Source organism: Hemiscyllium ocellatum, chromosome 11 (assembly GCF_020745735.1).
Source record: "Hemiscyllium ocellatum isolate sHemOce1 chromosome 11, sHemOce1.pat.X.cur, whole genome shotgun sequence".
In the NCBI taxonomy this organism is placed as follows: Eukaryota; Metazoa; Chordata; class Chondrichthyes; order Orectolobiformes; family Hemiscylliidae; genus Hemiscyllium; species Hemiscyllium ocellatum.
This window is the reverse complement of record NC_083411.1, coordinates 93,606,697-93,678,785: the sequence shown is the minus strand read 5'-3', so window position 1 is coordinate 93,678,785 and position 72,089 is coordinate 93,606,697.

The window sequence follows — 72,089 nt, the reverse complement described above, 5'->3', positions numbered from 1 at the left end:
TAGGGAGGACTTGATTGACACCTGGTTCTTATTGATGTGTACAATCGTCATTCATTGACTGTAAACTAGTTTTTAACTCAAAAGGCAAGTCCTTGTTTGTTCCCTGAAGCAAATGTAGATATTTTTGTTTCCTTTCCTTCGACATTTTTTGTTGTTCAATAAAAGTCAATGCTTTTAACCATTTGAAGGCTTTCCAAGATGTTATTGAACATTGAACTAAAAGATGTTATGCTATGCTGCACATTATCAGTCCCTTATTGTTGGAACATGGGGTGGCATTAGGGATGGGTAGTCAGCAAAGCTTGATTCTTGTGGCTGCCGACATAATGACAGTCAACAGAATAATACAAAGGAAATGATGGCAATAAAAAGGATTCAGAGGAGATGCACCAGGATATTTCCTGGGCTGGAGCAATTCAGTTATGAAAAAGGAACAGATAGGCTAGCATTGTTTTTCTTAGAGCAAAGAACACTGAATGAACTGTAGAAAATTAGGAGGGACAGAAATATTGTAAATACGGAGAAACACTTCCCCTTAGTGTAGGGGTCAATACCGAGGGGATACAGTTTTCAGGTAAGGAGAAGAAGGATGACTGAAGATCTGAGGATTTTCTTTTCCCTGAGAGGATTATAGATATCTGGAATTCTTTACCTGAAAGGGGTGATAGAGGTTGGAACCCTCAAGATTTTTAAGAAATATTTAATTGAGCACTTGAAAAGCCATACAATATGCTTGATGACTCGTGTGGACCCAACAAGTAGGGACATTTATGCCACTCGCTCAGGGTGTGGTCAGAAGCATTTTCTTCCCCACGATATACTTTCAAATTCAAGTGAGATGGAAGGTGACAATGAATGTTGATCAGCCAGTGTCTTCTGTTCTCCTCCTCTACATGTCAAAGAGGCCGTGACCATCCAGATCCCCTTTGTAAAAGCCTTCCTTTTGAGCCACATTGGCTTCACACCTCCCTAAGTCCCCAGCCAATCTGTCTACATGAGCTTTCACCTGTCCACTTCCCCATATCCCCCAACCCCGGTACATGTGGTGACCATGCCCCAGTCCCAACACTGCCTTGAAGCCAGAGGGCTTCTGACCACGAGCAAACATCATTCTCCCTATTCCTTCAACCTGTAGTCTCCAGCCCCAAAGAATAGGTTCCCCAGTCTCCTTACTGCTGCAGCATACCCCCTTATTTCCCTCTATTCCTCCTCCTGTCTTATTTTCTGAGGATAGACCCCATGCACTGACTGTGGCCCATCCCCTTGAGTGACTTCACTGGACAGTTCTGGACAAGAAGTGCGCAGATTCTTGACCGAGTACATCTTTCTGACCGCACTCGGCCTGTCCTGACTGCACACCTGACTGTGGCCAATCCCCTGGATTGGTATGGGAGATTGCTTCTGACTTGCTAACACTTTGACAGGCAGCTTCTTCCATGGATTTTGGTGAGGTTTATTCCCCAAAGAGCTTGTGACATGACTGCACGCTTGCTGCAGGTACAGTGTATTTGCTGTATAAACTGCTGGCACATGGTGCAGGTGAGAGATTGATGGAGCACACTGCTGTACAGCGAGAAATGCTTTACTGAGGATTCCTGACCAGCAAGCCATGCTGTCTGGTTGTGTGACCACACTACATGTCATGGCAAAGCATGGATGTTGTAAGCATACAGTTTGGTACTAAGTGAGCCAGTGCCAAGAAAGCAAACAAGCAGTCTCAAAATGTAGACTGGTCCAGTCTATGAGGTGGATGTCTGGGTGCAAACTGTCCTTGCAGCTGCTTCTTAATGCTAGTTGCTACTGCACCTTGTGATGCAGATCTGTGCTTCCTAAACAACCTGTAGGTAGATTAAAGAGGTGCCATGAGGACAGTGAGGGGTTGTCAAATGTCAGATGCCAATGTCCACTGGTGAGGAGTATGCCCTGAGGCAGCAGGTGTCTGTGGATCATGTCCTGAGATGTTATTTGGTGCTAAGCAACACAGAGCTGTTTGCAGCCAGCAACGTACTGGAGTTATTTGATACACCCATGCTGAGAATTCTCAATAACTAGTTTGTTCAGTGTCTTTTTATTAAGATGGGGAGCTGAATATAAATGAGGTGATGATCTGGTATTAATAAGGCATGTAACAAGCTATAATCCCCCTTGACTGGTAATATCCTGCTGCCGAGCGTGAAACATACCTCATTGCTTGTCAGATACATAAAAAGATGTGTTTCTCTGATGTAACATGGGCTTCGATGAACTTTCTGCAAGATTATGCCACAAAATTACACCAGAGCCCATATTGTTCAGGCCCCTATAAGATTCCGCCCATGATTTTGCCTGCGATCATTTCCAATGCTGTCAGATCAACAGATGGGAGCTATGATCGAACAGTGCATGACTGAATTCCCTCCCTTACTCATTTACTCTTAATGTAGAGATGTCACGCTGATACCAGTCAAGGTTACTCTTTTTAGTAAGTCTGACTGTAAATTCTACTCAACACTGCAATTTGAACTTAAGCTTTCCAACTGAAGAAGCCTAACTTCCTGCAATTTCAAATGCTGAGCCAAGTCTCATTTTCGAAGACTAATTTTTAGATAACACACCATAAAGGCCATTTTCTTAAAACTGGTTTTAAATTTTCTAATCAATTGAAAGCTTTTCCCATCCCCCTATAGTGTCCTCGTAGCACACGCAACCCTCTGCTAATTTGCTATGTAACTACAATATGTAACAAAGTACCATGGGTTGACTCCCCCATTAGTTTTTGCTTCCTCCCTCTGTAGGTCCAGCCAAAATTAAAATTCCCTGTTCACGGAATACCATCTGTCAAGTAGATATAGTTAATTGTGTTGAAGTATTGAATAGCGCTATCCTTTCTGTCAAACTATTTTTCTGGCACAGCTTTTTAGTAAGCCAATATGTTACATATCAATGTCTATGAAAAAGATACTTAAATAAAGCCCAATAAATTTATTTCTTTAAAGGTATAATTTTTCCTGGAATCATTTACTCATTAAGAACCTGAACATTGAACTGTCCATTGTGAGGATGTAGGACCTTGTAACAGCTTCTTAACCTTCTGTATTTAGTTAGACCAGAAATGAAGAGAGTAATTCCAAAGAAGAGGAGTGTCCAATTATTTTGTACTTTTGTTGTAGAACAAATCCTCCCCTTTTCTTTAGTATTTAACTTGGCAGTCATTAATGAGAAACAATTTGAGTGCCACAGCAACAATTCTTCATTTCATAAAAAATAAATCGCAAATCAAGAGTGAGCTTGTTGTAGGAAACGTTGGAATCTTAATGGACTTCAGCACAATCTCAATAGACCCAGTTCTCATGCCCTACCTTTTCAAATGCTATGTTCCTGGGCTTCACCAAACTGTCAGAAAGGGTGAGCGTTAAAAACAAAGGACATGCCTATTCAACTGAAATAGAAGAAACTCAAAAGGTTGGTCACACAACACATCCCCCAACAAAAAGAGCTCACATTTATCTTGTGCTTCAAGACCAAAGGATGTTTCAAACTGCTTCACAGCTAATGAAATATAGTGAACATGCAGTCACTATTGTAATATATTAAACACAGCAGTCAATTCACCAACACTGAGCTCCCACAAATAGGATTAAAATGAGCCGCCACATCATTTGGTTTTGTGATTGCTTGCGAGAAAATGTTGGTCAGATGATTGGAAGAACAGCTCTGTTGTTCTAGAAAGAATTGCACCTATGAAGGTGTTATAGCTTACTATGTTACTAATCTCTCACCTGAAAAACAGCACCTCTGACAGTGTAGCACTCCATCATTTCTGTATTAAATTGTCAGCCAGGTTATATGGTCTCATGTCTGGAATGGAAGTTAACCTTCTGACCGAAAGGCTGCAATTGAGTCAAAGTCAATGATAGTTAAAGAAACTGTATTAGTGAAACAAAATAAGCAAATACAAATTATGGATTTGCTGTGACTAGATTATTTTGAACTGCAGGTGTGACTGTATGGAAATATCTTAAAATTAACAGAGTACAGTTGAGCAGTTATAATCTGCATGACTAATGTTTGAGGATAATAATCGGAGGACCAGGGCTGCCCTTGAAAGAGCTTAAAGACAGTAGTGGGGTTTAGAAACAGGTGCAAGTTGAGAATATTTTAAATTATTAGTTCCTGCAGTTAATGTTGAGAAATGATGATTGGATTGGAATAGTGTCAGGTTATGTGTGAGTGTGTGTTGTGTTATCTTGGAGACAAGGTCTAGTTTATGATTTACAGCTGTCAAAGCCCCTTACCTCTTGTCAATCAATATTATTTTACACAGAATCACAATCTGTTACCTAACATTCCCTTTTCTGTCTTGCAGAATTACAATGTCTACCTGTGGCTGTAGAAAGTAACCTTTGGGTAATGAACCTGATAATTAGTGCTTGCCTAAAGTTTGTTGTTCTTATAGCAATTAAAAGGCAGTCATTTTCTAAATGTTCATCAGTATTAACAATAGCCCTTCTGAGCATTTGTATTGCCACTTCTTTTAGAAAAATTGACAGATTATTGCAACTGCTTTTTGATGAAATAAACTATTTGTTCATGATTGAAAATTGTTTCTCAGTAAGTTCTTGGTGTCTGCTTTTTTTTATGCAGTTTATTCATTGATAGATTTGCAACATATTTATTCTTACTGGATGTAATTCGCCTTAGTTTGTAAATGGTGATCTATTGTTGCTTGTAGGTTTATTTATATCAACATTCAAAGAATATTTATCTTATGGATTGTATACTTACATTAAATCAAAATGATTACATTAAACATGGCCAAGAAGGAAAGAGAACGTAAGTTGGAACTAATGAAAAGAGGTTTTATGGCAAAGTTTTGGAAAACAAAAATCTTCATAGGGAAAAAAATAACCAAGAATCTAAAACACAACAAGAAAACAAAGTCAAAACCTCTGGGCTTCTTCAAATCACAATGAAATTCTCTGATGGCAAAGTTAATGTATGACAACCGTGACCTTCAAAGGGCAGAATGATGTCTTCTTATCCACAACATTTTTTGTGTTTAACAGTAGGCTTTGCAAAAAATAGACTAGAAAATTTTATTGAGAAAGACAGTTGAAAGCAAAACAAGAGCCAGACTATATAAGGCTTGACATTCATTTACATGCTCATCACTACCCCTCACTTGGCTAAATCTCAAACCCAAATTATATACAACTACTGCAACACTATATTATGGTAATCAAATCTGCTCTCAATAAAAGCTATTTAAACAGAAAAGTTTGGCCTTCCTGCTGACAAAGCTGGAAATCTGTATCACACTCACATTTGGCATTATTCTTTGTTTGTCAGAAAAGGCTTTCCTGTTGTCTGTCAATATTAGATACAGTCACATACGCCAAAAGTATTCAAGACATGGCCTGTGGACCAGCTTGGCCCATGAACTCCTTTGATCTAGCCTGAAAAGCTCCTATTAATTCCATGTACAAAGCAGTTTTCAGCTTTTACTTCCCGATTCTGGAGAACTAGAAAAGGCTGCTCGCTGTTTGGTGGGATACTGACAAGTCAGAGAATAGCCTTTAGAACCCGTCATGTTTAGGAATTTGAAAGAGTTACACTTATCAAGTTTCAGAGGTTCAGGAAGGGGTAAAGGGTAACATGGAAGCCTCATTTCAGCAGATAGACAAATTTATCATTTTGTACATAGGGTGTTGTTTACCATTTGTACAACTCTTTCATTATTGCAGATACATCTGAAACATGAAACTGAAATTGGTTGCATGTATTTTGAATACTCTAAGTGACCTTAGATTCCAAAACATGTCTGTGACACACAGCCACACTTCTGGAGTGACTCATATTGAATGTCATACTAATGAGGGTGTTAGTAGATTGGTGGTAGCTGTTATATCATATAGATGATATATGTTATGTTTCAACAGTGTCCCTTTAAGAAGTGAGTCACATGACTCCGGTGAGTGTTCAGTCAGTGCTCATGGGCTTGCTTGGACTTGTTTGAGTTTTTACAGAGTGAGCTGAAAATGTGTTGCTGGTTAAAGCACAGCAGGTTAGGCAGCATCCAAGGAATAGGAAATTCGACATTTTGGGCATAAGCCCTTCATCAGGAATGAATTACAGAGTGCACAGTATAGGAATAAAAATCTCCTGGCACCTTCCCCTGCCACTGCAGGAATTGCAAAACCTGCACCCACACCACCCCCCTCACCTCCATCCAAGGCCCTAAAGGAGCCTTCCACATCCATTAAAGTTTTACCTGCACATCCACCAATATCATTTATTCTATCCGTTGCTCCCGATGCGGTCTCCTCTGCATTGGGGACACTGGACGCCTCCTAGAAGAGCGCTTTCGGGAACAACTCCGGGACACCTGCACCAATCAACCATGCCGCCTTGTGGCCCAACATTTCAACTCCACCTCCCACACTGCCAAGGACATGGAGGTTCTGGGCCTCCTTCACCGCCGCTCCCTCACCACCAGACGCCTGGAGGAAGAACTCCTCATCTTCCGCCTCAGAACACTTCAATCCCAGGGCATCAATGTGGACTTCAACAGTTTCCTCATTTCCCCTTCCCCACCTCACCCCAGTTCCAAACTTCCAGCTCAGCACTGTCCCCATGACTTGTCCTACTGCTTATCTTCTTTTCCACCCATCCACTCCACCCTCCCCCCTGACCTATCACCTTCATCCCCTCCCCCACTCACCTATTGTACTCTATGCTACTTTCTCCCCACCCCCACCCTCCTCTCATTTATCTCTCCACCCTTTAGGCTCTCTGCCTGTAATCCTGATGAAGGGCTTTTGCCCGAAACGTTGATTTAACTGCTCCTTGGATACTGCCTGAGCTGCTGTTCTTTTCCAGCATCACTCTAATCTAGACTCTGGTTTCCAGCAGCTGCAGTCATTGTTTTTACCTAGGAGTCTAGTAGCTGCCCATACAAAATAGAATGCAAAGCAGAAATCAGTATCTAATGCCATGAACAATAAAACATTTAATAATACTGATTTAACACCAGCTTACTGTTTTAAATTGAATGCTTAGGCTTTATATTAACCTCACAGTTGAACATGTATGGCATAGAAGGAAGGCCTAGACCTGCTGATGGATTTCTTCCAGCTGTTGACTTAACTTGACAAGAGTTTGTTTTTATTTTGTACAGCATTCTCAAGTTGCAAAAATCTAGAAGAGGTAATTTGGCTGATGCTTAAAGAGTTTTTGCTAACTTAAAGGATTTTGTTTCCATTCATGGGCACCATCATGATTATTTGCCCAGGAATGCAGCTTAACTTTGAGACTGAACAGAGGGCATATAGAAGAGTCTAAACTGCGAGAAATGGGAAGAGGTGAAAATGAAGAAGTCTTTTTCAACAAGTGTGTTCAGGAAACAATTTTTCTACTCAAACCTCAGCAATCTGTGCTTCATTAAGAATGTTATACCATCATTGCAGTGAGATTGGTTAGCACTGTTGTGGTGAGTTTAATCTAGCACGACAAGGAGCATGAACCTAAAAGCAGATTCAGAAGGGAGAGAAGCAAAGCTGGAAATGGAAAAAAAAGTAAGCAAGTACAAAAGGCAGAGGAAACAATCACTATAAAATAAACAAAGAAATTCTTCTGTGATTAATTATACATTCTTTAATGCAAAAAAAGTCTAGTGAGTGAGGCAGATGAGTAGCAATGGAAAACCCCACACCTTTCCCAAAAACAGATCACTTAATCAAGCACTAAATGCCTTTGTTCAAGAGGACCACAATTCCTCTCAAACTCCGGAAACCACAAGGATCCCCACACACAGCTTTGCTGGTTATGCACTGTGCCCAGTTTTGGGTTAGTAACAACGATAGCCAGACAATGCTCTTAAGTAACTTACCACTAAGGGCTTCACATTGCAGCAGGATGAGAAAGCCATTCACTTTCTTTCATGGACCTAATCAGGCTGGATGTAGGGTCATGATGGGGTCCTTGTTCAGTACCTTCCCACCTGAATAATAGCATTGCCAACAAACATGTTGTAGGGGGAGGAAATAAACCTGTTTGATTTCCATCTGCCAGCTTTTTTAATGTGTATTCTATCATTTTGTCAACATCGGTTTAAAGATTTCTTTTGTCCTGCAAATTATTTGCTGTACCTTCTAATTTAATGTGGTGTATAACTTTGGATACCAATCTCTCAAGCCCACCATCCAACTCATTGATCTGCAAGTACACTGATATGACATGCTATTTTCTCCTAATAATAGCAACATTAGAACATACTTCTTGGGATTTATGGAAACAAGAAGTATTTTAAGTTATATCAAGCTACTGTAAAGCCTCAAAGGAATGAAAACAATGTCGATCTAGACACCAGAAATGAGAGCAACTGACAGCCCTGTCAACCCTACAAATGTCTCCTTACTAACTTCAAGGAGCACAAAGCACAAGTCAGGATTGTGATGGAAAACTCCCCAATTATCCGAGTGAGTGCAACTTCAAAAACACTCAGAAAGCTTGACACTATCTAGGACAATGCAGCTCACTTGATTCGCACCACATCCACAAACATCTGAGATGGGAGGGGGCAATTAGGTGTTAGGAAATACAATATGAGGTGCCATGGTTTTTTCCAATTAGAAACAGTTGTTTCTGTAATATAAGTGAAAAACATATTGTTACCTTTAATGTGTTTTTACGTTGTAGCACTGAGTTTAGCAAAACAACATAATCATTAACTGACATTATAGAGTTAGAATGCATAATTACAAGCTTGGAGTCAATTAGTCCATGAGCCTTTCATCTTCTCTTGTTAGTATCTGTTAAATAAGCAACATGGACTAGCAGGTGATTGTAAGGAATTAGATTCAACTACTGTGGAATGGATTTGCAACTGATAAAAGCAAATGTTTAGTTAAAAAAATACCAATACAAGTAGATCCTAATAAAATGCTACAGGTCCAAAAACAATCTCCATATTTCTCATTATTTCACTGTAATCTTGTTTTGTCATGAGAAATCTTGGCTCTGCAAGGCAAACCTTTTAAAAATGGCTCTGAGGGCAGGTTAAATTGGAAGTTGATTGATGCAACTTTGGAAAAGCCTTCAAGGCTGCCTTGTTCCCAAAATTGACTGGGTGGAAATCCTGCCTTGGGATTCCAGTATTTTGTTCAATTTTTTTAAAAAAACTAAAACATAAAATATCCAGATCTCCCTTCCTTACTCCACTCATCAATACCAACCTATGCACTATATCAATCTCCAATGACCCCCTCTATTCCACCCTATGCCCCAATGCTCCATGTCAATCTACTCATTTTCATTGGCCATTAATATACCCAATACCCCTGATGAGGCTCATGCCAATGCCAATTCAGTGCCAACTCATTCCCCACCCTTTATCCTTCCCTCTCCATGTCAAATCAGCAAGTGTCCAGCACAGGCATAACCTTTACACACATTCTTCTCTACAGTTAATAGTCCCAAAAGGCATCAGATCCCACCAAAGGATCCCTGATTCGCCACCCCTAAAGGATACAATGCAGTTGCAGCCACAGTGTGTCATGGACCAATATATGCAGCAGTGCCCCAACTCTCCAGAGGAGCACCCTACTTATTCAAAAGAAAGGAATAGAGAGCAGGCATGTTCTTCTCTTTTAATCTTTTGAACAGTTTATTCAAGAATACATTTGGCTGACATTTCTGATATAATCTCATATTTCAATTTCCAGACTCCTGGGATTTCTAAATAGAACTTCAGTAGAGGTAGCTTGTCAATTAAATGGACATGTGCCTTCCTGAACAGTACAGATACAAATTATAGTTAATCCCCAAGTCTATCCCTGGTGAAAATGGAGAGGATCATGGTCAGGGATGAGATTAGACACTTTGATACTTTTGCAGAAAATCAAGTTGTAAGTCAGGGCCATTGTATTTATTGTCTCTAAATTTACTGCAACAGTGAACTTTATTCTAAAACTGAGTTTTAGCATTAAAGTGATAGATTATGCAAAACAAAATCAAGTTGTACTTGACCTCATTCTCACCTCACCTGCTGCAGATGCATCTGTTATAATGATATCGATAAGAGTGATCACTGCACAGTTCTTAAAGAAGCGATGTCTCTCCACACTGAGAATGTCTTACATCATGTAACACTATCACCGTACTAAATGGGGTAGACCTCGAAGTGATCTAGCAACTCAAGGTAGGTATCCATTCAGCACTGTGGGCCATCAGCAGCAGCAGAACTGTATTTCTATACGATCTGCAACCTCTTGGCCCAGGATATATCCCACCTTAGCATGACAATCAGGCCAGTGGATCAAGCCTGGTTCAATGAAGAGTAGAAGGGCATGTCAGAAGGCATATCCAAAATTGAGGTATCAACTTGGTGAAATTACCAAAAAGGATTATTTTTGCTCCAAACAGAAGCTGCAGCAAGTGATAAACATGGCTAAGGGATTCCACAACTAATTGATCAAATCTAATCTCATGTCCAATCATGAATGGTGATGATCAATTAAAAAAACTCACTGGAGAGAAAGGTGGCTTTACATATATCAACATCCTCACAATTAGATGAGCTTAAACCATCAGTGCAAAAGATAAAGCTGAAAAATTAGCAACAATTTATTCCATGTCATATCAAAAAAACAATTGAAGGCATTTGATACTTCAAAGGCTGTGAGCCCTAATAATATTCCAGCAATAATACTGAAGATGTGTTCTTCAGAACTTGTCACACCCCCAGCTAGGTTACAACACTATACATTTAGCCAACAATGTGGAAAATCGTCCTGATAACTCCTTCACACAAATAATAGGTCAAATTCAGTCTAGCCAATTACTGCCCCATCGGCGACTTTCAGTCATCAGTGAAGTGTCAGCAACAGTGCTATCAAACAGCAACTCCTCACCAATGCTTAGGTCAGATTCCACTGGGGCCATTCAGTCGTTGATGGGCAATAAATTCTGGCCCAGCTAGCATGCCCCATACCCCATGAATGAATAAAAAGAAAAGGCTGTCTCAAGTAACTTTCTCCAGCTCAGATACTAACACCTCAATGAATATGTACATTAGAATAGAGTCACAGCATATCCTGGTGAACACATCTCTGTAACTGGGCAAGGAAGAAATAAGCCAGGTTGTTGGCATTCAGGGGTCTCGCAAAGAGCTTGCACATGCTCAGCTGCAGGAGATGTTGGAGGAGCCCACCAACGTCTTCTGTCCCATTCTGACTCTGACATTTGTACGTCTTGCCATCTCCATGGCTGCCATGGAAAACCAAATCCAGCTGAATGCTCAGCAGCTGTTAGAAGTGCATGAACATTCATTCCCCCACTCTAGCCATTGGTGGTTAACAGCAAGGTGACAGGGGAAGGTGGACCTTGACTTCATTCCAAGTGCCCCTTCCAGTAGGCACTCAGACAGTGGAGGAAACACATGCAGCGATATCCCACCTCACCTATGTGACTTAGCTCCTCTTAGGATACTCTAGAATGCTGGCTCATCCTCCTTCACCCTGCCTGCAGCTTTCAACCATAAAAGAGTTCAAGCCAATGAGGTGAACCTGCCTATGTCTCTAGTCACAAAAAGACCCTTCTCAGTCACCAAACTTCCAAGGCCAACAGACACCACTATAATGTAACCTGTCTGGGTCTATACCTTGATATAGTGAGAGGAAAATGATAAAGAGAATATGATGATGATACGTAAGTGGCATAGGTATCACTTCAGAGAACATAGAACATAGAAAAATACAGCGCAGCGCAGGTCCTTTGGCCCTCGATGTTGCGCTGACCCAAGCCCACCTAACCTACATTCGCCCACTTTCCTCCATATACCTATCCAATGCCCGTTTAAATGCCCATAAAGAGGGAGAGTCCACCACTGCTACTGGCAGGGCATTCCATGAACTCCCTCGCTGAATAAAGAATCTACCCCTAACATCTGTCCTGTATCTACCTCCCCTTAATTTAAAGCTATGCCCCCTCATAATAGCTGACTCCATACGTGGAAAAAGGTTATGATTGTCAACTCTATCTAAACCCCTAATCATCTTGTACACCTCAATCAAGTCACCCCAAAACCTTCTTTTCTCCAATGAAAACAGCCCCAAGGGCCTCATCCTTTCCTCATACGATCTTCCTACCATACCAGGCAACATCCTGGTAAACCTCCTCTGCACCCGTTCCAGTGCCTCCACATCCTTCCTATAGTATGGCGATCAAAACTGCACACAATACTCGAGATGCGACCACACCAGAGTCTTATACAACTGCAACATGACCTCAGGACTCCGGAACTCAATTCCTCTACCAGTAAAAGCCAGTACGCCATATGCCTTCTTCACAGCACTATTTACCTGGGTGGCAACTTTCAGGGATCTGTGTACATGGACACCAAGATCCCTCTGCTCATCCATACTACCAAGTATCCGACCATTAGCCCAGTACCCCATGTTCTTGTTACTCTTACCAAAGTGAATCACTTCACACTTACCTACATTGAACTCCATTTGCCACCTTTCTGCCCAGCTCTGCAGCTTATATATATCCTGCTGTAACCTGCCACATCCTTCCTCACTGTCAACAACTCCACCTACTTTCGTATCATCCGCAAACTTGCTCACCCAACCTTCTAGCCCCTCCTCCAGGTCATTTATAAAAATAACAAACAGCAATGATCCAAAAACAGATCCTTGCGGAACACCACTAGTAACTGCACTCCAAGATGAACCTTTACCATCAACTACTACCCTCTGCCTTCTTTCAGCCAGCCAATTCCTAATCCAAACCTCTAATGCACCCTCAATGCCATACCTCCGTATTTTTTGCAGTAGCCTACCATGTGGAACCTTATCAAATGCCTTACTAAAATCCATATACACCACATCTACTGCTTTACCCTCGTCCACTTCCTTGGTCACCTTCTCAAAGAATTCAATAAGGTTTGTGAGGCATGATCTGCCTTTAACAAAACCATGCTGACTATCCTTGATCACATTATTCCTATCCAGATGTTCATAAATCCTATTCCTTACAATTCTCTCTAAGACTTTGCCCACAACAGAAGTGAGACTCACCGGCCTATAGTTACTAGGGTTATCCCTACTCCCCTTCTTGAACAAGGGAACCACATTTGCTATCCTTCAGTCTTCTGGTACTATTCCTGTAGACAACGAGGACATAAAAATCAAGGCCAATGGCTCTGCAATCTCCTCCCTTGCTTCCCAGAGAATCCTAGGATAAATGCCATCAGGCCCAGGGGACTTATCTATTTTCACCCTTTCTAGCATTTCCAACACCTCTTCCCTACATACCTCAAAGCCATCCATTCTAATTAATTGTGACTCAATATTCACATCGGCAACAATGTCCTGTTCCTGAGTGAATACTGACGAAAAGTATTCATTCAGTATCTCCCCAATCTCTTCAGCCTCCACGCACAACTTCCCACTACTGTCCTTGACTGGACCTATTCCTACCCTAGTCATTCTTTTATTCCTGACATACCTATAGAAAGTCTTTGGGTTTTTCCTAATCCTACCAACCAAGGACTTTTCATGTCCCCTCCTTGCTGCTCTTAGCACTCTCTTTAGATCCTTCCTGGCTAACTTATAATTCTCAATCGCCCCAATTGAACCTTCATGCCTCATCTTTACATAGGCCGCCTTCTTCCCTTTAACAAGGGATTCAAATTCCTTAATAAACCACGGCTCCCTCACACGACCCTTTCCTCCTTGCCTGACAGGTACATACTTTTCAAGGACACTCAATAGCTGCTCCTTGAACAAGCTCCACATATCGATTGTGCCCTTCCATGAAGCCTACTTTTCCAAGCCACGCATCCTAAGTCATGCCTCACCGCATCATAATTTCCCTGCCCCCAGCTATAACTCTTGCCCTGCAGTGCACACTTATCCCTCTCCATCACTAGAGTAAAAGTCACCGAATTGTGGTCACTGTCCCCAAAGTGCTCACCTACCTCCAATTCTAACACCTGGCCTGGTTTGTTACCCAGAACGAAATCCAGTATGGCCTCACCTCTTTTTGGCCTGTCTACATATTGTGAATGTATATCACATTTGTTAATATATTCACTTTACAATATGTTCACATTACAGCAATATCTATGTGATCAATTATCAAATTAGCGAAATATATTTTGGTGAGAAATCTGACACTGCCAACTCTCTCAGCAAGAGTTTGCTTTTGTCACTGAATTGACTTTTCATCAATTCAGAATTGGACTGAACCACAAGTTTAAATACTTACACTGCAGGGGAACTCCTGCTGTTTTGACTAGGTTCAATAGCTGGTTTTCCAAAATGTATTAGATTTCAGTTCTCGAATAGGCCTGTCTCTTTCTTTCTTTTTTCAGGATGCTGTTTCGTAGAAGAGAATTCAACTACATCCACATCATGTGAAGCTTATGTTGTACACCCTGATTTGTCCCTCGAGACTCCTTTAACTTCAATGAGTAACTTTGTTATATCTTTTTTGTTCTCCATCTCTAAATATGGAAGTCTTGTGTCTAACCTCCCTAACAGCATAGCCAGATAGTAGGGGAGTTCAACTTGGGAGTCATCTAATCCTCCTTTTGCCTCATCCTCACTATTCTTTTCATCCTCTCTTATCCTTATTACCTCACACACCTGTAATTGTTTACCACCTTCCAATGTTGTTTCAACATATTGACACGACACGTTGACTCTTTTTGCAGCACTCTGGATAATTTATGTGACAATTTTTTGGACTGCCTGATGTGGACCATTGCACCATGCTATCAATTGTTCACCTTGTTGAGAGAGTAAACTAACCCCTCATCCCCGGCTGAAATGTTCACAAATTGGTGTGCTTGTCGAGCTGCTCATGGAAGAAAAAATATAGTCCAACATGGGTGACCTGTTCTTCTGTTCTAATAACTTTGATTTGTTTCAGAGATCTCCTTTACTCCTGGACTATACTCCATAGTGCAAAGGATGAAAATCAGCAGACTCATTAGATGACCATGTAGTAAACAAAATAAATTCCAGTTCCTTCTCACAATCATGACATTGACACTCAATAGCTGCTCCTTGAACAAGCTCCACATATCGATTGTGCCCTTCCCTTGAAGCCTACTTTGCGCCCTGATAATCGTTTTTGCATGTTTGATGATACCTTTCTAAAGTTCTTCATATCTGTGAGTGACCTGTTGAAGATTTTAGTCCTGCATTGCCCAAGCTACTGTTAACCCTTTAAAAAGGTTTAGAAATGAAATTGGAACCTCGATCCGAACGAATCCCTCCCAGCAATCCATATCATATGAAGAACTGAGGTAATTTCTCTACCACAATCTTGGCAGAGATGGTTCTTAAGCATATTCCTCTCAGAATCAAGTAGTTATAACCAGGATCATAAAGCCATACTGGTGTCCAATTTTTGCTCTTGGTAAAATTGCCATACAATTCACCAATGCTCGACTAAATGGGCTCTCAAAAACTGGTATGGTTTGATTGCATGTTTGTTTTTTTGCACAACCTGACATGATTTATAAAACTGTACGTCATCTTTGTGAAAACACAGCCATTAAAATTTGGATTTATACATACTTGGGTATTCCAGACGTTGACATGTCCTAACATAGGATTTTAATTGGTAATCCTTAATTTTTAATGTTATTTGGGTGGTAACATCATCTGGTGAACTACTGTTCACTCTTCTCTGCAGGTCTGTGAAGAAGTCTTCACCTCCTCATCAGAATCCCATTTTTCATTTAGTAGTTTTCCAGAACTCAGTTGGCTTCAACTTCAGTTAGAGACAATGGGCGAATGAATTCTGGATTGACTTGAGCCTCGATTAAAGAAGACTTATTTAACATTTCCTTTGGATTATCCAATGATCAAAAGAAAATTTAATACCACCAAATATCTTTCTATGGTTCCAATTCAGCTCAAACTTTGGGTTTTGTGTCACCTTTGTTCAGGTCACTACACAAGAAAGAAATTCTGGAAATGTTCCTGTATCTGCTCTGTTTAGTTGACTTCACTTGGCCCTTTCATGATTACTGGAGAAACTACAGCCTTCAATCCTGTCAAATCATTCCCTTGAAGACAGTCAACTCTTTTAGATAAACTATCGTCGATAGGTAAATTGTGGACAACCTCTACAGTTACAGGAAAACAAAAAATGCTGAAGATCACAGCGAATCAGGCAGCATCCATAGAGAGAAAGCAAGCTAATGTATCAAGTCTAGGTAACTCACCAACAGAGCATTCCAGCATTTGCAGTAATTTGCTTCTACAATTACATTCTTGGTATATCCAATATAAAGATATGGGTATATATTCCTAAATTGGAGCCTTTACTAATATGGTGCATTAGTTTACTCTCTGATAGATAAAGTACATGTGTCCCTAGCAAACAGATAAGAGTAACCTTTGTATTTCTAATAATGACTATGAACTGATTGGCTTTGTTCAAGAAATAAGTGGTTACATTTTCCTTTTTCGCAAGAATTCCTGGTAACTCTAAAGTGTCTCATTTACTTTCCCTGCACTCATTGCAGTTTTTATGCTTGGTCTCACAGCTGCAGTCAAAGTTGCATCTTGATCTGCTGTACTCCCAGTCAGGGCTCCTTTCTCTGCACTGGCTTTATAAACCCTTATTACCCAGCAACTTCCAGCAATCTACTTTAAGCTATTCCAACTTAGAGTCATAGAGATGTACAGCACGGAAACAGACCCTTTGGTCCAACCTATCCATGCCAACCAGATATCCCAACCCAATCTAGTACCACCTGCCAGCACCTGGCCCATATCCCTCCAAACCCTTCCTATTCATATACCCATCCAAATGCCTCTTTAATGTTGCAATTGTATCAGCCACCACCACTTTCTCTGTCAGCTCGTTCCATACACATACCACCCTCTGCATGAAAAGGTTGCTCTTTAGGTCTCTTTTATATCTTTCCCCTCTCACCCTAAACCTATGCCCTCTAGTTCTGGACTCCCCCACCCCAGGGAAATGACTTTGTCTATTTATCCTATCTATGCCCCTCATAATTTTGTAAACTTCTAAAAGGTCACCCCTCAGTCTCCAATGCCCCAGGGATAACAGCCCCAGCCTATTCAGCCTCTCCCTGTAGCTCAAATCCTCCAACCCTGGCAACATCCTGTAAATCTTTTCTGAAACCTTTCAAGTTTCACAACATCTTTCCGATAGGAAGGAGACCAGAATTACACACAATATTACAACAGTGGCCTAACCAATGTCTTGTACAGCAAGCATTCAGAAATAACTTCCATTCTCAGCATTTCCTTTCTGGTAGGAGGAGATTTTGGAGATCCATTCCCAACTGTATCTTCGTGTCCCTAGCTCTTTGCTTTCCTTTCACCTTCTCAGTTTCTATTTTTCACAAATGTGACTGAAACAAGGTTTGGATTTGTGGAACCAGTCATGTCCAATGTCAGTCTTGCTGTTGAAGCCTTCTGATTTTCCATACAAGTTCTCACCACTGGAGGGAGAGAAGTTTTAAATTCGTCTTGGGGTATTACTTCCATAAGGATTTCATATGTAATTCCTACCTTTAATAGCAGAGTTTTTATAGTCAAAGTGATTTTGCTTCACACTGTCTATCCTCACAAGTGTGCCCAGGCTACTTCTGGATTTCCTGACAGGTCTACATGTCAATCTCTGGAGCCAGCTCAAATGTCTTGAGAATAGCCTTCTTTGTCATTTCTTAGTCAATAGAAACTTCGTCAGAAGGCAAGGCATAACTTTCATGAGCTTTTCCTGTCAGCTTCCTTTGAATGAGCAATATCCAATTTTATTTTGGACACCTCATCTGCTTAGAAAATTGCAGAATAACTGACAACATCTTCCAATTTTTCCTAGACTCAAGGCTGTGCCAGATGATTGGAGAACTGTATATGTAACATACTTGTTCAAATAGGTTTCTTAGAAATAAGTCCTGCAATTACAGATCAGTCAGTTTAACTTCAATGGTGGGGAAACGTCTTGAAACAATTATTTATGATAGAATTAATAGTCACATAAAAATAAATATGGGCTAATTAGGAACAACAAGCACAGATTTCTTCAGGGAAAATCGTGTTTGTCTAACTTGCTGAAGTTTTTAAGAAATGCTAGATCATTGTTGAGAGTAATGCTGTTATAGAACATAGAACATAGAACATTACGGCACAGTACAGGCCATTCAGCCCTCAATGTTGCGCCGACCTGTCATACCAATCTGAAGCCCATCTAACCTACACTATTCCATGTACGTCCATATGCTTGTCCAATGACGACTTAAATGGACTTAAAGTTTGTGAATCTATACTGTTGCAGGCAAAGCATTCCATACCCTTACCACTCTCTGAGTAAAGAAATTACCTCTGACATCTGTCCTATATCTATCACCCCTCAATTTAAAGCTATGCCCCCTCGTGCTCGCCGTCACCATACTTGGTAAAAGGCTCACCCCTATCTAACTCTCTGACTATCTTATATGTCTCCATTAAGTCACCTCTCCAACCTGCTTCTTGCTAACAAAAATAGCCTCAAGTCCCTCAGCCATTCCTCGTAAGACCTTCCCTCCATACCAGGTAACATCCTAGTAAATCTCCTCTGCACCCTTTTCCAAAGCTTCCATATCCTTCTTATAATGCGATGACCAGAACAGTACACAATACTCCAAGTGCGGCCACACCAGAGTTTCGTACAGCTGCAGCATAACCCATGGTTCCGGAACTCGATTCCTCTATTAAGAAAAGTTAAAACACTGTAAGCTTTCTTAACAACCCTGTCAACCTGGGTGGCAACTTTAAAGGATCAGTGTACCTGGACACCGAGATCTCTCTGCTCATCTACACTACCAAGAATCTTACCATTAGTCCAGTACTTTGCATTCCGGTTACTCCGACCAAAATGAATCACCTCACACTTATCTGTATTAAACTCCATTTGCCACCTCTCAGCCCAGCTCTGCAGCTTACCTATGTCTCTCTGTAACCTACAACATCCTTCGTCACTATCCACAACTCCACCAACCTCAGTGTCATCTGTAAATTTACTAACCCACCCTTCTACGCCCTCATTCAGGTCGTTTATAAAAATGATGAACAGCAGTGGACACAACACCAACCCTTGCGGTACACCACTTGTAACTGGACTCCAGGATGAACATTTCCCATCAACCACCACCCTCTGTCTTCTTTCAGCAAGCCAATTACTGATCCAAACTGCTATATCTCCCACAATCCCATTCCTCCGCATTTTGTACAATAGCCTACTGTGGGGAACCTTATTGAATGCCTTGCTGAAATCCATATACACCACATCAACCTGTTTACTCTCAACTACCTGTTTGTTCACCTTCTCAAAGAACTCAATAAGGTTTGTGAGGCACGACCTACCCTTCACAAAACCGTGCTGACTACCCCAATCAAATTATTCTTTTCTAGATGATTATAAATCCTATCTCTTATAACCTTTTCCAACACTTTACCAACAACTGAAGTAAGGCTCACTGGTCTATAATTACCAGGGTTGTCTCTACTCCCCTTCTTGAACAGGGGAACCACATTTGCTATCCTCTTGTCTTCTGGCACTATTCCTGCAGACAATGTCGATTTAAAGATCAATGCCAAAGGCTCGGCAAAAACTCCTCCCTGGCTTCCCAGAGGATCCTAGGATAAATCCCGTTCGGCCTAGGGAACTTATCTATTTTCACACTCTGCAAGATTTCTAATACCTCTTCCTTGTGAACCTCAATCCCACCTAGTCTAGTAGCCTATATCTCAGTATTCTCGACAACATTGTCATTTTCTAGAGTGAACACTGTCGAAAAATATTCATTTCATGCTTCCCCTATTTCCTCTGACTCCACACACAATTTCCCACAACTATCCTTGATTGGCCCTAACCTCTCATCATTCTTTTATTCCTTAAATACCTATAGAAAGCCTTAGGGTTTACCCTGATCCTATCCACTATCAACTTCCCATGTCTCCTCCTGGTTCTTCTGAGCTCTCTCTTTAGGTCTTTCCTGGCTACCTTGTAACCCTCTAGCGCCCCAAGTGAACCTTCACATCTCATCCTAACATAAGCTTTCTTCTTCCTCTTGACCAGAGATTCCACTTCTTTCGTAAAGCACAGCTCCCGTGCTCTACAGCTTCCTCCCTGCCTGACAGGTACATACTTATCTAGGACACACAGGAGCTTTTCCTTGAATAAGCTCCACATTTCTAATGTGCCCATCCCCTGCAGTTTTCTTCCCCATCCTATGCTTCCCTAATCTTGCCTAATCGCATCCTAATTGCCTTTCCCCCCAGTTGTAACTCTTGCCCAGTGGTATACACCTATCCCTTTCTATCACTAAAGTAAACATAACAGAATAGTGATCGCTATCACTAAAGTGCTCACCTACTTCCAAGTCTAACACCTGGCCGGGCTCATTACCCAGTACCAAATCTAATGTGGCTTCTCCCCTTGTTATCCTGTCTACATACTGTCAGGAAGTCCACCTGCACACGCTGAACAAAAGCTGACTCATCTATAGTACTCGTACTATGGTGTTCCCAGTCAATATTTGGAAAGTTGAAGTCCCCATGACAACTACCTTGTCTCTCTCACTCCTATCAAGAATCATCTTTGCTATCCTTTCCTCTACATCTCTGGAACTATTCGAAGGCCTATAGAAAACTCCCAACAGGGTGACCTCTCCTTTCCTATTTCTAACTTCAGACCATACTACCTCAGTTGACGAGTCCCCAAACATCCTTTCTGAAACTGTAATACTGTCCTTGACCAACAATGCCACACCTCCCCCTCTTTTACCATCTTCTCTGTTCTTACTGAAACATCTAAATCCTGGAACCTGCAACAACTATTCCTGTCCCTGCTCTAACCATGTCTCTGAAATGGCCACAACATCAAAGTCCCAGGTACCAACCCATGCTGCAAGTTCACCCACCTTATTCCGGATGAATCTCCTGGCGTTGAAGTGGACACACTTCAAACCGACCTCTTGCTTGCCGGTGCCATCTTGCGTCCCTGAAACTTGATTTTGGCCCTCCCTACTCTCAACCTTTTCTATACTCGAACACAATTTTGGTTTCCAAACCCCTGCTGGATTAGTTTAAACCCACCCCAATTTCCCCCCAGGATATTGGTACCCCTCTGGTTCAGATGAAGACCGTCCTGCTTGTAGAGGCCCCACCCACCCCAGAAAGAGTTCCAATTATCCAAGAATCCAAAACCCTCCCTCCTGCACCATCCCTGTAGCCATGTGTTCAACTCCTCTCTCTCCCTATTCCTCACCTCACTAGCACGTGACACGGGCAACAAACCAGAGACAACAACTCTGTTCATCCTAGCTCTAAGCTTCCATCCTAGCTCCCTGAATTTCTGCCTTAAATCCCCATCTCTCTTCCTACCTATGTCGTTGGTGCCTATGTGGATCATGACTTGGGGCTGCTCCCCCTCTCCCTTAAGGATCCCAAAAACATGATCGGAGACATCACAACCCTGGCACCTGGGAGGCAACACACCAACCGTGAGTGTCTCTCGTCCCCACAGAACCTCCTATCTGTCCCCCTAACTATGGAGTCCCCAATGACTACTGCTCTGCTCCTCTTCCCCCTTCCCTTCTGAGCAGCAGGGGCAAACTCTGTGCCAGAGCCCTGTGCCCGACTGCTTTCCCCCAACAGTATTGAAAACGGTATACCTATTGTTGAGGGGAATGGCCACAGGGGATCCCTGCAGTGCCTGCTGGTTCCCTTTCCATCCCCTGACTGTAACCCATCTGCCTTTTTCTTGTACCTGAGGAGTGACTACCTCCCTGTAACTCCTCTCAATAACGCCCACTGCCTCCCGAATGATCCGAAGTTCATCCTGCTCCAGTTCCCTAACATGGTTTTCGAGGAGCTGGAGTTGGGTGCACTTCCCGCAGATGTAGTCAGCAGGGACACTGGTGGTGACCCTTACCTCCCACATTCTGTAGGAGGAACATTCAACTGCCCTCACCTCCATTCCCACTATTCTAAATTCCCAAAGAGACTGTTGAAAAATAAGGAATAAAAAATAAACTCATTACCTTCCCAATCTGGCACACAGAACCTTTTTTTTTGGCTAGAGGAGGAGGATGGGTGGGAGACACTACCCGAGTAGTGCTTCAGGTAACGCAACCACACAAATATATGACTCCCCAGAAGTCCTTCACTCCTCCCTCGCACCTCTTGGCAAACGTGGATGAGCATAATAATGTTGAAGTGCCGTACATGGACTTGCAAAATGTATTCAGTACAGTATCACACAAAAGGTGAAGGAGAAAAGTTATAGCTGATGCACTTAACAATTTTGTTACAATATTGGCTGAGAGATAGGAAACAAAAAGAATAATAAATAATGGATATTTTTCAAGCAAGAGCAATTTTTTCAGTGGAATTCTCCAAGCATTGGTTTCAAGAACATTGCTTTCCTGATATACAGAGCTGAAAATGTGTTGCTGGTTAAAGCACAGCAGGTCAGGCAGCATCCAAGGAACAGGAAATTCGACGTTTCGGGCCAGAGCCCTTGGATGCTGCCTGACCTGCTGTGCTTTAACCAGCAACACATTTTCAGCTCTGATCTCCAGCATCTGCAGACTTCACTTTTTCCTGATATACACTAAAGATATAAATAGTTCAGATATGTATACTTTCTTAAATGCTAAGGATCTAGACCATGGTGTGCCGAGAGCAACTTCCAAGTTTGCAAATGACATAAAATTTGGAAGCATTGTAAAATTTGAGGACAGTGGCAATGTAAAACTACAAAAGGACTTTGACAAGTGGACTTGGCAGATAGTGCCAGGTGAAGTGTGAGGAGATACATTTTCATAGGAAAAGCATGGAAAGGTGTATACAAAATAACATAAAATAAAAAGCGCTACCCAAAAGAGTGAGTAAGGGCAAAAGAGACCTGGGTGTACTTGTGCATATGTCACTAACGGTGTCAGAATAAGTAGAGCGAGTACAAAGAACAAAGAATATTACAGCACAGGAACAGGCCCTTTGGCCCTCCAAGCCTGCGCCAATCCAGATCCTCTCTCTAAATCGGCCGCCTATTTTCTAAGGATCTCTATCCCTTTTCTCCCTGTCCATGCATATATCTTAAATGATGCTATCATTCCCACCCCACCACCTCCGCTGGCAGTGCATTCCAGGCACCCACAACCCTGAGTGAAGAACTTTCCACCTATATCTCACCTAAACATTTCCCCTCTCACATTGAACTCTTGACTCCTAGTAATTGAGTCCTTCACTCAGGGAAAAAGTGATTTTGTCGGCCTCAATCTGATCCCTCCTCAACCTCCTTCTTTCCAATGGAAATAATCCTAATCTATTCAACTTCTCCTCATAGCTGGCATCCTCCATATCAGGCAACATCTTGGTGAACCTCCTCTGCATCCTCTCCAAAACATCCACATTTTTTTTGGTAATGTGGTGACCAGAACTGTATGCAATATTCCAAATGTGGCTGAACCAAAGTCTGTAACATGACCTGTCAACTCTTGTACTCAATACCCCATCCCGATGAAGGAAAGAATGCCGTACGCCTTCTTGACCACTCTACTGACCTGCATTGCCATCTTCAGGGAATAGTGGTCCTGGACAACCAGATTTTTCTGCACCTCAATTTTCCCCAGGACTTTTCCATTTACTGTATAGTTTGTTCTGGGATTGCACCTTCCAAAATGCATCACCTCGCATTTGTCCGGATTGAACTTCATCTGCTATTTCTCCACCCAACTCTCCAATCTATCTATATTCTGCTGTATTCTCTGACAGTCCCCTTCACTATCTGCTACTCCACCAGTCATCTGCAAACTTGCTAATGAGACAACCTACACCTTCCTCCAAATCATTTATGTGTATCACAAACAACAGTAGTCCCAGCATGGATCCCTGTGGAACACCACTGGTCACAGGTCTCCATTTTGAGAAGTTCCTTTCCACTACTACTCTGTGTCCTGTTGCCCAACCAGTTCTATATCTAGCTAGAACACCCTGGACCCCATGCAATTTCACCTTCTTCATCAGCCTACCATGGGGAAGCTTATCAAATGCCTTACTAAAGTCCATGTATATGACATCTACAAACCTTACCTCATCAATCAACTTTGTCATCTCTTCAAAGAATTCTATTAGGTTCATAAGATATGACCTTCCTGCACAAAACCATGCTGCCTAATACTGATAAGCGCATTTTCTTCCAAATGAGTATATATCCTATCCCTTAGTATCTTCTCCAGTAGCTTCCCTACCACTGACGTCAGGCTCACAGGTCTATAATTACCTGGATTATCCCTGCTACCCTTCTTAAACAAGGGGACAACATTACCAATTCTCCAGTCCTCTGGGACCGCCCCCGTTTTCAAGGATGTTGCAAAGATATCTGTTAAAACACCAGCTATTTCCTCCCTCACTCCCCTCAGTAACCTGGGATAGATCCCATCCGGAATAGGGGATTTGTCCACCTTAATGCTTTTTAGAATACACACTTCATCGCTCGTTATGCCAACTTGACCTACAGTAATCAAAGATCTAGCAAGAACTTCAACATCCGCCATGTCACTCTCCTCCGTTATCACCGATGGAAAGTACTCATTAAGAATCTCATCAATTTTCTCTGATTTCACGCATATCTTTCCTCCTTTGTCCTTGAGTAGGCCAACCCTTTCCCAAGTTACCCTTTTGCTCATTATATATGAATAACAGACTTTGGGATTTTCCTTATCCCTGCTCGCTAAGGATACATTCCTGATATTCTTCCAAAGGTTCGTCTATTTTCAGTCACCTAGGTCTTATGTATGCATTCTTTTTCCTCTTAGCTAGTCTCACAATTTCCCCTGTCATCCATGGTTCTCTAATCTTGCCACTTCTATCCCTCATTTTCACAGGAACATATCTCTCCTGAATTTCTCTTAAAAAGCCACCCACGTATTGAATGTGGATTTCCTTTCAAACAGGTGCTCCCAATCTACATTCCTCAGCTCCTGCTGAATTTCGGTATAGTTGGCCTCCCCCCAATTTAGCTCTCTTCCTTTAGGACCACTCTTGTCTTTGTCTATGAGTATTCTAAAACTTATGAAACTGTGATCACTATTCCTAAAGTAATCCCCCACTGAAACTTCAACCACCTGGCCTGGCTCATTTCCAAACATCAGGACTAGTATGGCCCCTTACCAAGTTGGACTACTTACATACTATTCTAAAAAAAACCCTCCTGGATGCTCCTTACAAATTCTGCTCCATCCAGACATCTAACACTAAGTGAATCCCAGTCAATGTTGGGAAAATTTAAATCTCCTATCACCTCCACCCTGTTGCTCCCACATCTTTCTATGATCTCTATACATATTTGTACCTCTATCTCACGTTCGCTGTTGGGAGGCTTGTAGTACAATCCTAACATTGTTACTGCACCCATCCTATTTCTAGCTCTGCCCATACTGCCTCACTACTCGAGTCCTCCATAGTGCCCTCCATTTAGCACAGCTGTGATATCTTCTTTGACCAGTAATGCAACTACTCCACCCCTTTTACCTCCCTCTCTATCCTGCCTGAAACATCGATACCCTGGCATATTTAGCCGCCAATCATGCCCTTCCCTCAACTAAGTCTTAGTAATAGCAAAAACATCATACTCCCAGATAATAATCCAAGCCCTAAGTTCATCTGCCTTATCTACGACACTTCTTACAAATGCACCTCAGACCATTAGTCCCTTTGCGTTCATCGTCCAGTTCCTGCCTACTCTTCCCCTTAGTCTTGCAGACTTCATTATCTAGTTCCTTACAGGCTTTAGTTACTACCTCCTTCCTGACCACTAACCTTTTCATTTGGTTCCCATCCCCCTGCCAAATTAGTTTAAACTGTCCCCAACAGCATTAGCGAAAGCACCCTCAAGGTTCCAGTCTGGCCCAGGTGTAGACAATCCAATTTGTAATAGTCTCACCTCCCCCAGAATCGGTCCCAATGTCCCAAATTCTGACCCGTTCCATCCTGCACCATTTCTCAAGCCACGCATTCATCCTGAATATTTTATCATTCCTACTCTGACTAGCACGTGGCACTGTTAGCAACCCTGAGATTACTACCTCTGAGATCCTCCTTTTTAACTTGGTTCCTAATTCCCTTAGTTCTTCGGGTAGGACCTCATCCTATTTTTTACCTATATCATTGGTGCCTATATGCACCACGACAACTGGCTGTTCACCCTCACCCTTCAGAGTTCACCCTTCACCCTTCATCCCTGACCCGTGCACCTGGGAGGCAACATACCATTCGGGAGTCTTGTTTTCAATCACAGAAAAACCTATCTATTTCCCCTTACACTTGAATCCCCTATGTCTATAGTCCTTCTACTCTTTTTCCTGCCCTTCTGTACAGTAGAGCCAGCCACGGTGCCATGAACCTGGCTACTGCTGCCTTCCCCTGGTGTGCATCTCCCCCAACATTATCCAAGACGGTATACTTGTTTTGGAGGGAGATGATTGCAGTGGACACTTGCACTACCTTCCTGTTCTTTCTCTGCCTTTTGGTCACCCATTCCCCTTCTCCCTCAGCAATCCTAATCTGCGGTGTGACCAATTCGCTAAAGATGCTATCCACCACCCTCTCAGCATCGCATATAATCCAAAGTGAGTCCATCTGCAGCTACAGAGCCGTCATGCAGTCTAACATGAGCTTCAACTGGACACACTTCTTGCCTGTGAAGGAGGCAGGGACATCAGTTGTGTCCTTGAGCTCCCACATTGAGCAAAGGAACATAACACAGGTCTGAGATCTCCCGCCGTTTTTTATCTTAAGCTTTATCTAAGTTGAGACTAAAGTTATGAAAAGTAAAGAGAAGTTTTTTTTACTAATCACACGGTAACATAAAATCCTTACTCTATCAACACACCTCCGAGTCTTATTTTTGGTTAGAGGAGGAGGGCGGCTGGGAGATACTACATGGGTAGTGTCTCGGGTTCAGCTGCTGTCCAAACATATCAGCTTTTTAAACAGTATGTTTACCTTCCCAACAGCCCCCTAGTCCTTGTTCTCTCCACCCTCACTGCAACTGAAATAGAGTAGTTAATAAAGTTAATAAATACATATCAGGAATTTTATTAATAGGGTCATGGAGTACAGAAGGTAGGAGGTGATGCTGAAATTTTATACGACATCATAAAGACCATACGACATAGGAGCTGATATTCGGCCATTCAGCCCATCACGTCTGCTCCACCATTTAATCATGACTGATAAGTTTCTCAATCCCATTCTCCCGCTTTCTGCTGTAAACCTTGATCCCCTTGATATCAAGAACCTATCTATCTCAGTCTTAAGTATACTCAAAGACCTAGCCTCCATAGTCCTCTGTGGCAATGAATTCCAGAGATTCACCACTCTCTGGCTGAAAGGCATCTCCTTATCTCCATTCTAAAAGGTCTTCCCTTTACTCTAAGACTGTGCCCTCGGGTCCAAGTCCCACCTACCAATGGAAACATCTTTCCAGCCTCTACTCTGCCCAGGCCATTCAGTATTCTGTATGTTCCAATTAGATCACCCCTCATCCTTCTGAACTCCATCAAGTATAAACCCAGAGTCCTCAAATGTTCCTCATATGTTAAGCTTTTTATTCCCGAGATCATTCTCGTGTGCCTCCTCTAAACATGCTCCAGGGCCAGTACATCCTTCCTGAGATATGGTGCCCAAAACTGTGTACTATACTCCAAATTTGTCTGACCAGAGCCTTATAGATCCTTAGAAGTACTTCCCTGCATTTGTATTCAAGTCCTCCCAAAATAAATGCCATCATCGCATTTGCCTTCATAACTACTGACTCAACCTGCAAGTTTACTTTGAGAGAATCCTGGACTAGAACTCTCAAGTGTCTTTGCACTTCAGACTTCTGAATTTTCTCCCCATTTAGAAATTAGTCCATGTCACTGTTCCTCTTACCAAAGTGCAAGACCTCACACTTTCCCACATTGTACTCTATCTGCCACTCCTTTGCCCACTCTCCTAACCTGTCCAAATCCTTCTGCAGCATCCCTGCCTCCTCAATGCTAACTGGCTCTCTACCTATCTTTGTACCATCTGCAAACCTAATCAGAATGCCCTCAGTTCCTTCATCTAGATTGTTAACGCATAATGTGAAAAGTTGTGGTCCAAACACTGAGCCTTGCGGAACACCACTTGTCATTGGCTGCCTTGGTGAGAAAGATATTTTCATCCCCAGTCTCTGATTTCTGCCAGACATTCAAGCTTCTATCCTTGCCTATGACATGATGGGCCCTTACCTCACTCAGTAGCCTCCTGTGTGGCACCTTGTCAAAGGCCTTCTTGGAGTCCAGGTAGATAGCATCTATTGGCTCTCTTTGGTCTAACTTGCTCATTAATTCCTCAAAGAATTCTAGCAGATTTGGCAAGCGTGACGTCCCCTTCATGATACCATGCTGACTTTGCCCTATTTTACCATACACTTCCAAGTAATCAGAAATCTCATCCTTCACAATGGATTCCAGAATCTCATCCACAAGGTTAGGCTAATTGGACTGTAATTTTCTGTCTTTTGCCGTATTCCATTTTTAAACAGGAGCGATTTTCCAGCCCTCTGGGACCCTCCCTGATTCTAGCAATTCCTGAAAGATCATCACTAATGCCTCCACTTCAGCTATCTCCCTTAGAACTCTGGGATCTAGTCCAACTGGTCGAGGTAATTTATCCATCTTCTGACCATTCACCTTTTCTAGCACTTTCTCCTTGGTGATGGCCACGATACTCAGTTCCGCTCTATTGAATTTTTGGGATATTACTCGTGTCTTCCACTGTGAAGACTGACGCGAAGCAATTATTTATTTCCTCAGCCATTTCCTTGTTCTCCACTACTATTTTTCTGGTGCCATTTTCCAGTGGCCCAATGTGCACCTTTACCTCCCTTTTGCCTTTTATAAAGAAACTTTTACCGTTGTCTTTTATATTAATGGCGAGCTTACCCTCATATTTAATCTCCTCCCTCCTTACTTCCTTTTTTGTTGCCCTCTGTTGGTTTTTGTAAACGTCCCAATCCTGTGGTTTCCCACTGACCTTCACCACATTATATGCTTTCTGTTTTGCTTTGATGCTATCTCTGACTTCCCTAGTCAGCCATGGTTGTATCATCCTCCCTGTACCATGGTTCTTTTACCTCGGGATGAATCTCTGCTGTGTCTCCTGAATTACTCCCAGAAATTCCTGCCATTGCTGTTCCACTGTCTTTCCTGCATAGGCTTCTTTCCCAGTCAATTCTACCCAGCTCCTCCTCAAGCTCCAACAGTTGCTTTTATTCAGCTGTAATACCATTTCCTCTTATTCAATCCTCATCCTCACAAATTGTAGAGTAAATTCAATCATATTATGATCACTGCCTCCTTCACCTTAAGCTCCCTTATCAGGTTTGCCTCATTGTGCAATACTAAATCCAGTATTGCCTGTTCCCCAGTGGGCTCCACTATGAGCTGCTTCAAAAGGCCATCTTGTAGACATCCACAAATTCTTTTTCTTGCAATCTACTACCAACCTGACTTTCATTGTCCACCTGCATATTAAAATCCCCTGGTGAATCTTGCGCCCCAGCTCCTGACTACTATTTGGAGGCCGGTACATAACCTCACCTATGTTTTTTTTTACCTTGGTGGTTCCTCAATTCTACCCAGCTGAAAATGTGTTGCTGGTTAAAGCACAGCAGGTTAGGCAGCATCCAAGGAATAGGAAATTCGACGTTTTGGGCATAAGCCCTCAATTCTACCCACACAGATTCAACACCAGTTAAACATCAGCTGAAGTATCATGTACAATTTGGGAAATGTAAGCATTAGAGAACATACAGAAGTTTAGATTAGATTAGATTCCCTACAGTGTGGAAACAGGCCCTTCAGCCCAACTAGTCCACACCGACCCTCCAAAGAATAACCCAACCAGACCCATTCCCCCCAACTAATGCCCCAAACTCTACAGGCAATTTAGCATGGCCAATTTACCTAACCTGCACATCATTGGACTGTGGGAGGAAACCAGAATACCCAAAGGAAACCCACGCAGACACGGGGAGAATGTGCAAACTCCGCACAGATCTGCTTCCCTGGCGCTGTGGGGCAGCAGTGCTAACCACTGAGCCACTGTGCCAACCTATAAGCATGATACCAGAGATGTGTAACCTCAGTTATGAGGATAGATTGGAGAAACTGAGACTCATTTATTCTTGGAAACAAGAAGGCTAAGTAGAGAATTGATATAAGTTTGCAAAATCACGAGGGTCTGGGCAGAGCGGCTGGGGAGAAATTATTCCCTCTCAAAAGAACGAGAGGGCACTGATATTACATAATTTACAAAAGAAGCAAATGTGATGTGAGGAATAACATTTATTCATGGTGAATAGGTCGGGTCTAGAACTTACTGCCTTGAAGTCTGGTGAAGGGAGGTTCAAGTGAGGCATTGAAAGGTGCATTAAATGTTTATTTAAAAATAAGCAATATTCAGGTAATAAGTGAAAAAGCAGGATAATGGCACCAAGTCATAAAACTCATCCAAAAAGCCAATGCAGAAGTGGTCTGAACAACACTCTCTGTGGCATAACAATTCCATGATTCCAAAACCTAGTCTATTTCTACTGAGGTTTTTCCAATTGAAGAGTGCCCAATTGCATACCTTTCTGCAAACCCTCACTTTTATGTTATAAGTAAGGCTGGAGGAGTGCACTCTCACACTAGTACCACTACTCCACAGGTCACAACATAAGTTCAAAATATTTTTTCCAGTTACTAAGATGATCGATTAAATACCTCATCTACATTAGGTTGTTTACAAAGATCCAGCAATTTCTTAATAAAAACAAAGGTAGGTTTACTTTAAAAACAAAACAACTTACTCAATAAAGATGCAATAGTTGGTTAACCTACACAGGTAGTGATGCTGATGTATGAATGCTTCTCTTCAAACTCACATGCAAACATACACATACGCTTCAGGAACAGAAGGGAGAAAACAAGATTTCTCTGCAGAGATTGGCTTTGTGAATAAAAGACGCATTTCCTACTGAGTTATCATTATAAGCAAAAACATAAAGCTCTGGATGTTCTGAAGTCTTTTGTTCTGATGTTCTGACATGAGGTGGAATCACTGATTATGTTTTGCTGTCTCTGAAGTCTTCCATGACACAGCTTGCTCAGGGAATACAATTCTTCAATTTTCTTTTAATCACTATTTGAAAACAACAAACTTATGTAACATGGAACTGATGTAGAACGCCATCACGTACAACTCTTCTCTAATACTGCAATGATGTCTTGGGTGCTGTCTCCAGCTTTCATCTAGAATTGGAAACGTTAATTAATTTTGCTTTAAATTTCCGTCCTTCTGCCACCCTCACCTGCTTCATCCCTCATTCTTCCCTTATGTACCTTAACTTCCCTGTTCCCATTTCTGAGGGTAGGCTATCCACCAATATCTAATCCAAGGCCACCAACTCCCACAATCATCTACACCTATCCACAACCTTCTTCATGCAAGAAATCCATTCCAATTATCCAGTTTCTCCATCCCCATCACATCATTTCTGTTGACAACAGCTTTTACTGGTCTGCCTCCAACATGATTGCCTTCTTCCTCAGATGAAGACTTACCCTATTGTGACTGACAGAGCCTTGAGCTGTGTCCTACCTATCTCCCGCACTTTGGACCTCATTCTCACTCGTACTTCCCAGAACAATTATGTGGTTTGCCTTGTTCTTATTTTCCACCGCAATAGTCTCCACATTCAAAGAATAATCTTCTACCTTTTCTATTGCCTCCAACAGTTTCCACCACCAAAGATATCCTCTTCTCTCTTCCACTGCCAGAGACTGTTCTACAAAGGCTGTTCTCTCCATGACATCATGGTCCACTCTTCCATCACTCATATCACTTCCTCACTCCCCATGACACCTTCCCATGTGATTGTAGACGGTTTAACATTTTCCTATTTGCTTCCTTCCCCTGACTGTCCAATGTCCTAAGCACTCCTTGTGGATGAAGCACTGTACTTCTTTTACTTCTTGCAGTTTAGTCTACTGTATTTGCTAGTCACAATGCAGTCTTCTTTTCATTGGCAAGATCAAACTCAAATAGGGTGAGCGTTTTTCAGGAATACCCCCATTCTGTCCATACGAATGACCACAACCTCCCAGTTGCTTGCCTGGTTAATAAATCATTTTGCTCTTCTGATGATACCATTTCTATCTTAAGCCTGATGTAATGTTCCACCAAAGCACAATGCAAGTTTAAGGAATAACACCTCATTTTCTGCTTAGGATTTTTACAGCTTTGAGATCTCAATATTTAATTCAATAACTTCAAAAACTGACTGCATTATTTCTGTTCTCCATTTTTCTTCAATTCTCTTTCCCCATGCCTCCTCTGTCAGCTGTGTTGTGTTTGTGCATTGTTTACTTTGCACTCAGTAGCAAGGTCCAATTCTCTCCCTTTCATACTTTAATTTGCAGCTCTATTTTTTTCAACTATTAACAAACCCTTTGTCTTTTGTCTTTGTCATGTGTAGAAATGGTCTCTACATTGTCTGCCCTTTCACTCATCCTCAACTTTTGTCAAAAGTATGCAATGAACGTATTTAGATTTGATTCCCTACACTATGGAAATAGGTCCTTTGGGCCAACAAGTCCACACTGATCCTCCAAAGAATAACCCAATCAGACCCATTCCCCTACCCTATATTTACCCCTGACTAATGCATCTAACACTATGGGCAATTTGGCATGGCCAACCCACCTGACCTGCACATAGAGTCATAGAGATGTACAGCACGGAAACAAACCCTTCGGTCTAACTCGTCCATGCTGACCAGATATCCCAACCCAATCTAGTCCCATTTGCCAGCACCCGGCCCATATCCCTTCAAACCCTTCCTATTCACATACCCATCCAGATGCCTCTTAAATGTTGCAAATGTTGCAGCCTCCACCACATCCTCTGGCAGTTCATTCCATACACATACCACCCTCTGTGTGAAAAAGTTGCCCCTTAGGTCTCTTTTATATCTTTCCATCTCACCCTAAATCTATGCCCTCTAGTCTGGACTCCCCCACCCCAGGGAAAAAATTTTTTTTGTCTATTTATCCTATCCATGCCCCTGATGATTTTATAAGCCTCTATAAGGTCACCCCTCAGCCTCCGACGTTCCAGGGATAACAGCCCTAGCTTATTCAACCTCTCCCTATAGCTCAAATCCTCCAACCCTGGCAACATCCTTGGAAATCTTTTCTGAACCCATTCAAGTTTCACAACATCTTTCTGATAGGAAGGAGACTGGAATTGCACATAATATTCCAACAGAAGCCTAACCAATGTCCACATCTTTGGACTGTGGGAGGAATCCGGAGCACCCGGAGGAAACCCGCACAGACACGGGAGGGATGTACAAACTCCACACAGTTGCCCGAGGTTGGAATCAAACCTAGGTCCCTGGTACTATGAAGCATCAGTGCTAATCACTGAGCCACCATGCCACCCAAGCACCTTTACACAGTTCTGAAGAAGTCACACCAGACTCAAAACATGAATGTTGTTTCTGACTCCACAGGTGTCGCCAGACCTGTTGAGTTTCTCCAACATTCTCTGTGTTTCTTGCAGATTTCCAGCATCCACCGTATTTTGCCTTTATTGGTGTAGATGATTTTTTTTTCCAAATTGGGGTCGGCTGGCCAGTTTGTTCATTGCACTTCCCTCCAACTTGGCTAGACAAAACAAGACCCTCTAAAAGCTAGTCACTATTCGGAAACAGCTCCAGCATGAGCTACAGCAAAGCAGGCTGTTATCACCAGCGACGAGATTTCCAGGAAGGACTGTTAAAAGAAAGTCTCCAATGCCCAGAATGAACTTTCAGTTACTTCTTTTAAAGGAGCCATTCAAGATGTGTCCACATAATATGAAATAATTTGTTAAAATTTTATTGATGTAAATTCCAGCCTCCACAAACCTTCAAAACTTTAACATAACTAAGTGATATTAAAGTATCCAGATTAAAAATAGACAAGTACAGCCAGGTCCCTCAATACTGCAGTATAGAGCTGTATCTCCATTTAAGTCTCTCGGTGGACCACGTGACGGCTGTTTGGTAAGTTCCAGTAGTGTCGTTTGTTTAACAGTTAAAAATTTAAAGTTTTTTTTTAAAAAAGCGCTTAGCAGACCCGGAAGCTCGTGTCGCGCTAGGTTACCTGGGTAGGGTTTTTTCCTTATTTAAACGCGCAGGCGAGTAACCCAAGGCACTACACGCGTAGTGCCTCCCACCCGTCCTCCTCCTCTAACCTAATAATAAGACCAGTTGTGACTAGCAGGTAAGTGCTGCATTTTGCTTGTTTGTTTCTTTAGATTTAGTTGTTTTTTTTTAAAAAGAAAGCTTACTTTTTAGAGGGATGGCAGTGCAGACAGTGCAATGTTCCTCTTGCAACATGTATGAGGTGAGGGAAGCCATTAGCGTCCCTGCTGATTACACTTGCAAGAAGTGCACCCATCTCCAGCTCCTCCAAGCCCGTGTTAGGGAACTGGAGCTGGAGTTGGATGAACTGCGGATCATTCGGGAGGCAGAGGAGGTCATAGATCGGAGCTTTAGGGAAGTGGTTACTCCGAAAGTTTTAGACAGATGGGTGACAGTGAGGGGGAATGGGAGGAAGCAGCCAGTGCAGGGACCCCCTGCGGTCATTCCCCTCAAGAACAAGTATACCGTTTTGGATACTTGTGGGGGGGATGACTTACCAGGGGCAAGCAACGAGGTTCAGGCCTCTGGCACGGAGCCTGGCCCCGTTGCTCAGAAGGGAAGTGTGGAGAAAGGTAGAGCGATAGTTCTTGGGGACTCAATAGTGAGGGGTACAGATAGGCGGTTTTGTGGGGGCGACAGAGACTCACTATTGGTATGTTGCCTCCCAGGTGCAAGGGTACGTGATGTCTCTGATCGTGTTTTCCGGGTCCTTAAGGGGGAGGGGGAGCAGCCCCAGATCGTGGTCCACGTTGGCACCAACGATATAGGTAGGAAGAGGGGTGAGGATGTCAGGCAGGCTTTCAGGGAGCTAGGTTGGAAGCTCAGAGTTAGAACAAACAGAGTTGTTGTCTCTGGTTTGTTACCCGTGCCACTTGATAGAGAGTCGAGGAACAGGGAGAGAGAGCAGTTAAACGCGTGGCTACAGGGATGGTGCAGGAGGGAGGGATTCCGGTTTCTGGACAACTGGGGTTCTTTCTGGGGAAGGTGGGACCTCTATAAAAAGGATGGTCTACACCTGAACCTGAGGGGCACCAGTATCCTTGGGGGGAGGTTTGCTAGTGCTCTTTGGGAGGGTTTAAACTAACTCCGCCGGGGCATGGGAACCTGGACTGTAGCTTTAGGGTACAGGACCTTGAGTGTAGGGAGGTTATGAACAAGGCAGCAATCTCGAAGGAGGGTGCCTGTAAACAGAAGGGTGGCTTGAAGTGTGCATACTTCAATGCCAGAAGTATAAGAAATAAGGTAGGTGAACTTGCAGCGTGGGTTGGTACCTGGGACTTCGATGTTGTGGCTATTACGGAGACATGGGTAGAACAGGGGCAAGAATGGCTGTTGCAGGTTCCAGGGTTTAAATGTTTTAGTAGGGTCAGACATGGGGGTAAAAGAGGGGGAGGTGTGGCATTACTTGTCAAGGATAGTATTACAGCGGTGGAAAGGACGATGGAGGAAGACTTGCCATCTGAGGTAGTTTGGGCTGAGGTTAGAAATAGGAAGGGTGAGGTCACCCTGTTAGGTGTTTTCTACAGGCCCCCTAATAGTCCGAGAGAAGTAGAGGATAGTATTGCGAGGATGATTCAGGAGAAGAGTGAAAGTAGCAGGATGGTTGTTATGGGGGACTTTAACTTCCCAGATATTGACTGGGAAAGCTATAGCTCGAGGTCGTTAGATGGGTTGGTGTTTGTCCAATGTGTGCAGGAGGGTTTTCTGACACAATATGTAGACAGGCCAACAAGAGGTGAGGCTATACTGGATTTGGTTCTAGGTAATGAACCAGGCCAGGTGTTAGACTTGGAGGTAGGTGAGCACTTCGGGGACAGTGACCACAACTCGGTGACTTTTACTTTAGTGATGGAGAGGGATAAGTGTGCACTGCAGGGCAAGAGTTATAGCTGGGGGCAGGGAAATTATGATGCGGTGAGGCATGACTTCGGATGTGTGGATTGGAAAAACAGGCTTCAAGAGAAGAATACTAATGATATGTGGAGATTGTTCAAGGAACAGCTACTGAGTGTCCTTGATATGTATGTACCAGTCAGGCATGGAGTTAAGGGTCTTGTGAGGGAGCCGTGGTTTAATAAGGAATTGGAATCCCTTGTGAAAGGGAAGAAGGCGGCATATGTAAAGATGAGGCGTGAAGGTTCAGTTGGCGCGATTGAGAGTTATAAGGTAGCCAGGAAGGATCTAAAGAGAGAGCTAAGAGCAGCGAGAAGGGGACATGAAAAGTCCTTAGCTGGTAGGATTAGGGAAAATCCAAAGGCTTTCTATAGGTATGTCAGGAATAAAAGGATGACTAGGGTAGGTATCGGTCCAGTCAAGGAAAGTAGTGGGAAGTTGTGCGTGGAGGCGGAGGAGATTGGAGAGACACTAAATCAATACTTTTCGTCAGTATTCACTCAGGAACAGGACACTGTTGCTGGTGTGAATATTGAGTCACAAGTGATTAGAATGGATGGCATTGAAGTATGTAGGGAAGAGGTTTTGGGAATACTGGAAAGGATGAAAATAGATAAGTCTCCTGGGCCTGATGGCATTTATCCTAGGATCCTCTGGGAAGCTAGGGAGGAGATAGCAGAGCCATTGGCCTGGATTTTTATGTTGTCATTGTCAATGGGAATAGTACCAGAAGACTGGAGGATGGCGAATATGGTCCCCTTGTTCAAGAAGGGGAGTAGGGATAGCCCGAGTAACTATAGGCCAGTGAGTCTGACTTCTGTGGTGGGCAAAGTCTTAGAGAGAATTGTAAGGGATAAGATTTATGAACATCTGGATAGGAATAACGTGATCAAGGATAGTCAGCATGGTTTTGTGAAGGGCAGATCGTGCCTCACAAACCTTATTGAGTTCTTTGAGCAGGTGACTAAGGAGGTGGACGAGGGTAAAGCAGTAGATGTTGTGTATATGGATTTTAGTAAGGCGTTCGATAAGGTACCCCATGGTAGGCTAATGCAAAAACTACGAAGGTATGGCATTGAGGGTGCATTAGAGGTTTGGATTAGAAATTGGCTGGCTGGAAGGAGACAGAGGGTAGTAGTTGATGGCATAGGTTCATCTTGGAGTGCAGTTACTAACGGTGTACCTCAAGGATCTGTTTTGGGACCATTGCTTTTTGTTATCTTTATAAATGATCTAGAGGAGGGGCTTGAAAGCTGGGTGAGTAAGTTTGCGGATGACACAAAAGTCGGTGGAGTTGTGGATAGTGAGGAAGGATGTGGCAGGTTACAGCGGGATATAGACAAGTTGCAAAGCTGGGCAGAAAGGTGGCAAATGGAATTCAATGTAGCTAAGTGTGAAGTCATTCACTTTGGTAGGAGTAACAAGAAGATGGATTACTGGGCTAATGGTAGGCTACTTGGTAGTGTGGATGAGCAGAGGGATCTTGGTGTCCATGTACACAGATCTCTGAAAGTTGCCACCCAGGTAAATAGTGCTGTGAGGAAGGCATATGGTGTACTGGGCTTTATTGGTAGAGGAATTGAGTTCCGGAGTCCTGAGGTCATGTTGCAGTTGTATAAGACTCTGGTGCGGCCTCATCTGGAGTATTGTGTGCAGTTTTGGTCGCCATACTATAGGAAGGATGTGGAGGCATTGGAACGAGTGCAGAGGAGGTTTACCAGGATGTTGCCTGGTATGGTAGGAAAATCGTATGAGGAAAGGCTGAGGCACTTAGGGCTGTTCTCATTGGAGAAAAGAAGGTTTAGGGGAGATTTGATAGAGGTGTACAAGATGATTAGGGGTTTAGATAGGGTAGACACTGAGAACCTTTTACTGCTAATGGAGTCAGCTGTTACAAGGGGACACAGCTTTAAATTAAGGGGTGGAAGGTATAGGACAGATGTTAGGGGTAGATTCTTTACACAGCGGGTTGTGAGTTCATGGAATGCCCTGCCAGTAGCAGTGGTGAACTCTCCCTCTTTATGGTCATTTAAGCGGGCATTGGATAGGCATTTGGAAGTTATTGGGCTAGTGTAGGTTAGGTAGGATTCGGTCGGCGCAACATCGAGGGCCGAAGGGCCTGTACTGCGCTGTATTTTTCTATGTTCTATGTTCTATGTTAAGTCATTTTCACCTTTTATATTCCACATCTGCAAATATTTTGCCACACACTTATTCTATCTCTATCACTCTGCAGCTTGCTTTCCTATCTATGTTTATATTTGCAGTAAGTTTGACTCTTGGTCCCTACATCCAAATATCCAAATAGGTCACGCTTTCAAGGTGAGAGGTGGAAAGTTTAAGGGGGATACACGCGGCAAGTACTTCACACAGAGGGTTGTGGGCGTTTGGAACGCGTTGCCAGCAGAGGTGGTAGAGATAGGCATGGTAGATTCATTTAAGATGCGTCTGGACAGATGCATGAGTAGGTGGGGAGCAGAGGGATACAAATGCTTAGGAATTGACCGACATGTTTAGACAGTACATTTGGATCAGCTCAGGTTTGGAGGGCCTAAGGGCCTGTTCCTGGGCTGTAAATTTTCTTTGTTCTTTATTCATATAAATTGTAAATAGATGAGGCCCCAGCATGAATCCTTTTGGTACTCCACGAGGTATAGTTTGCTCTCCTGAAAATGAACTATTTATTGTTTTGAAGATGAGTCATTTGGACTCAAAGTATTAATGGTGTTTCCTCTCTGTAGATGCTGCCAGAGCTGCTGAGTTTCTTCCATGTGTTCTGTTTCAGACTTCCAACATCCATAGCATTTTGCTTTTATTTGCCCATTTGTCCTGACTGTTTTCCGTTTGTTAGCCTCTGTGCAGTTTAGTATACTTGTACCCAATGTCATATGTGCTTACTTTGTGAACTAACCTTTTATGTGGCATCTTATCAAATGCCTTTTGGAAATCCAAACATATGATATATATTGTTTTTTTTCCATCCACCCTGCTCATTACAAATCCTGCACTATAACACATAAAAGTGGTGAAGATGATACTGTCCTTTTATTAATATTGAACTTCATTGACTCTGGAACCAATTTCTCTGGAACTAACAAACCTTTTACAAATTTTAACATTATTTTTGTTTCAATCAACTAAAAGCTAGCTGCTTGAAATTGATAAAGTAATGTCACCCATTCTGGCAATGCACTTCACTCGAGATCTTAATCCAATCTTGATCTCAGTATGGACAGAAGAGCTAAATTCTAGAAGCGAGGAAAATTGACTTTACTTGACATCCAAAGAGCATTTTACTGTCAGGCATGAAGGAGTGATGTCTAGCAGGATCAGGAGAGAGTTTTATCATGGCTGAAGGCAAACATGTTAAAAGGCTAATTATTTCATTCCCAGAATGTTGTTCCATGGATTTCAGAGTAGTCCCTAAGGCCCAAATCTTTTATACGGCTGCATTAATGATCTTCTTTCATGCTAAAGTCAGGTGTGAAGCTATTTGCCGATGAATGCACAATTTGCAATTTCTGAGATACTAAAGCAGCCCTTACTGCCAAGCAGCAAGACCTTGACAGTATCCAATTTGAGTTCATAAGTAGCAAATTGCATTTGTACTGTACAAGTGCCGGGCAACACCCATTTCCAAATGGAAAGCTTAACCACGTACACTGAACAATCAATTACATTTTCTCAGAATCAACAGACTCAGGTCTCTATTAACCAAAAGCTCAGCTGGGGCAGACATGTAAAGGTCATAGCTAATAGAACTGGGTATTCTGTGATATGTGGCTCACCCCTTCATTTCCCAATCCTTTCCACCACCTACTACGCAAGTCAGAAGTATGATCGAATATTCATTTGCCTGAATAAAAGGAACTGCAATTATAGCATAAGTTCAGCATCACCTAGTACTGAGAAATCCTCTTGATTCGCACTAGCCTAAGTCCACCTGTCATCAGCAGTGTGCTGTAACTGGAGTATATGTATCTAGCACTCTAGAAGAAGTTTCGACTTTTTTCTTCTACTTTCCCCTATTCACTGCGTACCAAAAGTGTTAATCTCATTTCCCCATATCTTTTCAACCCAAGTTTAATTCCAAGCTCCTAATGATCCTGTTGTGAATGATAAGTGCTGTTCATGATGAATGAAAATTCTCAAACGAGAAAGAATGATTAGTATGTATTGACAAACCACACCAAGAACAGTTGTTCAGGAGCAGTATTTGTAGCCCTTTGATCTACCACTATCATCACAGGCTCCTTGAAATTAATGGTACACATGGTTGGCAATCAATAAAAGCTGTCAAAAAATGTGGTGTTGGAAAAGCACAGCAGGTCAGGCAGCATCCAAGGAGCAGGGGAGTCGACGTTTCGAGCCCAAAATGTCGATTCTCCTGCTCCTTGGAAGCTGCCTGACCTACTGTGCTTTTCTGGTGCCACACTTTTCGACTCTGACTCTCCAGTATCTGCAGTCTACACTTTCTCCTAATCAATAAAAACTAATAAGTAGAAAATTTGAACTGCTCAAACTCTTGAAATGCTTTAATTTTTAATAGATTATGTGTTTTCATGGGAATCAATACAAGAAGAGTTTGGAAATGTTATATATGGGTCTGAAAGGATTAATCCCAAGTGTACCCAAAGCACCACCTGCCATGATGGGGTGATATGGGCTTCTGGGCAAAACTTGTGAATCTGAAAGGAATAATGTCTAACCCCAAAGTCTCTGTAACAATGTTTATCATATCAATATAATCTATACAAATTGCTAACATGCAATATGTTATATCTTGTTAACTACAAGACCTTGGAGTAAAAAGTGAGGACTGCAGATGCTGGAGATCAGAGCTGAAAATGTGTTGCTGGTTAAAGCGCAGCAGGTCAGGCAGCATCCAAGGAACAGGAAATTCGATGTTTCGGGCACAAGCCCTTCATCAGGAATGAGGAAGGCTAAGATAAAAGGTAGGGAGGAAGGACTTGGGGGAGGGGCGATGGAGATGTGATAGGTGGAAGGAGGTCAAGGTGAGGGTGATAGGCCGGAGTAGGGTGGGGGCAGAGAGGTCAGGAAGAAGATTGCAGGTTAGGAAGGCGGTGCTGAGTTCGAGGGAATCGACTGAGACAAGGTGGGGGGAGGGGAAATGAGGAAACTGGAGAAATCTGAGTTCATCCCTTGTGGTTGGAGGGTTCCCAGGCGGAAGATGAGGCGCTCTTCCTCCAACTGTCGTGTTGTTATGTTCTGGCAATGGAGGACTCCAAGGACCTGCATGTCCTTGGTGGAGTGGGAGGGAGAGTTAAAGTGTTGAGCCACGGGGTGGTTGGGTTGGTTGGTCCGGGCGTCCCAGAGGTGTTCCCTGAAGCGTTCCGCAAGTAGGCGGCCCGTCTCCCCAATATAGAGAAGGCCACATCGGGTGCAGCGGATGCAATAGATGATGTGTGTGGAGGTGCAGGTGAATTTGTGGCGGATATGGAAGGATCCCTTCGGGCCTTGGAGGGATGTGAGGGAGGAGGTGTGGGCGCAAGTTTTGCATTTCCTGCGGTTGCAGGGGAAGGTGCCGGGAGTGGAGGTTGGGTTGGTGGGGGGGTGTGGACCCGACGAGGGAGTCACGAAGGGAGTGGCCTTTGCGGAATGCTGATAGGGGAGGGGAGGGAAATATATCCCTGGTGGTGGGGTCCGTTTGGAGGTGGCGGAAATGACGGCAGATGATACGCTGTATACGGAGGTTGGTGGGGTGGTAGGTGAGAACCAGTGGGGTTCTGTCCTGGTGGCGGTTGGAGGGGCGGGGCTCAAGGGCGGAGGAGCGGGAAGTGGAGGAGATGCAGTGGAGGGCATCGTCGATCACGTCTGGGGGGAATCTGCGGTCTTTGAAGAAGGAGGCCATCTGGGCTGTACGGTATTGGAACTGGTCCTCCTGGGAGCAGATGCAGCGGAGACAAAGGAATTGGGAATATGAGATGGCGTTTTTACAGGGGACAGGGTGGGAGGAGGTGTAGTCTAGGTAGCTGTGGGAGTCAGTCGGTTTATAGTAGATGTCTGTGTTGATTCTGTCGCCCGAGATAGAAATGGAAAGGTCTAGGAAGGGGAGGGAGGAGTCTGAGACAGTCCAGGTGAATTTGAGGTTGGGATGGAAGGTGTTGGTAAAGTTGATGAACTGTTCAACCTCCTCGTGGGAGCACGAGGCAGCGCCGATACAGTCATCGATGTAGCAGGGGAAAAGGTGGGGGGGTGGTGCCAGCGTAGTTGCGGAAGATGGACTGTTCCACATATCCTACGAAGAGACAGGCATAGCTGGGGCCCATGCGGGTGCCCATGGCAACTCTTTTAGTTTGGAAGAAGTGGGAGGATTGGAAAGAGAAGTTGTTCAGGGTGAGGACCAGTTCAGTCAGTCGAAGGAAGGTGTCAGTGGAAGGGTACTGGTTGGTGCGGCGGGAAAGGAAGAAGCAGAGGGCTTTGAGTCCTTCGTGATGGGGGATGGAGGTGTACAGGGACTGGATGTCCATCGTGAAGATAAGACGTTGGGGACCGTGGAAGCGAAAATCATGGAGGAGGTGGAGGGCGTGGGTGGTGTCCCGAACATAGGTGAGGAGTTCTTGGACTAAAGGGGACAGAGCCGTGTTGAGGTACGTGGAGATGAGTTCAGTGGGGCAGGAGCAGGCTGAGACAATGGGTCGGCCGGGGCAGTCAGGTTTGTGGATTTTGGGCAGGAGCTAGAAACGGGCGGTGCGGGGTTGTGGGACTATGAGATTGGAGGCGGTGGATGGGAGATCCCCTGAGGTGATGGGGTTATGGATGGTCTGGGAGATGATGGTTTGGTGGTGGGAAGTGGGGTCATGGTCAAGGGGGCAATAGGAGGAGGCGTCCGCGAGCTGGCATTTGGCCTCAGCGGTATAAAGGTCGGTGCGCCAAACCACGACCGCACCTCCCTTGTCTGCCAGTTTGATGGTGAGGTTGGGGTTGGAGCGGAGGGAGTGGAGGGCTGCACGTTCTGAGGGTGAGAGGTTGGAGTGGATGAGAGGGGTGGACAGATTGAGTCGGTTAATGTCGCGGCAGCAGTTGTTCAGTACTTACTGTCTTTAATTTTTGATATGGCTAGGAAGAACTGTTTGTTTAGTGTATGGACTACAAGTCCTTACCAGGTGGACCAGGAAGTGACTTTCCTCTACCACACTAAACCAAGGAGACCTTCTAGGTTTCTACACTTAAAAAGGATAATAGCAGTTTATACAGTGTAGTGATTCAATATCCCCATAATATAGCAAACATAAAATTAAGAGCAATTAAATTAATCAAATGATATATTACATTTTAAATGAAATGATTGGATCACTCACCTTTGTGATACAGTAGACAATGTCATTGTTTCCTCCCCTCGTGTATAAGACATGGTCAAGCCACATTTGGACTAGTGCATGTAGTTTTGGTCACTGCACTATGGAAGGTTGTGGAGGCTTTGGAGAATGTGCAAAAGAGGTTTACCAGAATGTTGCCTGAATTGGAGAATATAGGCTAGAAGGAGAGATTGGATAAACTTGGATTGTTTTGCTACAGCGTTGGAGACTGAAGTGTGTATAAATTATGGGAGACATGGAAGAATCTTTCTCCCAGGGCATAAATATCAAATATTATGGTCCACAGATTTAAGGTGAGCAGGGAAAAGTTTAAAGGAGATGGGCAAGGCAATTTTTTTACTGAGGGAGGGAGGTGTGGGAATGCACTGCTGGGGGAGGTGGTAGATGCAGAGACAAAAGCAATGTTGAAGAGGCATTTAGACAGAGGCATGAACAGGCAGGGAACAGAGGGAGACTGATCAGGGGCAGGTAGATGGGATTATTTAGAACGGCATCACGGTCAGCACAGACATGACAGGTCAAAGGGCCTGTTCTTGTGCTGCCTGTTCTATGTTCTATGTTGTATATGTTTCAAATGTGAAAAGTATTCTTTGAAAGCAGGGTTAAATTTTCTTGTCCTCAAAGTTAAACATATTCAGTGCTCTGTATTTTAGCATTAAAAAAAGAGAGTCTTTCAAAACTGATCCAAGCTCTTCTTAAAGGTTTGGTGTCACAAATAAATAATATAAGGTTAAAAGTAAGAATGGAAGCTAATGGAAGGGGGCAGCACGGTGACACAGTAGTGAGCATAGTTGCCTCACAACACCAGGGACCAGGGTTCGATTCTGGCCTCGGGTAACTGTCATGTGGAGTTTGCACATTCTCCCCATGTCTGCATGGGTTTCCTCCAGGTGCTCTGGTTTCCTCCCACCATCCAAAGATGTGCGGGTCAGGTGAATTGACCATGCTAAGTTGCCCATAGTGTCAGGGGCATTAGTCAGGGGTAAATGCAGGGTTGGGGAATGGGCTTGGGTGGGTTACTTTTCCAAGGGTCGGTGTGGACTTGTTGGGCCTGTTTCCATACTGTAAGGAATCTAATCTAATCTAAGAATATCACCCAAACGCATTGTGGACAAAATTATCAGACAGTCACTGAATGAACAGAAATGGGCTCAGGAATGTTTAGTGGTCTTTCTGGAGGGACTACAAATTCTGTAAAATGGTACTAAAAGTGTTAAAAATATGGATTTATTTGGGTCTGAAGGTCTTTCCATTCTACTAAAACCTTTCCTTTCTCAAAATATGAAAGCTTCAGCTTGAGGCCATCTGTTTGCTAGCGAAATTGTCAGTTGACTATTTTAAATAATATTTAATTCCCAGTCTTGTTACATAACCAGATACTGATAACAATTCAAGAATGTAGAGTGTAGCTGAGGTCAGACTAATGGGGCTTTTTAATAATTGGATACCAGCTGAATGGCAGCTACAGCTAGAACAGCCCGTAGGCACAGCAGAACATAACCAGAATACGAAACAACCATTAGTTAGAAAGTTCAGAATTCAAGTAGTTTCAAAAACCTAATTAACTAAATAAAAACTTAAAAAGTTAAGAAACGACAGACGGCATGACGACAGTTCAAAATCTTCAAGGATAAACAAGATCCAATGTATTCTGTTATTTGTTAAATATACTGATGAACTTGGCTCAGGGGTAACACTGTCATCTCTCACTCAAAAGCAATAGTATCAATTTCACCTGCTCCTCCCCAGACAAGTTAATACATAATGTAGGCTCGAGACTCACTATAGTGTTGAGGTAGTGCTGCATTATCAGAGACACTCTTTCTCACATAAAATGTTAAACTGATACCCTGTTGATACACACAAACATTCCATGAATTACTAGTTTTGAACAAGACTTGTCCTGTGAACATCACTGAAAGGTTGCCATTTGTAACATAGAAATGCACTGTTAGAGCTTCTTTAATTATATAAAAAGGAACAGATTCCTAAGTGAACTTAGGCCACTTGGAGTATAATGCTGAGGAAATAATCGTAGAACACCAGGAAAAGTGTTGGATAAATATTTTTCAGCAGGCTTCATATTAGATAGTTCTTTGCCATATCATTCAGAACTTACAGGCTTACAGTACTTTCACCTTGCCTTATCTCTTATTGCAGACAGAAGGCCAAGCAGCTAGTTGTGTTTGCCAGGAATCAGTGAAAGGGGTGGACATATTTCTGTATGACATTGCACTCTGTCAATATGACACCTGCAGCATGTGCCAGCAGCTTATAGGCAAATACACCGAATGTGCTTCAACCACAAATGACCTTGTCTCAAGGTCTGAGGTGGTGTAGTCCTCAGGCAAGTACTTGAGACTGCTTTTAGTAGGGAGGTATAAGCACAGTCAGTCAAGGGCATTGTCTGATTTCTATCCAGAGGCTTGGACATAAATCAGTTAGCTACTTCGGCCAGCCAAGGCTTTGTTCATGGAATGTGGGTGTCACTGGTTAGGACATCCTTAATTGTCTAGAGGGCAGTTAAAAATCAACCACAATAGAATGGGTCTGGAGTCACATGTAGGCCAGACCAGGTAACAATGGTAGATTTCCTTTCTAAAGGACATTAATTAACCAGATGGACTTTATGAAAATTGGCGTTTGTTACAGGGTCACTAAAAGACTGTCTTTTAATTCCAGATTTAAAAAAAAATATTGAATTCAAATTTCACCATTCACCTGCAATTAGCTTGAGATTTCTTGTCCATCGTGTCACCACCTCCTCATCAGCAGTTGTGTATAATTATAGTACACAGAATGGACCATGGTCAGTTCTGCAGGATGACTTCAACCAGTCCAGGCATTAAAGGTAATTCAGTCAGACATCTGCATGGATATCAGTGAGGAGTCTGATCAGGCACTAGACAGCTGTCGTTCCAGGAGAAAGTGAGGACTGCAGATGCTGGAAATCAGAGTCGAGAGTGTATGGTGCTGGAAAAACACATCGGGTCATGCAGCATCCGAGGAGCAGGAGAATCAATGTTTCATTCCAGATCAATCAACAGGGCGTGCCACAAACAGTCCTCAGGGTCCATGCAACCAGCATCGGTGGAAGGTTATCAGAGACCACTGCTCTGGTGGGGAAGTTTGGGAGGACTGAAGTCAGTATGCTGGGATGCAAAAGGGACAATGGTTGTGCAAAGTGGGGGAATGAACATTCATGAGTGGGAGACAACAGAGAATTGACGGACAATGAGTATTGTGCAAAGAGATGAGGGTCATTGACCATTACACCATCCTAGTTTTGATGCAGGGATACTGAATTACAATATTTGATATGACTGTAGTACTGGGGATCAGGGGTAAAGTGGGCAGATGAAGAGTTAAACAAAAAGATTGAATGGGAATGTAGGGAGACTTGAACTTGATGGGATTGATGAAAATGTAAGGCAGAAAGTTTGGAGTGTGGGAGAAATGGGAACCCAGTTTAACAAACTCACTTTGAGACACAATACTACTTGTAATGCCTTCATCCTCTTCCAAATCTTGATTGCACAAATGGAAATTAAAAATGGCTGCCAGTATACGTACAGCATGTTGAGTAAGTGAATCTTGTCTGAGGGAGTGGGCTCTAGTTGTGTGTGATGTGAATCCTGTCAAGAAGCAGCAACATTAAACAAATACTCACACAGTGCAGGTTAAAGAAAGTTGCTATCACAGAATTTGTATGTGAACCTCATGTAGTGACCGACTATTTCAATTAAATTGAATCTTGACCAGGTTGTTTATAATTACAAGTAACTATAGGAAAGGCTGTGCAGCAGAAATCTCAATTCTCCTGCTCCCCAGTTGCTGCCTGACTTGCTGTGTTTTTTTCAGCACCACACTCTCAATTCTGATCTCTAGCATCTGTAGTCCTCACTTTCTCCCAGCAGAAATATTGTCAAGTGAGCTGTAAATTTTCACCTCACTTTCATCTTCCACCATAGCATTTGCAATATCATATTTGTAATGCTACCTTCCTTGACTAATTGGAAGGTAGAGTTGTGGGGTGGGTTGGGTGGATGGGGAGCAGTTCCCATTGTAAATGTGGTAGGAACAATCTTCTTCTGTGTGTGCCACATAGCTTGTGCACTGTATGTTGGAATCACCTCTACCTTGTATAAGAACTGGCAGAGCCATCCTATTGCCCTTCTTCTTGGAGACTTCCACGTCCCATTGCTTGGAAGACAATATTAAAATGTTATTTGTGCATATTGCAACAGCTCTCCGATCACATAACTGAGAAGTTGCTTTATTCCTGTATTGCCTTCATAGACTGATTGGAACTTTCCCCAAAGAATCCAGACACAGAACCTGCTGTTATCTGCATCTGTTGCCCAGGAAGGAGCAGCCCTGAGCAGATTTTAATAAGCCCACCAAAACATGGTTTCCAGGAAAAGAAAAGGTTCCCTTATGATGCAGAGAGAGTGCACGAAGTCTACAGTCCTTGGTCTTTGATGGAGCATCCTCCAGATTAGCAAAATGTAATGGCTTCACTGAATGAAGATGTCCCAGGCCACTGCAACAAAACCATTTCATTTTCTGCAGCACTTCTGATGAAGTGGCACTATACTCTGTACAGAGGAAGCAGTTTGAGTGCCGTGCCTTGACGATCAGTGAACATTTAATGAAACACCTTCTTCCACTCGAGAATCAAGGGCCATAAAATATAACAACAAAAAGTGCTGGAGAAACTCAGCTACTCTGTCAGCATCTGTGGAGAGAGAAATAGAGTTAGTATTAAGGGTCCAGTATGACATTTCTTCGAAGTGCCTCTTCAACGTGAGGTTCACATGCTTGGTCAGGTCTGGGATTTGTTGCAGTACAAATGGAGAACACTGCATTATCCTAGAGTTTGCTCTGAACAATTGATGATGCAATGAGAGGATGTGATAGAGGATCGGTGAGAGCTGGGCCATTGCATTGAGTAGCAAAATGAAGATTTTCCTCAGAACGGACATCTCCTTCACCATCCTACAAACACCATTGTCAACTGCAGCAATCCAGGCAGGACTTGTTTGGCAGCTGCTTTCAATGCAACAAAGCTGGGTGAAATCATCATTAATTGAATGTAAAAGTATTGGTGCTGGAGAGACAAACATGCACTGTTTCATCCCAGCTGCAAGCATAGGTTACCAGTTCATACATTCTTGACTTCTCCTGTTGTTAAAAGTAAGTTAATATTACATGGCACGGTGGCTCAGTGGTTAGCACTGCTGCTTCACAGCACTGGTGGTCCCAGGTTTGATTCCTGCCTCAGGCAACTGTCTGTGTAGAGTTTGCACATTCTCCCCATGTCTGTGTGAGTTTCCTCGCACAGTCCAAAGATGTGCAGGTCAGGTGAATAGCCCATAGTGCTAGGTGCATTAGTCAGAGGGAAATGGGTCTGGGTGGGTTACTCTTCAGAGAATTGGTATGGACTGGTTGGGTCGAAGGGCCTGTTTCAACACTGTATTGAATCTAATCTGATTACAAATAGAAAGAGGCCCTCACAACAGCTGAAGCTCCCTCATTTAATCGTGGCAAAACTTTATGCTGGTGTGGGCCATCAGAAAGAACAGGTATCTTTTAGACAAGGTTATAACATAGTGTTCCGCAAAGCATGGCTCCCCTTCTAAATTCATTCTTATAACTTCAGCTAAAATGACAGTCAATGACACAGGTGATGTAAAGTGAGGATATACTAATGTAGTATTATGTTTCCACTGAAGTGTCAGCCATGCCATTTATGTAAGGATTATTTTTTTTCAATCTCTCCCACAATATTTAGGCATACGTTTGGGTTCCACAGGGTAGATGGAGGAAGTTTGCCCTAATGTGGAAACCGTTGGCCTTAGAATGTCCTCACCACCCGAGACATTTATAGGTGGAGGTCCCGGACATGCTGAGAGTGGCCTGACCAATTGCATAGCTGCAGCCCACACTCACATCCTGTTACAATCCAAACCCCCACTGGATCTTCTGGCAATCAGCACCCAAATGGTCACTGGTGATCTTCCTTCCTTCCTATTTGCCAGAGCTGCCAGCTAGAGCCAGCATTGGCATTTGGCAGTGCCATGTGGAAGGTCATTGCTGCTATTAGTGCAAACCCCTCCAAGTTTCCTTCCCTTCCAGGCTAGAGGAGTGGTACGGTACAGGTGAAGTTTGTTGGGAAGGAGAGGGAAATTACTCAGAGTTGGGACTGTGGGGAGAGGGAGGTCTTGGGGATTGAAATCAATTGCAGCACAGTTCTATCCCTGCCCTAAGTCCATTCACTTGATCATGCACAAATTAGTGCAGATCAACAGGCCTAGCTCCAAGCTGATAGTCTGTCTATAATGGACTACTAGTCACGTCAGCAGATTCTTTGTTCTTTACTGACCTGGAATTGAAACAATTCCAGGCCAGGCATGAATAGGCCATTAAGCATTTTTAAATATCATTTAAGAGATTAGTTTACACTGGAGACTAGAATTTGAGCTTGGACTTTCCGATGCAGAATTTAATTCCAGCAGATTCCAGAAGGTGGTGGGATTTTGGAATGGCAAATTTCCCTTCCTGCCTCCAGAACCTGAAGATTCTTTCTGGGGAAAACCAACTAACAGCCAATCTACAATAGGAGGCACTGGAAGAGGTAAGTTTAATCGAGAACTTTGGGCAAAACACTTGTATGGTTCGGGAAGTATGAATACTTTTGCAAGCCTTACAAAGGGCTTTTGAGTCTCAATAGATTCAACTTTGCCTTACTAGGCTGCCACTGGTTAGCAACATTCTTGCCCAACGTTAACGTTATACCAAAGATCATTTCTTTCAATCCTGGGCAGTGAGTGGCTCCCAACCCCATCTACTGCCATGATGTCAATATTGTCAGGTTAGGAAAGCAAATTGTCCAATACTATTTAAATATGGACCAGGCCTCACATTCAGATGCCTGTGAGGATTCTCCTCACTCTGAGCATCTGAGTGAACATGCTCCTCTCTGATCAACAAAATAGCTGTGTTAATATTAAGAACTAGCACAAGTTAACTTCAGAGTGAAGTTATTCCGAATCTGCTTCCACATAGTTCCCCTAGAATTATACAATATTAACATTTATGAGTTTCTTCATGTCTTGGATTCATACATATTAAAAACTGATCTGAAATCTCTTTCACTGAGGGTTGTTATAGTTAGCTCTCATTCCAGCAGCTGGGCTGCAGTCAGTTCAGATGCATAAACTTTATTGTAGCTCATGCCTCAACCATTTTCCATGAGGGATTGTTTTGCATACTGTAGGATCTTAGATTCAACTTGGGCTTAGCAATCATGAGAAATTATTCATGAACGTGATGAAGACCATCACGAAGAGAAATTATTATAAAACTGACACTGTAAATTTATTATCATCAATGACAATTTATTACAAAAATAATTATATTTCCTTTGGGGTATAAGATCAAAATATTTGGTAATCAGGTCCCTTTACCTTCATCATCCTTCTCTAGCTTTGATTCCACCTGATCATTGTATTTATCTCTCTTTTTCAGTCTACCTTCAACAGAAAAAGGGATGACACAACTCCAAACGGGTGCCAAGGGAATACGCTGGAAATTTTAAAAACTATGATCTAATACACTCATGTGGAAGAATGTGCAAGACAATTTGGTGCACAGGCATCACCAATTTACTGATTCAATTTTTTAAGTTATTGTCTCCTAAAATCCTTACAAATCAAATCAGTCTGAGGTGGTCTGATTGATTAAATCAGACCCTTGTTCCTGCAATATTTCACAATCAGGTTCACCCTAGAACTAAATCGATTTGGAGATAGGTATCAAAATTAACTTCGTACTATTCAGAAAAAAGTTATTCTCAGGGTGTTATTCATTGCTTCTTGCCTGGAGAAACAGTTTTGTTTGGTGATTAATGGCAGCAACAAGTAGGCACAAGAATTCAATGGTTGAAAAGCTGGAAGATCAAACAGCATTTTTTGTTCTCTTTTTCATATTCCTTCCTGTTTTATGTCCTCAAAAGAGTGATGACTTTAGAAATAAAATAGTTTGATAAATATGTTTGTTATAACCTTTTGTTAATAAGTAAGCTGTGACAGTTGACTATGTAAGAAAATTAATACACTTAGGTAGAAATTGACTCAACAACTGAAAGTTACTTTATTGATGGAAAAAAAACGACTTTTAATCAACTTGTTCAGAGATGTTATTACACAGCTCTGGAACAGATGTGACTTGAACCCAAGCCTCCTGGCTTAAAAAAAAAGGATACGACAATTGCACCACAAATTTATTGATGCAACACTTTGGCAGACTGCCAATTCAATATTGATTTTGCTAATATTGTTACATTAATCATTTCAGATTGATAGTGTTGGAGGAAGATGGTCTGGAATTGTGAATTCTATTCGAATCTTAAGCTTTTTAAAATTCTATCATTGTTTTTGCATTACTGTCTTTGCACTATTTATTGTCCACCCTGAATTACCTGGGAGAAAATGGTGGTGAGCTGTCTTCTTCAACTGCTGCAATCCACATGCATTAGACACACCCATAATGCCTTTAGGGAGGGAGTTCCAAGATTTTGACCGAGCGAGAGTGAAGGAACAGCAATATATTTTCAAATTATGATAGTGTGGGGCTTGGAAGGGAACCTGCAGGTGGTGGTGTTCCCTTGTATCTGCTGACCATGTCCTATGGAAAATGATTTTCTAAAGAACCTTGGTGAATTCAAGGTTTGTGCGAAGATTTGTAGAACCTTTTCTAAAGAACCTTGGTGAATTTCTGCAGGGCTTCTTTTAGATGGTATGTTTCGCACAGCTGCTACTGAGTGTCAGCGCTACAGGGAGTGAATGATTGTGAATATGGTGTCAAGCTTCTTGAGAGCTGCATTCATCTAGTCAAGTTGTGGTTATTGCATCAAACTCCTGACTTGTACCTTATAGATGATGGACAGTGTTTGGGAGTCAGGACATGAGTTATTTGTTGCAGGATTCCTAGCTTGTGATCTGCTTTTGTGCCACAGTATTTATATGGCATTCTAGATCAGTTCCAGGTCAATAATAACTCCCTGGATGTTGATAGCTGGGACTTCAGCAAAGATAATATAATTGAATGTCAAGGGGCAATAATTAGATTCTCTCTTGTTTAGATTTAGATTTGCTACTTATTAGCCCAAAGTTAGATATTGTCCAAGTCTGGTTGGATTTGGATGTAGATTGCTTCAGAATGTGAGAAGTTATGAATGATGCTGAACATTGTGCTATCATCAGTGAACATCTGACCTTCTGACCTCATGGATAGAAGCAACTGATGAAGCAGCTGCTGATCGTTGATACTAGGGCAATTGTTAATAGGGATTGAATATGATCTATTTGATAAAATTCTGAAGTGCCATTATTCTACATATCAATAGTTCAAAATTTGGGAATTCCCTTAGAGTCCATTGTATCTTCCAGGAAATGATTCCAGTTTTCCACTGGTTGAGTTCATTGTATCAGGTTGTGATAGTCATCTGAACAGAAAACTGACTTGCCAGCACTTGACAATAACTATATTAATTCAGAAAGAAATATGCTTCATTTCTTAACATTTTCCATTTTTCAGAGCATGAAGTCTACCTTCATTACTTGACTATGCAAACTCTTGTTTAATGCACAATGAGTATTATTCAGGTGATAACTTTGTGGCAGACTGGTTAATAAGGTTTGATCACATGGGATCCAGGGGGAGCTACCTAACTGGATACAAAATTACCTTAAATGTAGGACACAGAGGGTGGTGGTGCAGAGTTGTTTTTCGGACTGGAGTTCTATGACCAGTGGTGTGCCACAAGGGTCAATGCTGGGTCCACTGCTTTTCATCATTTATATAGCAGCACGGTGGCACAGTGGCTAGCACTGCTACCTCACAGCACCAGAGACCCGGGTTCAATTCCTGCCTCAGGCAACTGTCTGTGTGGAGTTTGCACATTCTCCCGTGTCTGTGTGGGTTTTCTCCGGGTGCTCCGGTTTCCTCCCACAGTCCAAAGATGTGCAGGTTAGGTGAATTGGCCATGCTAAATTGCCCGTAGTGTTAGGTGAAGGGGTAAATGTAGGGCAATCGGTCTGGGGCTTACTCTTCAGCGGGTCGGTGTGGACGTGTTGGGCCGAAGGGCCTGTTCCCACACTGTAAGTAATCTAATCTAAATGACACCAAAGTTTGCAGGTGACACCAAAATGGTGGTGTAACGGACAGTGAAGAAGATTATGTCAGTGAACAAGATCTTGATTAGATGGGCAAAGAGTCGAGGAGTAGTAGATGAAGTTACATTTAGAACAATGTAAGGTGTTGCATTTTGGTAAGACAAACCAGGGCAGGACTTATACAGTTATTGGTGAGGCCCTGGAGAGTGTTACCAAACAAAAAGGCCTCGGGATGCAGGTGGATAGTTCCTTGAAGTGGAGTTGCAGTTAGAGAGGATGGTGAAGAAGGTATTTGGCATGCTTGCCTTCATTGGTCAGAGCTTTTAGCATAGGAGTTGGGATGTCATGTTGTGGTTGTATAGGACATTGATGTGAACACCTTTAGAATGCTGCATAGAATTTTGGTTGCCCTTCTATAGGAAGGATGTTCTTAAGCTGGCAGATGGGACTCGGTCAGATTAGGATGCCTGATCATTGCAGATGAGTTAGACAAAGGGTCTGTTTCCAAGCTGTATAGCTCTATAACTCTATGAATGAACTTTAGCAGATGAAAGCTGAATAGTTTACAATGACAATTTGTTGTTAATCAAACAAAACAAAATGCAAGATTAACTCCCAGTTTATGAAAGCCTAGCATGTTCCTTACTTGTGAAACTAGTTGCATGAAGATTTTGAAAATGCTACAAATAAATTATTGGCTATTTCTTTTGTTAAAAAATATAGTTTGAACAATTTTGAAACCAAATGATATTTCGTTGAGTTGTTTAAAACTTTGCTACAAAATGCTGGCAGGTGCAATGTAGTTCAAATGCAAACTTTTCCATTTTTGTTCAGTGAAATATCATCCTACAAAACAACTTTGCAAAATGTCACAACGCATTGAATAAAGAGATGTTTTAGTGAGTTGCCTTACTGATGTTGTAGGCAGAAGTGGGTGCTACAGATACTGAAGATTAGAGTCAAGATTAGAGTGGTGCTGGAAAAGCACAGCAGGTCAGGCAGCATCCAAGGAGCAGGAAAATCAACATTTCAGGCAAAAATTCTTCATCAGCCCTTCAATTTACTGATGTTGTTCCCATTAGAAGTCGACGGTAAAGATATAAAATAAATAAAATATATATGACAGTGATAACTATAATCATAAACAAATAATTACTCGACCTCTGACAAAAGATCATCAGACTGAAACAAAATTCTTGCTTCTTTGGACAGGAATGTAACCATTAGTTTTTTTTCATATAATATATTCATAGGATATGGTCTTTGTTATTCAGGTCAGTATTTATTGCCCTAAAGGTGGTAGCTGAGCAGCTTTCTGTTGCAGACCTAAGGCATAGAGGCCATTATTACGTTCACTTGGCTTTTTGGTTTAGAAACACATAAAACAAGACAATATAGTGTGATTTAGCACAGATCGCAACCTACAACAGTTAGCTGATTAAGGGAGCTAAGGGAACAAGGTGCTCTGTTGCTATTACTTTTTAACTTTTTCCGCTAACAGGAATTGATTCTCTCTTTCCTAAAGGCATAAAACTAATTATTTATGAGCATCTGATAAATTAGTAACTTTTATTCTGTTCCTATGGTTCAACATATTCTAGCAACTGGTGGTAAAATTAACACATTTTACAAAGATGAAACTAAATATGTAAATGAATAACATAATTAAGTGGTTAGCATACATTCCTAACTTGAGCCTTGTAGATAGTAGACAGGCATCAGTGAGAGACGTGCTAAGTTACTTGTTGCAGGAAATCTAGCCTCCAAACTGTTCTTGTTAGCCATTGTATTCATAAGGCCAGGAGAAAGTGAGGACTGCAGATGCTGGAGATTAGACTCAAGAGTGTGTTGCTAGAAAAGCACAGCAGGTCAGGCAGCATCTGGGGAGAAGGAGAATCAATGTTTTTGGCATTTTTATTTATATTTCTATTTATAGCGCCAATCTAGTTCAGTTTCCGGTCAATTATAACTCCTATGATGTTGATAGTGGGGGATTGAGTGATAGTAAAGCAATTGACCCTCAACATCTGATGGTTAGATTCTCTTTTTTTGAAGATAGTCATTGCCTGGCATTTGCATGGAGCGAATAGTACCTGCCAGTTATCATCCCAAGCCTGAATGTTGTTTAGGTTTTGTAACATTTGGAAATGGATTGTTTCAGTATCCAACATTTTGCAATTCCTGCAATTAGTGAACATCCCCACTTCTAATCTTATTACATTTATAAGGGCATCGATGAAACAGCTGAAAATAGGTGTGTCTAGGACAGCAAGACAAGGAAAATCCTGCAATTATGTCATAGGCTGAAATTATTGACTTCCGACAACACAATCATCTTCCTTAGTGCTGGATATGATTCCAAACAGCAGGCACTTTTGAGCAAGATTTACCTTAACTCTAGTTCTGCTGGGGTTGCTGCATATGTTCAAATGATGCCTTGATGTCAAGGACATTCATCTTAATTTTTTTCTCTTGGATTCAGCTCTTTTTCAATGTCTGAACTAAGGCTGTAATGAAGACAGGTACTATGTGGCCCTGGCAGAACCTATACCATGTGTCAGTGAGCAGGCTATTCCTTTGTAAATGTCCCTTAATTGACAGTACTTTGACTCCTTCCATTACTTCATTGATGATTGACAGCTGGGTTGGATTTGTCTTCAGTGAAGCTGGCAATATTGGTGGGGCCCCCACCTCCTGTTCTTTATAATAGTCCACCACCATTCATGATTGAATGTAGCAGGTAGGCAGAGCTTAGATCTGATCTGTTATGAAATCTCTTGACCCTAGCATGTGCTCAGTATGCTATTTGGCACACAAGTAGTCCTATTTTGTGGATTGCCTGGTGTTGCTCCTGGCATGCTCTCCTGCACACTCTTTATTTAACCAGGGTTAATACTTTGGCTTGATAGTAATGGCAGTGTGAGGATAGGTTGGATCATAAGGTTTCAGATTGTTTTAAAGCACATTTGTTGCTGCTAATGACCTACAGCACTTCCATTTTTGAGTTCCTGGATTCAAACTATGTCTATCCCATTTAGCTTTGTCATAGTGCTACATAACACACTGCAGGTTTTCCTCAATATAAAGACTGTTTCTACAAGGACTATGTGGTGGTCGCTGTTACTGACACTGTCATGGCAGGCAGATTGATGAGAATGAAACCAGGTCTGTTCCGTCCTCTCATTCATTCCCTTACCACCTGCCACAGCTATGTCCTTTAAGACTCAACCAGCTTGATGAACAGTTTTGCTCTTGAGTTACTCTTGGTGATAGATATTGAAGTCTCCACCCAGAGTATATTCTGTGCCCTTATCCTTAGTATTCTTCCAACTGGTATTCAATATGGAGGAGTACTGAGGTATTCATCCAGAAGATCTTTACTTAAAATACAATACTGTATTGAAGACATCATTTCAGAAAAATGACTTCTGATTTTATTGCCAGCAAAATATTGAATGGATTATAAAAAGAATAAGGCAAAATTCTAGTGTCTGAAATGACAATTTCAATGTTGTTTGAATAATTGTATAGCTTTACTTAATCCAAAACAGCCATCTGCCTGCAAGAGACCAGCGAATACTAGAGGAAATTGTGATTGCTCTAGGTGGGGGATATAACTTAGACAGATAAAGAAGAACTCAACCAGCCATAACAACTAAATCTACTTGCCATTACCACATTTGGTTACTTGTTAGTTGGTGGGAGAGAACTACCATATTAATAACGCAAAAGAATGTTAGCTGGTTTAATAACCTATTTGTCCAGGCTACAGATAGATGCAGAAAAGATGCCAAAGTGACAAGTACCCTGTGTGGGCCTTTTTCACTTTCTCCCCTCCAATCCCTACCTGTGGCCAAACCATGCGTCACAGATTAAAATTTTAACAAACTCAGTCCAGCAGCTGCTTTGTCTAGAAGGGAAATTCTGTCTACACCTCTAAACTGCCTCAATACCAAAACCAGAAGAACCAAAGAGCCCAATCACTTTCCACCCAAATCATCACCTTATAAGCAGTGCTTCTCTAATACTAACTGACTTTAAAATTATTCCTTAATATATCCTCCCTTAGCAGTACAATCGTGTGTGTGTGTGTGTGTGTGTGTGTGTGTGTGTGTGTGTGTGTGTGTTGTTATGAAAATTATATTGTTTGACCTGGTTAAAGACAATAAAACAGTTACACCACCTGAAAAGTTAAGCACCCACTGCTCAGCAATCATACTGTTTTTAAAAACCTACTGAGAAATGAGGAATATGTCTTACCACCTCCTCAACTGATTGTAAATCTATGACTGAATAAGAATTCATGGAACCAATATTATACATAAGTAGATGCTGAAGACTAATACAGCCATCACATTCAGATTGGAAGTAAAGACAACCAGTACGAGAAATTGGTTAATGTGAGGTACTTTCCACAGTATGACTGAGGCTATCATACTTGAAATGTTTGAAGGTATGTTTTTTGGAATTTGACAGCCCCGAGCGAAAATATCCTTCCTGATTTCACTTTTAAATAATTGATCTCAAAACAATAAGTCTATTGCAATAGGACTTGTGCTTGCAGTTGGGTGATGAAAAAGTTCATTATTGTAATGAACTCCCAAGCACTGAGGATGTCACCTAGGAAGGGGACAAAACATTTGCAACAAAACTCCCAGCTCGGCGAACAGAACCACAACAGTTCATTATTTTTATTTTGTACATATCTAATTTTGTTTGAAGTTTAAGGTTGGCTTAACTAAAATATACAGTTTAAATTCCATAGTTTCTAGCCTTAAGCATTTTCTTCAGACAAGAACAATTGGGCTTAATTAAGAACTAGCTCAAACTGGTTCTTCAATATTTGAGTTCACTCAGCTTTTTGTCTTAGAAACATATGAAACAAGCCAACATGGTGTGACTTAGCACTGATCGCACCCTACAAGACAGTGCTGGAGTGAGCTGATTAAGGAGCTAAGGGAACAAGGTGCTCTTTTGCTATTACCTTTTAACTTTTTCTAGTTAACAGGAATTGATTCTCTCTGCCTTCCAGGAAAAGAATCTAATTATTCAGTGAGCATCTGGTAAGTGATTAACTTTTATTCTGTTTCTGTGGTTCAACATAGTCTAGCAACTGGTGGAAGGTAACATGTTATTCAAAGGTATAACTAAATACAAAATTGAATAAAATAATTAAGTGGTTAGAACACATTAAGGGTGACTGGATAGGTGATGTGTCACAGCTGCAACATGTGGGAATTCCTGGGTGCCAGTTTGGTCCACAAAGACAGAAGTGTGAAGTTTGAGCAGCCTCAGCGCAGAGTTTATGAGCTGGTGACTGAACTACAGACACTACAACCTCAGGAAGGAGGATCTTTACCTGGACTCTTTGTACCAGAATGCATTCACATCTATTAGAATTGGCCATCTGATTTGAACAAAGAACAGTACAGCACAGGAACAGGTCCTATGGTGCACCAAGCCTCCACTGAAAAATGATGTTTTTCTAAATTAAAACCTTTTGCCTTTATGCTGTCTGTATCCCTCTATTCCCTGTCTACTCAATTATCTGTCAAGATTCCTCCTAAATATTGCTATTGAATCTGCTGCCACCATCTTCTCTAACAGCATATTCCAGGCACTTATCACCCTCTGTGTAAAAATCTTCCCCTCTCATCTACCTTAACCTTACTCCCTTTTACTTTAAAAATATGTCCCCTAGTAATTGACATTTCTACCCCAGAGTAAAGACTTCAACTATCCATTCTATTCATGCCATTCATAATTTTGTAAACTTTAATCAGGTTGCTCTCGTCCTTTGATGTTCAAGTGAAATCAAACCAAGTTTATCCAATCCCTCCTTAAAGCTAATAAACTCCAAACCAGGAAACATTCTGGTAAATGTGTCTGTATCCTTTCCAAAGCTTCCATATCCTTCTGGGAGTGTGGCGACCAGAGCTATACACAGTATTTCAAATGTGGCCTAACTAAAGTTCTATGCAACTGCAACATGAATTGCTGATTTTTAAACTCTAAGCTTTGAGTAATGAGGTCAAGCATGACAACTGCCTTTTTGACCATCTTGTCCACTTGTGTTGTTACTTTCAGGGAACTATGGACCAGTACACCTAGATCTCTTTGTGAGTTGAAGCTGCTAAGGGTTCAGCCATTTACTGTATATTTCTTTTCTGCATTACATCTTCCCACATGTATCACCTCACATTTGACCTTATTGAATTCCATTTCCCATTTCTCTGCCAAGTCTCCAGCCTTTCTACATCCTGCTGCATCCTCCGGCAATCCTCCTCACTCTATGCAGCTCCCCAATCTTTGTGTCACCTGTAAACTTGTTAATCAGGCCATCTCCATTCTCTTCCAAATCATATATATATAGACACCCCAGCACTGATTCCTGTGGAACACCGCTGCTCACAGATCTCCAATCGGGAAAATACACTTCCATGTCTTCTATGGTCAAGTCAGTTCTGCAGACCACTTACCAAATCACTGCGGATCCTGTGTGACTTCACCTTTTGTATCCGCCTGTCAATGAGGGAGCTGGTCAAAGTGCATACAGACAATATCTAACAACCTGCCCTGATCAATCCCCTTTAAGTCCATATTCTTATCTTTACTGTTAGTAAGTCCATATTTTTCCAAATGTGTGTAAATCCTATCCCTAAAGTCTTCTCCAATAATTTCCTTATTAATTACTGGCCTGTAATTTCCTGGATTATCGCTGTTGCTCTTCTAAAGCAAAGGAATGTTGGCTATTCTCCAGCCTCCAGGACCTTCCCTGTGTCTAAACAGGATACAAAAAATTCATTCAAGGTCCCAGCAATTCCTTTACTTGTCTCCCTTAGCATTTGGGATAGATCCCATTAGGTCTTGAGACTTTTCTCCTTTATGCTTTTCAAAACACCAACACCTTCGCTCTTTTTATATGAACATGCCTAGTATTTCAACATTCTCCTCTATAGACTCACCATCCACCATATTCTTCCCCTTTCTGAATACTGGTGTAAAGTATTCCTTAAGGACCTCACCCACTTCCTCTGGCTCCATACTTAATTTCTCTCCTTTGTCCTTGAGTAGTTCTACCCTTTGCTTAGCTACCCTCTTGCCCCTTATGCATATAAAGTTCCTTGGGATTTTCCTTAATCCTGTTTGCTAAAGGCAATTTCATGACCCATTTTAGTTTTCCTAATTACTGCTTTCTTGCTACTCTTGCAGTCTTTGAGGGCTCTCTCAATCTTAAGTTTCCTAAATCTTATGTACACCTCCTTTTTCTTTTTGACTAAGCTTTCAGTTTCTCTGTCATTCGAGGTTCTCTAATCTTGCCATCATTATTCTTCATTTTCACGAGAATGTGCTGGTCCTGAACTCCAACAAACTGGCCTTTAAAACATTCCCACATGCCAGATGTGGATTTACACTAAAATAGCTGCCCCTAATTTATATTTTCCAATTTGTGCCTAATATTATGGTAGTTAGCCTTTCCCCCAGTTTAATACTTTCATCCGAAGACTACTCTTATCCTTATCTATAAAGTAACTTAAAACGTACAGAATTTTGATCACTGTTCCTGAATTGCTCCCTCTCAGAAAATTTGATCATCTCATGAGCTTTATTGTTTCCAAAAACTCACACCTCGACCCATTAAATATTTGGCATTCTCTTATATAACTCTTAACAAATTCTAGCTAGTTTCCTATCCACAGATTAACAACTACTGCAAAAAATTTCAAGCAGATTAGTCCACAGCACTTTTCCATCACAAATTCATTTTTTTTTAATCTATTGGCAATTGTTCACTTTAAACAATTAAAGTTTATAGAGTGACCCATTTTATGTTTTCCTAAATTTGCATTCATTACGTTCAAAGTACATTCTGTACAAAACATTTCTATTTTAAATTGAAACTTTTAAGGTATGCCTGAGTAAGAGTTTTAAATTAAAACTCGGCCTCAAGGTAGAAAGGAAATGAGATAAATATTTTAAATGTTAACTAGAATACATGTTTCTTCAGGTTTACTATCTGTCACTGAAATGAAGCTTAAGGTTAGGCCTCTCACTTGGGCTCCTTCCACAGTTATGCAATGAGTGGGCCGAGATTATGTCCAGTTAATACAGTCAGGTCTTCCATAGTGCGATGGCTGTGTTCTTGTGCAATCCCACATTATAGAACAATCGCACTTTGGAAGCAGCACTTAAAATGTTGGTGATGTAATCATGTTACAGCCAACACATGTTTTAAAAGTGCACACTTCAGAAATAGCTTTCCCAATTCTTCAATCGCATTACAGCAAATTTGCATTGAGAAAACGCGTATTATAGCAGAATGACCTGTATGTCAAACATGAGCACAGTGAACTGAGGTCAATCACTACCTCCTCCAGAATATAAACTAATGCAGGTGGCATCAAGCTAGAGCTATGTAACCTTTTGAAATGTGAAATGAACTTAATTATCATGCTCCTAGGCATATATAAATTCAGCTAGTTCTCAGACGTTTGGTATGATTCAGTTTTATACAATGTATTAAGGGTTTCTACCCATTAACTCCATCTAATAGCACTAACTGGAGTATAGCTCAACATGCAAAAGAAGGGACTAGAGAATAGGGTGACCTGCCCTCCATTTGGGGTGTCCAATAAAACTGAATACAATTCTTATACAGAAAAGTACCCTAATCCATTCACGCAGATGCTAAATTTCTAACATAAGCTCTTTACTCATAATGTTGTAGGTAAATCAACTGACAACATTATTCCACTTAACTGACTAAACCAACAAACTGGAGTGTTTATCTGTAAAGAATCCAAAGCAAAGCTATCCAGGATCCTTGCAGAAAGTTACAAAGACACAACATTCTAGGTTTAAAATTTAAGTTTCAAATTTTGATAGTGTAGACATTGGATTGTAAATCCAGAAGGGAGAAGAAAAAAGAGAGAAAGTGGATGGCAAAACTACAGGTGGCAGTTCTGTTCCTTTGGCCTCTCGAAAATTATAACTTGGGAAATAGCTTGGGGTCAGTGGCGGTGACACCAATAGCAATAAAGATGATTAGTTCAGTCAGAAAATGTGGGCAGACTATGCTTCATGTCAGCTTTATCATTTGAAATTGGGTTTTAACTGTACCATAGGATGTGAATTTGTACAGTAAAGAGGTTTACTAATCGAAACAGACACTTACTGGCTCTAGGAGTTTCCTTTAAAGATAGTGGCACCTGGACTGTCAGTGGTAAGAAAGCTAATTTTAGCATTTTGAAATTGGTCCCAAGATCTGAAACAGCTATTTGATAATATAATTATATACAGAAGCACATAAAGCAGTGAATCATATAATATTAAAGTAATCAGAAACTGCTGAAAATATGTGAAAGAACTTCAGACTCATCAAGATCTGCAGCACAGGAAACGTTGCTTGAGCCCATTGCGCCCACGCCAGTCAAAAACAACCACTTATTTGAATCCCATTTTTCACACTTGGTCCATGACCTTGCACGCCTTGGCCCACATTCAGTCATAGAGTCAAAGAGATGTACAGCATGGAAACAGACCCTTCGGTCCAACCCGTCCATACCGACCAGATATTCCAACCCATTCTAGTCCCACCTGCCAGCACCCAGCCCATATCCTTCAAAACCCTGGCTATTCGTATACCCATCCAAATGCCTCTAAAATGTTGCAATTGTACCAGCCTCCACCACATCCTCTGGCAGCTCATTCCATACATGTAACACCCTCTGCGTGAAAAGGTTACCCCTCAGGTCTCTTTTATATCTTTCCCCTCTCACTCTAAACCAATGCCCTCTAGTTCTGGACTCCTTGACCACAGGGAAAAGACTTTGTCTATTTACCCTATCCATGCGCCTCATAATTCTGTAAACCTCTATAAGGTCACCCCTCAGCCTCCGACGCTCCAGGGAAATCAGCCCCAGCCTGTTCAGCCTCTCCCTGTAGCTCATATCCTCCAACCCTGGAAACATCCTTGTAAATCTTTTCTAAATCCTTTCAAGTTTTACAACACCTTTCCGATAGGAAGGAGACCAGAATTGCCTGCAATATTCCAACAGTAGCCTAACCAATGTCCTGTAAAGCCACAACATGACCTCCCAACTCCTGTATTCAATACTCTGACCAATAAAGGAAAGCATACCAAACGCCTTCTTCACTATCCTATCTACATGCGACTCCACTTTCAAGGAGCTATGAACCTGCACTCCAAGATCTCTTTGTTCAGCAACACTCCCCAGGACCTTACCATTAAGTGTATAAGTCCTGCTAAGATTTGCTTTCCCAAAATGCAGCACTTTGCATTTATCTGAATTAAACTCCATCTGTCACTTCTCAGCCCATTGGCCCATCTGGTCAAGCTCCTGTTGTAATCTGAGGTAACCCTCTTCGCTGTCCACTACACCTCCAATTATGGTGTCATCTGCAAACTTACTAACTGTACCTCTTATGCTCGCATCCAAATCATTTATGTAAATGACAAAAAGTAGAGGACCCAGCACTGATACTTGTGGCACTCCACAGGTCACAGGCCTCCAGTCTGAAAAACAACCCTCCACCACCACTCTCTGTCTTCTACTTTTGAGCCAGTTCTGTATACAAATGACTAGTTCTCCCTGTATTCCATGAGATCTAACCTTGTTAATCAGTCCCCCATGGGAAACCATGTCGAATGCCTTACTGAAGTCCATATAGATCACATCTACTGCTCTGCCCTCATCATTCTTCTTTGTTACTTCTTCAAAAATCTCAATCAAGTTTGTGAGACATGATTTCCCACTCAAAAAGCCATGTTCACTATCCCGAATCAGTCCTTGCCTTTCCAAAAACATGTACATCCTGTCCCTCAGGATTCCCTCCAACAACTTGCCCACCACTGAGGTCAGTCTCATTGGTCTATAGTTCCCTGGCTTGTCCTTACCACCCATCTTAAACAGTGGCACCACATTTGCCAACCTCCAGTCTTCCGGCACCTAACCTGTGATTATCGATGATACAAATATCTCAGCAAGAGGCCGAGCAATCACTTCTCTAGCTTCCCACAGAGTTCTCAGGTACACCTGATCAGGTCTTGGGATTTATCCACCTTTAACCGTTTCAAGATATCCAGCACTTCCTCCCCTGTAATCTTGACATTTTGAAAGATATCACCATCTATTTCCCCACAGTCTATATCTTCCATGTCCTTTTCCACAGTAAATACAGATGCAAAATATTCATTTAGTATCTCCCCCATTTTCTGTGGCTCCACACAAAGGCCACCTTGCTGATCTTTATGGGGCCCTATTCTCTCCCCAGTTACCCTTTTGTCCTTAATATATTTGTAAAACCCCTTAGGATTCTCTTTAATTCTATTTGCCAAAGCTATCTCATGTCCCGTTTTTGACCTCCTGATTTCCCTCTTAAGTATACTCCTACTTTTTTTATACTCTTCTAAGGATTCGCTCGATCTATCCTGTCTATACCTGACATATGCTTCCTTCTTTTTCTTAACCAAACCTTCAATTTCTTTAGTCATCCAGCATTCCCTATATCTACCAGCCTTCCCTTTCACCCTGACAGAAATATACTTGCTCTGGATTCTTGTTATCTCATTTCTGAAGGTTTCCCATTTTCCAGCCGTCCCTTTACCTGCGAACATCTGCCTCCAGTAAGCTTTTGAAAATTCTTGCCTAATACCGTCAAAATTGGCCTTTCTCCAATTTAGAACTTCAATTTTTAGATCTGGTCTATCCTTTTCCATCACTATTTTAAAACGAATAGAATTATGGTCGCTGGCCACAAAGTGCTCCCCCACTGACACCTCAGTCACCTGCCCTACCTCATTTCCCAAGAATAGGTCTGGTTTTGCACCTTCTCTAATAGGTACATCCACATTCTGAATCAGAAAATGTCTTGTACACACTTAAGAAATTTCTCTCCATCTAAACCTTATGGCAGTCCCAGTCGATGTTTGGAAAGTTAAAATCCCCTACCATAACTACCCTATTATTCTTACACATAGCTGAGATCTCTTTACAAGTTTGTTTCTCAATTTCCCTCTGACTATTGGGGGGTCTATAATACAATCCCAATAATGTGATCATCCCTTTCTTATTTCTCAGTTCCACCTAAATAACTTCCCTGGATGTATTTCCGGGAATATCTTCCCTCAGCGCAGCTGTAATGCTATCCCTTATCAAAAATGCCACTCCTCCTCCTCTCTTGCCTCCCTTTCTATCTTTCCTGGAGCATTTGTATCCTGGAACATTAAGCTGCCAGCCCTACCCATCCCTGAGCCATGTCTCTGTAATTGCTATGATATCCCAGTCCCATGTTCCTAACCATGCCCTGAGTTCATCTGCCTTCCCTGTTCAGCCTCTTGCATTGAAATAAATGCAGTTTAATTTATTAGTCCTACCTTGTCCCTGCCTGCCCTGACTGTTTGACTCGCTTCTGTTCTCAACTGTACCAGTCTCAGATCGATCTCTTTCCTCACTATCTCCCCGGGTCCCACCGCCACCCCCCCCCCCCCCCCCCCCCCCCCCCCCCACCTTACTAGTTTAAATCCTCCCAAGCAGTTTTAGCTAATTTCCCTGCCAGTATATTGTCCCCTTCCAATTTAGGTGCAGTCTGTCCTTCTTGTGCAGGTCACTTCTACCCCAAAAGAGATTCCAATGATCCAAAAATGTCAATCCTTTTCCCATACACCAGCTCCTCAGCCATGCATTCATCTGCTCTATCCTCCTATTCCAGCCCTTACTAGCTCGTAGCACTGGGAGTAATCCAGATATTACTACCTTTGAGGACCTCCTTTTTAAATTTCTGCCTAACTCTCTGTAATCTCCCTTCGGAATCTCAACCTTTTCCCTTCCTATGTCATTGGTTCCAATGTGGACAATGACCTCCTGCTGGCCCCTCTCCCCCATGAGAACATTCTGCTCCCTCTCTGAGACATCCTTGATCCTGGCACCAGGGAAACAACACACCATTCTGCTTTTTCTCTGCTGGCCACAGAAGCGTCTGTCTGTACCTCTGACTACAGAATCCTCAACACAATTGATCTCTTGGAAGCCGACGTACCCCTCGTTGCATTAGAGCCAGTCTCAATACCAAAAACTTGGCTGTTCGTGCTACATTCCCCTGAGAATCCACCACCTCCTACATTTTCCAAACAGCATACCTGTTTGAAATGGGTATATCCACAAAAGACTCCTGCACTAGCTGCCTACCTCTCTTACCCTTCCTGGAGTTAACCCATCTATGTGACTGTATCTAAGACCTTCCCCCCTTCCTATAACTGCCATCCATCACATACTGCTGCTGTTACAAATTCCTCATTGCTTCTATCTGTCTCTCCAACTGATCCACTCAATCTGATAAGATTTACATCCAACAGCATTTATGGCAGATATAATCCGCAGTAACCCTTCAACTCTCTTTAAACTCTTGAAATACGTATCACTGCAAAGGCCATTTTTCCTCCTTCATAATCTACAGACCCAGAAAATAACACCGTTTTATTCCTCTACAAACACTGCCCCAGGTTAAATTAATAGCTATGGCTTATATTTTAAGCTTAATCAAGAGACTTATCTCCAAAAACATATAATCAAGAAAGAATCCACTCTACTCACTACTGCAGCCTTTTTCTTGGACAGACTTAAAACTACAATTAACTTATCTGATTCTGTGCTGTGAACTTCGCCCTGCAGTTCCTCCGAGATTAGTTGTGAATTCCACTGTTTGTTAATTTTCCCAGATGCACCCCGATGTCCAGCGATACACGAATTCAAACAGCAAAGGCAGTAACTGTGCAGGTTCTCTCTCTCTCTCTCTCTCTCCTGCACTGTCCTCACCATGGGCTTCCTTTGTCTGCTCTTCTCCCTTTTAAACTGCTATTGTTTTGACTTTTTTTTCCAAAGTTCCAAAACAACGCAATAGCGTATAAAACAGTAATTTCTGCTCCTGGAATTCAAGGAAATCACCTCCATCACCTCAAATACCTCAAAGAAAGGAACAGCTCTTACAGCCAGAAATTTTTCCCATCCTCCATCTTGGATTATGTGTGCATCTATATACTTGTTAAATGTTACAATTGTTTCTGCCTCTATCATCCTTACAGACAGAGTTCTAGATTCCCATAAATCTCTGGGTTAACAGGAGTTTCCTCAATTCTCCTCAAATCCTTCTGCTCCTTACATGAAATCTATTCTATGTAATCTGTCTTCACATCTAAAACTCTTCAGCCCAGGCATTATCCCAGTAAATCTCCTCCACATCATCTCCAGTGCAATCACATTCATACTACAATGTGAATTCCAGAATCACAATAGTCTAGCTGTGGCCTAACCAACAGTTCCAGCATAACTTAGACTTTATGCCTCAAATAATAAATGCAGGAATCCCAAATATCTTCTTAACAAGATTATCCATCTGCATCAGGGACCGGTGTACATGTACCTCAGGAACTTGCTGATCTGCAGTGCTTCCCAGGATCTTATCGTTCATCTGAAGAAAGAGATTTAATTTTCTATTTTGACATGAGAGTAGTCATCATGACTACTCAGATCCAACAATTTCTGTTAATAGTTTGCAAGTACATAATTGAGAGAAAAATCAGTAAACTGTGGAGGCTGGATCATTAAAAATTTCAAAGCTGAGTTAAACGTAATATTAATCCACAAGAGAGGCCAGGGTTATAAAAGCAAGCTGAAAAGTGGAGTTCAAGCCATTATTAGATTATTATGACCTCATTGAGTAAATAGGCCAAATGGGCTCCTCACACTGATGTTCCTTCACAGAAGTTCTTTCCAAAAGTAAAAAAAAAACGAAAATTACATCCATGCCTTTGTGAAATCACTTACAGGAGTGAAACATGTATCATTATATCTATCAGGTAACCAACAAATCAAAGATCTACAGTCTGCACTATTCAGGCTTGGACATGGAGAGACAATTTAGCAAATAGCTAGGGGCAAAGGCTCAACAAAAATCCCTAAACATTAAGGAAATTCCAGCATCTTAGTGGTAAAAGACAATATTTGAAGCACCTGGAAGCATAAGTACCTCAACTGTATAGGCCATGGGAAAATATCCTTTTTGATCCCTAATTGTTCCCTACCCTTATTTCATCCTCTCTCTATTGGACCTATAGAAGATTTTTGTTTTCCCTTTCATATTTTCTTCTCATTCTCTCTGCTTCTTATCTCTTTCATGACTAAACTCTAAACATTTTTTTTCATGCTCGCTCCATTATACTCTTAACCTGACATCCATTATATGCACCTTCCCTGCTTCATCTTATTTTCTCTCTCCCTCACGTAATCCAGGTAGCTCTGGTGTTCTTTATCCTACCTTTCACTCTTTTCAGGATGTATCCTGCCTTAGACAAATCATCTCTTACGTTCTGTCATAGGTTTGCCTCCCAAACTTTGATTCTAATTTACCCATTCTCACTCCATTGAAATTAGACACCTTCTAATTATTCAACATAATGAAATAAATAGATAAATGCATATAGAAAATGAATTACTTTTTGAACTGGATTTGTTCTTACTAGAGGTTCCAAGAAATTGACAGTTGAGATGGTATGTCTATAGATTTGCTTATCATAGCAACCAGATTTTTATTAAATTACTCAATTACAGAATTATTCCTTGCATCGATCACTTTTTAATTTAAAAAAACTGTTAAATTCAATTTTTCATACAGACAAAACATAACAAACAACTTTCTGCTCTGTAAATTTGCATTCTCTTTATTTACAATATTTAATTTAATGCTGGCAGATTTGTAATTTATTCAAATAAATCCTCAAAGCATCACTGATTCGAAAGCAGCTGGCATAAAGTAAATCAAAATAAATATTCAAAAATATATTTAGGCTTAATTTATTCAGAAAATTAATTAGAAAATAATGATTACCTGAGGCGTTTATCAGCCAAAACTTAATCAAGCAGCTTTTACAGTGAAGTGTTTGAGACTGCAGCTTGCTTAAATGACAACTAAAATACAGGACAAGCGCTCAACTACTTTACATAGCGTATCTCATGTACCTAAACATCCCAAGGCGTTTTATAGAAAAGAGTAGTCAACACTTGTTGGGATGTTAAGCTGGGGCAAGCGAAAGTATGGTCAAAGAAATATATTTGAGAAGACTTCTTAAAATTCAGAAGGAAGAGTTCCAGATGGCTGAAGGCTCTGTCAGCATAGCAAACAGGATTGGGGCTGGGTGAGGAGGAAGTATGTGCAATATAGAGCTATAGAAAATCGCAAAGACAAGTTAGCGAATAAAAACTCTAGAGTGACAGGGTTAAGGACTTTTAAAGTTGATTGTGGGAACAACCAGTGATAGTGAGTACATGTTTGAGAGGAATACAGAGATTTATGTGAAAGAAAATATAATCTGCAGTAACCTGGATGAGCTAGGCTTTGTGTAGAGTGAATCTGTAATTATTCTCTTTGCTAACTTAGATCGCGTGAGACATTTGGGCTGCTTCCTGCAAGGCAAACGAGGGTCTCACATATTCAAAAATCTGGTTGCAATATCATTTTAAAACCCGTCTGGAGGCAACAAGGGTGAAGCACAAAATGTAGTGGGGAAACCTGATCAGATAGACCCACAGTCAGAAGAAGTTCAGTTTAGGAATTTCAAATCTTTTAATGCATTCTTTGAATGCTTTTCCAGGCTTCTTAGAGTTATTCTTCCCATCAGCCACAATTGTCTCCCAATGACATCAGCGTCCCAACACCTCACCATCCCCAAATGTACCTTTGTGCTATGGCCACCTGTTACCCAAATTCCTGCTCACAACCATTAACCTCCTGGTCCTTCCTGTTATTTGCAGAAGAGAGTCCATATTAAAATATGGAATAGAGATTCAGAGTTCAAAATAGTATAGAGAGCTATGAGGGTTAATTGCTCCCCCATTTTTTACATTGTACTCTCGTGATAATTCACAATTTGCTCACTTCTCTAAGGCATTTGAAATTAAACATTAGAAAAGGTCTAGGCAAATGTCATGATCTAGTTCATAACATTTTGTCTGTGCCTGCACAGGTATTTCATATGCAGCCACTTAAATTCACTAATGAAGAAGAAATTATGAATGAGGCTATAACCCAATTGATTGTCAATTTTCTCTCTCTCACACATACACACACAATTTAGACATGTGAAGAAGAAGCATTTTTTTAGATGAACTGGAGGGTCCCATTGAATTACATCCCAGAATCAATCATTGATTGAATAGAGAAGGGGAAGAAACAGAGAGAGAATGAAACTCTTTCAGAAGAGACTCTGTTTATATTTATACAGTATATCTTAGGCTGTGGTTACATAAATTCATTAGTTAAACTGTTGCCTCCAGGTGACTTCAAAATCTTCAAACATTCGTTTAACTGCAGGTATGAAGAGACTATTGGCTGGAATTCAGAAGTTCTGTTTCCAAGGCAACGTCTGTCATGAGCCTGCCTGAGCATAGTCTGATTTCCAGCCTGTGGCTGTAGACAATTAGCCCTGTCTGAAGCTAAGAAAATCTCTTTGCTGTTGATATGGCTGTGCACATGGTGCTGGATTACTTGACTTTGTGCCTAATAACTTGGACTTTTCACTTTTAGACTGCTCAAGAAAAGTATAGAGCTGATGGTCATGAATCTGATTCAACTCTTTTTCCTATAATATTTGTTTTTAAATCAATATAGAGAAAGCTGAGGTTTTCTTGGCTCTCGATGGTTCTCAATGTGAATAAATTTTATTCTTCAGGCAATATCAATAGTTAAGAAACAATTGAACAAACTACAAGGATAAAACTACCTGACGTTCATGAATAAGCAGTGGGAAAAAGCTCTTGTAGCAATGTGGTAGGGTCCCTACCTCTGAACCAGAAGGCACAACTTCAAGTCCCACCACTCCTAAAGTCATAAAACATAGAACTGGATTGATTAGAAATATCTAAACCTTAGTGGTGACTGCCTCGGGTACAGGTCTTAGAGATGTGTTTAATATTTGATTATTAATTCATATGGTTTTCATATTCACAATGTAATTAATAGTTAAGTGTTCAGTATTCAATTCCTAATTCACTCATTATCCAATATGTAGTTCATTGAGAGAGGTACTGGCATTCTAATGATGACACTGAACTCATAATTCAAAACATCTGACTCACATTCTTGGGATAGAGATTTGGATTTTAAACATGTGAAATTTGAATTTGATAAAAATATAAAGTTGAGAGTTAGTCTAATGATGACTATTATCCATTAGTTATAAAACCCCACCTGGTTCACTACTGCTCTTTATGGAAAAAAATGTATCATTGGGGGATGGGCAGTAATTGCTGGCCAGTCAGCAACACCCACACCCCATGACAGAATAAAAAATTCCTTACCTAGCCTGATGTGGATCTGGATTTGC